The sequence below is a fragment of the Ovis canadensis genome, chromosome 4, assembly GCF_042477335.2.
Source record: "Ovis canadensis isolate MfBH-ARS-UI-01 breed Bighorn chromosome 4, ARS-UI_OviCan_v2, whole genome shotgun sequence".
Lineage (NCBI taxonomy): Eukaryota > Metazoa > Chordata > Mammalia > Artiodactyla > Bovidae > Ovis > Ovis canadensis.
Window position 1 is genome coordinate 80,940,538 of NC_091248.1, and position 72,089 is coordinate 81,012,626.

Genomic DNA, 72,089 nt, shown 5'->3' on the forward strand with positions numbered 1-72,089 from the left:
ACTGAGATTAGGTCATAGCATTAAAAAGAACAGCCTTTGGTTCAGGGTTTCTGTGTTTTACAAGAGCTCTGAAAAGTCAAAATATGTAAGTATATAATATATTTGGTGAAATTACAGTTCTGAAAATAGCCCTGTGTTTGCCAGGACTTGGGTAAGGACCCAGGATATGGTGCATCTCCTGCAGAGGCGGTCGGGAAAGCCCACACTGACATCTAGTGATCCAAAACTGCACTGCTAAAGGCTCCAAACCTGAAACAGTTGGCGTCAACCGGTTCCTCGTTTTCGTTTTCAATGCTCTTACCCTCCTAGACAGCTCAGGACTCGGCGTCGACCGGGAGACTGACCAGGTGACGTCAGCGGTCGTGGGCGGGGCCAAGGCGGGTTAGGCTCCTTTACGCTGTGTGTGTGTGTGTGTGTGTGTGTGCGTGCGTGCGCGCGCGCGTGTGTACAAAGTTCAGCCATCTAAGAATTTTGCATTTTGTTTTGAGAAATAATCATTTCTGCGCTCTATTAAGCTACAAATTTTACTTCTAAAAGCCTTTCGGTGCTTCTGGTGACCAGACCCTTTAGTGCCAAATCAGTTTAAGAGCATTTCGTTTTCAAGGTACACAAAGCAATCGCTTAGGCTGTGATATCGGGAGCAAGGAATAATCTGCGCCAGGGAAGCACAAGTGCAGCAAGTACATGCCTTTTTTCGCCCCTGGAACTTTATCTGCCTTTGATCTTCATCAGCTATGTAGCCTAAAGCACAGAAGAAATGGCAAAGAATGCCCCTTACATTTCACTTTTTTTCTCCGGATGCACATGGTGAAAATAAGTCAACAGAGTTACGATTTCTATGTTTCCTTACTGCGGGCAAAATTAGAAGCAAGACTGGGTTTTGAAGGCTGTTGCAGTAACTCAAGTACAAAATGATGAGGGCTGCACAATCATGTGAATACACTCAACTGCCACTGAGCTGTACACTTAAAGATGCTTTGAATAAACAAGGTCCTACTGTATAGCACAGAGAACTATAATCATTATCCTTAAATAGTAATGAAAAAAAGCATGAAAAAGAATATACGTATGTGTAACTGAATCACTTTGCTGTTTGCTGTATAGCAGAAATTAACAACATTGTAAATCAATGATACTTAAAATAAAATTATTTTAACGATTAAAATTTTTGTTATGTATATTTTACCACCAGAAAAAAAAATTAGTAAGAGGCTGACCGGCATCAGAAACAGTGGGAAAGGAAGAGTCTACAGGGCTAATGAAATGATTGGGTGGAGATTTGTTTTCATTCCATGGGCAGATTGTGAACAAATAATAAACTCTAGAAGATTAATGCCAAAAAACACTCTTACAACTGTCTGAAACAGTGTGGAATAACTTTATCGGATTTTACAATGAAGTGTATTTTTTCCATACATTTAGAACATTTTCTTTTATGGCATAAAAATACCAAGCTTCAAGCAAATCATACAGATGGGAAAATAAAATGTGCTACACTAAAAGCACACAGATTTAGCAGAGAAAGGGCAAAAAGAAAACACGCACACACATACACACACAAACACTTCATGAGGGATCTCTGATTCAGTTTTGAGTGTCAGAAGTAAGAAAGAGATAAAAAAACATTTCCAGAATTGAGTTCTTTGTAAGCCAAGCAAAAACAAAAGCGATATTTAAATAGGAGGAACTTCAGACATGACTTGCGCAAAGAGCAGATTCACAGGTTTGGAAATGACAATTTGTTACTTTTTAGAATTTGTAACATATTGAAATTATGATTCATTGGCATTCCAGGGAGGAATTATGAGAGATCTGGAATTTCTTCAGTAAAATGCAACATTTCTATTAACATTCAGATGTACATCTACAGAGTTTCTCTAGTATGTCTTTTAACACATGTCATCAGTTCAGTTCAGTTCAGTCGCTCAGTCGTGACTGCCTCGTCGCAACCCCATGAACCGTAGCACTCCAGGCCTCCCTGTCCATCACCAACTCTCGGAGTTCACCCAAACCCATGTCCATTGAGTTGGTGATGCCATCCAAGCATCTCATCCTCTGTCGTCGCCTTCTCCTCCTGCCTTCAATCTTTCCCAGCATCAGGGTCTTTTCAAATGAGTCAGCTCTTCGCATGAGGTGGCCAAAGGATTGGAGTTTCAACTTCAACATCAGTCCTTCCAGACTGATCTCCTTTAGGATGGACTGGTTGAATCTCATTGCAGTCCAAGGGACTCTCAAGAGCCTTCTCCAACACCACAGTTCAAAAGCATCAATTCTTCAGTGCTCAGCTTTCTTTGTAGTCCAACTCTCACATCCTTACATGACCACTGGAAAAACCATAGCCTTGACTAGACGGACCTTTGTTGACAAAGTAATGTCTCTGCTTTTTAATATGCTATCTAGGTTGGTCATAACTTTCCTTCCAAGGAGTAAGGTCTTTGTAGTCCAACTCTCACATCCTTACATGACCACTGGAAAAACCGTAGCCTTGACTAGACGGACCTTTGTTGACAAAGTAATGTCTCTGCTTTTTAATATGCTATCTAGGTTGGTCATAACTTTCCTTCCAAGGAGTAAGGTCTTTTAAGACACATCATACTACTAATAAATTTTGCTCTGTTTCTTCATGCCTGCCCCTCTCCAATGACTGGGTGATGTGAAAAATACTGTCAAGACCGTTAAGGCCAATATGGCAGCTACAATTAAGATTTCATTTTAATACAGCAGGATTTTCTTTTCTTTTATTAGGATTTTTTTTTCCTAGAATTAAAGTTATTTGATAATAACTAATGACTTTCAGTAGTAAAAGAGTTTCTTCTGGAGCTCACAAAGAACTAAAAAAGAATAATTTGAAAACAAAAATTTTTTAAGCCCCATCATTCAGAAATTTTACCTAGTTTGATACACATGAACTTTAGAGAAATGAGTTTTGGAAAGCAAGAGTATCTCCTCGAGGAGTTTTATAAACTCAGTCACTATGCAGGGGAAAAGCAAATGTCTGTTGTCTTCAATACTCAATATTAGAGTGATAATGACCTATAGTCAAATTTAAAATAGTGATGACTTGATAAAGTGAATAATAGAAACTGTCTTGTTTTTCATAATTTAGTGTAATCAAGCTAATGGATTTTTATACTTTTCCTAACTACTTAATGGATATTTTATGATGAAAAATAATTATCTTTCTTGTCAGGCAAGATATAAAGAACCCAGATTTCCTCATTTGAAGAGTGGATAGCATCAGAAATAAGTTTATATCTGTTGAAGCAGTAATTCTAGGCATTGATCTACAGACTGATGCAGGTATGTGATGAAGCCTTCACAGTAAACTAAGAAAAATTAGTTCAATGCAGCACTTGCTTTCTTATCTAGAAAAAGCTAAATGTCTTCCAACAATATGATGGTACTTCCAAAAATTAAGCATTTAATTACCATATGATCCAGCAATCCCACCTCTGGGATTATACTCAAAAGAATTGAAAGCAGTGACTCAAACAGATTTCTTCACCCTGTTCATAGCAGCATTACTAGAAATAGCCTAAAGGTGGGAGCAACCTGTGTTCATCTGTGGATGAATGGATTAAAAGAATGTAGTATATACATATGATAAAATATTATTCAGATTTTTTTTACTCGAACAATAGACATTTATTTCTCACAGCTCTGGAGCTGCCAGTAGACCTGGTGTCAGATGAGAGCCTCCTGATTTGTAAATTACTATCTTCTCATTGTATTCTCACATAGTGGGGAGCAGAAGACTGGAAAGGAGTCGGTCACAAAAACAAACAAAAATACTGTGTGATTCCTCTTACATGAGGTACCTAGAGCAGTCAAATCCATAGAGACCAAAAGTAGAATGGTGGTTGTCAGGGGCTAGGGGGAGGCGGATATTATGAGTTGTTAAGGGGTACAGAATTTTAGTTTGGCAGGATGAAAAATTTTGGAGGCTGCTTACACAATAATTGAACATAATTAACATTACCCAACCGTACACTTAGAAATGGTTAAGACACGAAATTTTCTGCTACCATATTTAAAATTTCTTAAGGCTTAACATATTCATTTCACAAAACTTTCCTTTAAGATTATGTGCTTCCTAATCTTACGATAATTGTAGAGAGCAGTAGTTTGGGGAATTTGGTGTTTTTTGGTTTTTTGTTTGTTGGTTTTTTTGCTTATTTGGGATTTTTTTTTCCTTCCTTATTTGACACAATGAAATATTGGCACCCTGATATTAATTCCCAAACTCATTTTGAATTTTTATTCACCTGTGAAACCTAAAAGGTGGGGAACCATTGCTGAAGAGATCAGTGGTTCTCACTTTTGCTTTTCCTGCCTTTCCCACAGCCTCAATAGGGCATACTGTCAGCTGGCATTTTGGCCTTAAAAGGGCAGGGTGCATATCAAAAGAGCTGGGAGTCATGTACCTTAGATAAAGACCCTGGGTGATTCTAACAGGGCCTTCTCCCCACACCCAAATGGCAATGACCACTTCCCAAACCCAGCTAAACTGAGAATACCTGCTCAGTAGTATTAATATATCCAGGATATTTGAGTGGGGTTAGAAAGGACCTTGAATATTCATTGGAAGGAATGACGCTGAAGCTGAAGCTCCAATACTATAGCCACCAGATGTGAAGAGCCAACTCATTGGAAAAGACCCTGCTGCTGGGAAAGGTTGAAGGCGAAAGCAGAAGAGGGTGGCAGAGGATAAGATGGTTAAGTAGCATCACCAACTCAATGGACATGAATCTGAGCAAACTCTGGGAGATAGTGAAGGACAGGGAAGCCTGGCATGCTTCGGTCCTTGGAATCACAGATTCAGACATGTCTTAGCAACTGAACAACAACAAGAAAGGGCCTGGATACCTCATTCGTTAATTCACCATCTGGACTTCTGCACAGGTCTATGCCTTAGTCTGCCAGAAAATGGGTAGAATTTATAGGGAAGGCAAGTCCTTCTTCTGAAATATCCAACAACTGAAACCATACAGAAGGCTTTTTTTTTTTTTTTAATTTCTGGTACAAATCCTTCACACTGGAATTTGAACACATTTTTCTTTACTCTTCCAGGCTGTTATTTCAATATTCTAGGTTATTTTTTCCTGCAAGGGAAAATGGAAGGATTTAAGTCTGGTCTTCCAAACTGCAGATGTGACCCATTAGTGATGCAGAAAGCCAGTTCAATTAGGCATGACCAGTATTTATTTTTTTAATGAAGGAAAAGAGTATTGAAATACTAGAAAACATCAAAGTGCATTACATATAGTGAAGGTAAATATTACCTCATTGGATTCATCAAATGATCTTTATAATCTGTTATGGCTTCAAATTCTATGACTCTCCCTTTCATAGTAAATACAGAACTCTCCCTTCACCCATACCAGCTTCCCACTCCCCTCAACAAATCCAGGGCTTCCCAGGTGGCTCAATGGCTCAATTTGCCTGGAAAACCCCATAGACAGAGGAGCCTGGCAGGCTCCATGGAGTGAAAAAGAGTCGAACACAACTGAGCAACTGAGCACAGGTGCAACAGATCCAAGAACTCCTATTTGCCTTTGAAACCCACGTGGTGTCCTGGAAGCACTCCGCCCTGATTCTTTCACGTGAACTTGGACATCAGGCTTTCCTCTGGATCTGCCTGGCCAGTGGAGTAATGATTTTTGTAGTGCTTATTCTACAATATTCTAATTGTTTGTTCACCTTCCCACAGAGCTGAGCCTATACTTTGGCAGGGTCAATTGCACATAAGAGAAATGAGTTAAGGAAGAAAGGAAGGAAGGAACCAAGCTATATTTGCCTAAAGGAGTGGTTCTCAGACCTAGCATCACATCAGAATTCCCCTGGGAAGCTTTTTATAAGTTTGATACTGAAACCATAACCAGACAAAGCAGAATCACTGTCAGTGGAACCCAGGCATCAGGATTCTTTCAAGCTCCCTATGGAAGTCCAGTCTCTGCGGGGTCTCTGGTGCACACAAGGTTTGTTTGAGCCCTCCAAGCGTCTCTGGTGGCTATGGGGTTTGATGCTAAACATGATTTCGTCCCTCCTACTGTCTTGTTGGGGCTTCTCCTTTGCTCTCGGATATGGGGTATCTTTTTTGGTGGATCCAACATTCTCCTGTTGATGACTGTTCACCAACGAGTTGTAATTTTGGAGTTCTCGCGGTAGAAGATGAGCACATGTCCTTCTACTCCACCATAATTGTCAAGTTTTTTTGTTTAAGCTGGATTTAGAAAAGGCAGAGGAACCAGAGATCAAATTGCCAACATCAATTGGATTATCAAAAAAGCAAGAGAGTTCCAGAAAAACATCTACTTCTGCTTTGTTGACTACACCAAAGCCTTTGACTATGTGGATCACAACAAATTGTGGAAAATTCTTGAAGACATGGGAATATCAGACCACCTGACCTCCTGAGAAATCTGTATGCAGGTCAAGAAGCAACAGTTAGAACTGGACATGGAACAACAGACTGGTTCCAAATCGGGAAAGGAGTATGTCAAGGCTGTCACCCTGCTTATTCAACTTATGTGCAGAGTACATCATGAGAAATGCTGGGCTGGATGAAACACAAGCTGGAATCAAGATTGCTGGGAGAAATATCAATAACCTCAGATATGCAGTTGACACCACCCTTATGGCAGAAAGTGAAGAAGAACTAAAGAGCCTCTTGATGAAAGTAAAAGAGAAGAGTGAAAAAGTTGGCTTAAAGCTCAACATTCAGAAAACTAAGATCATGGCATCCGGTCCCATTACTTCATGGCAAATATGGGAAACAATGGAAACAGTGAGAGACTTTATTTTGGGAGGCTCCAAAATCACTGCAGATGGTGATTGCAGCCATGAAATTAAAAGACCCTTGCTCCTTGGAAGAAAAGCTATGACCAACCTAGATAGCATATTAAAAAGCAGAGACATTACTTTGCCAACAAATGTCCATTTTGTCAAAGCTATGGTTTTTCCAGTAGTCATGTATGGATGAAAGAGTTGGACTATAAAGAAAACTGAGTGCCAAAGAACTGATGCTTTTGAGCTGTGGTGTTGGAGAAGACTGTAGAGAGTCCCTTGGGCTGCAAGAAGATCCAACCAGTCCATCCTAAAGGAAATCAGTCCTGAATATTCATTGGAAGGACTGCTGCTAAGTTGCTTCAGTCGTGTCTGACTCTGTGAGACCCCATAGACTGCAGCCCACCAGGCTCCCCCATCCCTGGGATTCTCCAGGCAAGAACACTGGAGTGGGTTGCCATTTCCTTCTCCAAAGGACTGCTGCTGAAGCTGAAACTCCAATCCTTTGGCCATCTGCTGTGAAGAGCTGACTCATTTGAAAAGACCCTGAGGCTGGGAAAGATTGAAGGCAGGAGGAGAAGGGGACGTCAGAGGATGAGATGGTTGAATGGCATCATTGACTCAATGGACATGAGTTTGAGTAAACTCCAGGAGTTGGTGATGGACAGGGAAGCCTGGCATGCTGCAGTCCATGGGGTCACAAAAGTCAGACATGAGTGAGCAACTGAACCGAACTGACAGAAGTCCAATGTGCAGACAAGGTTGATACCCACTGGTTTAGACCGGACCTGGGATCATGTTACAGTGCCGATTCTGGTTTCCTAGGTCTGGACTGGGGTCCAGGAATTTTCAAGCATACTTCCTGGTGATACCAATGTTGGTGGTCTGCATATGTTTGAGGAGCTAGAATATATTATGCATGCTGACAATATAGAATGAACCAAGATAGCAAAATCAAACAGAGCTGGAGGACAGTTAAGTTAGTGACCAGCAATGTGACTTCTGATGTAAACTTCCTGATACAGTTTCTTACTAGCTGTGTGACCCTAGGCTACTTAAAGGTTTTCCCATCTGATAATGGAAACATAACAGTATTGAACTCACATGTGGTAGTGAAGTGGTAGTGAAGACCAAGCAGCAAAAGTCATAAAGACCTTGGCACATACATGTGTTTATTAGTATTATGATTATGCATTCCAACTCCACTTACAATCTTTATGCCCTTGGTAAGTTACTTAACCTCTCTGAGTTTCAGTTTCCTCAAATATAAAATAGGAACACATAATATCTATCCTACAAAATTGGCCTTACATTAAAAAAAAATGGTATATAAACTTCTTGGCACAGTATCTGACCCGTGGACATGGTCAATAAATGGTTATTCTTTGAATTAGTTTCATTTGTATTGGAATAAATCATTCTGACCTCCCATAGGTACATTCTCTATTTAGCCATCTGCCAGAACTCAGAACCTCCTCCTGCCCACCCTCTCCACAGGCCCTAGGCTGTGGGACAGATGACAGAAGGTGGAAAGTTCATCTCTTTATTTCAACATGTTACAGTTCGACAGCAGGACTTGTTTTTGCCTTCCTATGGAGTTTACTTGGGTAGGTTTTGGCAGCAGCAATTATTCTCCTTATTTCTTTACAGATGAAGAAGAAATAGACTTGGCTCTGACATGTCAGATTTTCTCAAGCAAGTCCCACATGGAGGATAAAAGCTCTCAATTCTAAAAAGAGCCAGAGAAAATACTCCTGGCTTCATGCTCCTTTAAAGCCTCTCTTTCAAAACACTTTGAAGGCCTACAATGTGCCAGGTGTTGTACTAGTTTCAAACAAACGTTTGAACAAATTCCTACAAGATCATAGGCAGGACTCTGGGGGATGGTGGGAAGCAATCTCTGATGGGGGGAGGTGGGGCCAGACAGGATGTAGTGTTTACCGAAGAGGTGCTATTTTGGTTGGGCAGTGAAAGTCAAAGAGAAACCAGTAAGTGGGAAATAAGGGGAAGGTTGCTTAGGAAGAGGAAATGGCATAGACAGTAGCGAGGAGGTGGGCAACAGCTTGGTATGTTTGAGGAATAGCAGGTGTCCAGAATGGAAGAAGACAGAGCCAAAAAGTTAGCCTGGAGCCAGACTGTAAGTTAGATAAAAGAGTTTGAATTTTATCCTGTTAGCCATGGTAGAATGACCACATAATTCATCATCCAAATGGGAATAGAAGGGCATGCTAACCAGATGGGATAACACAACACCCAACATAAAACTGGAATTTTCCAAGCTAACAGGGCGATTCAGTCACCCTAGCATTGCCACACCTGTAAGGCCTGACACTGTTCAGATATGTCTGTATTATAGAGGGGAGTCTGATAGCAATGCACATAGGAAAGCAGAGGGGGTGCCTATAGTCAAGGGGATAACCGGGAACCCAGTGGGGTTGGAGAGGAGAGGCATCTAAGAATGTTTTATTCAGAAATGGAGTGAATCGATTATATGGAGAAAGAGAGAATATGTAATGACTCAGTATTTCTAGGCTGGGTAACATGGAGACTAAGGAAGACAAGAAGAGAAACAGGTTTGGGGAAACCAGTTTGTACAATCTGAGGCATGCTGAGCTGGAGATATATTGGTGTCAATGTCAGTGTCCAGCAGGCTGAGCTGGAGACACGGGGCTCCCAGGTGGAGATGGGAGGTATAGGGGGACGAAGGATCAAGTTATTCATGCAGCACTCACAAACAAGACAGACATCGTCCTTGACAGCCGAGCATCCATCACAGCTGATCTTTTTAGAGCAGTGCAGGTGGAAGCCAGGCCCAGCAGGAAAAGGAGTTACAGCCACTTGAAGGAGAGGCAATTTCCCTGCTTTATTTTCCTCATGCTGTTTACTTAACATGTGGTTAGAAAATTAGAGGAAAAACAGTTGATTTCACCCCATATCCCTTGGGTCTAAGATTCAGTCAGGAGAGCTGAACTTGAAATGATTTTCCTTGTCCAAAGTGATGGTAGCTTTAAACCATTATGTTAAAGAGTGTATTTTCCAGCCCCAAATCTTGTTGTCTTGGCTTGTATTTGGATGTAACTTGGTAATGGCCCCATTAGGACATTTTAGTGTATAATGCTTTTTTGCACATGCATTGTGAGCCACTATAGATTAGCTATTATAAATAGTTAAAATGTCAATGAAAAGAATATTGTATAATGAATACTCATGATTCTGTGTGTAAAGACCAAAGATGGATGAATCAGTGCCCTCAGAGCCTGCAGAAAGCAATGACTTTCCAAAGACAAAGGCCTTGACTAACTTTGACCTGAAGATATTGCAGGTCACCAAGCTTGTCCTTATAGTGGGCCATCTCCAGTGAGAGAGACTTATGGGCTCTTCTATAATATAAAGCTAGAAAGAAACCCAGGTAATAGAAAGCTCAGAGAAAGAGAACTGCCTTGAAAAATGATCAGAGTGTAACTATGAGAAGATGAAGCTATCGAGGGCTGCATTTCTTGCCTTTACATCCTGAGGTATGAAAGTATGAGTAAAGATAGTTTGTTGGCATTAAGAAATGTTCCCACAGATAGACCATCCTTGTTATATTGATAACAGCTCTCCATTTTTTATCTTAGTGTAATTTCCATGTACTTAAAATTCTCATTAAAAATTTTTTGGTCCTATTCCCCCTTGAGAATTTCTCTACCATTGCTTTTTCCTACTGGCTATGCATATGATAACTTTTATTTCTCAAATTTCAAACACTGACACTACCATCCGTCAGTCTCAGGTAACTTCTTAGTCATAGGAAACTTAGGTACGTGCTCAATATCCTTTTCCCTGAAGCAGTATCATCATTCAGGAAGATTTCAAAATCCATGTGAAAAAACACCAATACAGTATACTAACACATATATATGGAATTTAGAAAGATGGCAATGACGACCCTGTATGCAAGACAGCAAAAAAGACACAGATGTGTATAACGGACTTTTGGACTCAGAGGGAGAGGGAGAGGGTGGGATGATTTGGGAGAATGGCATTGTAACATGTATACTATCATGTAAGAATCGAATGGCCAGTCTGTGTCCGACGCAGGATACAGCATGCTTGGGGCTGGTGCACGGTGATGACCCAGAGGGATGTTATGGGGAGGGAGGTGGAAGGGGGTTCATGTTTGGGAGCGCATGTACGCCCGTGGTGGATTCATGTCAAGGTATGGTAAAACCAATACAGTATTGTAAAGTAAAATAAAGTAAAAATAAAAATTTAAAAAATTTAAAAAAAATCCATGCGGACACCCGCTGTCTTAGTCCATTTAAACTGCTAATACAAAGTACCATAAACTGGGTGGCTTGTAAACCACAGGAATTTGTTTCGCACAGTGCTGAACCTGAGAAGATCTTGAATCAAGGTGCCAGTAGATTTGTTGTTTGCTGAAAGACCTCCTTCCTGGATGGTCATCTTTTTCCTCACATGATGGAAGGGGCTGGGAAAGATTGAGGGCAGGAGGAGAAGAGGGGGCAACAGAGGATGAGATGGTTGGATGGCATCACCGATTCAATGGACATGAGTTGTGCAACTCTGGGAGATAGTGAAAGACAGAGAAGCCTGGCATGCTGCAGTCCATGGGGTTGCAAAGAGTCAGACGCAGCTTAGCAACTGCACAGGGTGGTCTCTGAGGCCTCTTTTATGAGGGCACTAATCCCATTCATGAGTGTACCACCTTCATGATCTAATTGCTTTTCAGAGGCCCCACCTCAGAATACCATCACCTTGAGGGTTATTATTTAAACACATGAATTTTGGGAGGATACAAACATAGGGACCATGGTATCCTCTCATCAGCCTGGCCTCAAAAATCCATTACCTGCCACCTTCCTCCACAGCAGTGGCATTTACCTACCCTTCACTCCAACTATTCATTCCCATGATCCTACCCTGAATCTTGTCATTACTCGAAACTATTCCACTATTTTAAAATATGAACCCACCTGCAATGTAGGAGACCTGGTTCGATCCCTGGGTTGGGAAGATCCCCTGGAGAAGGGCATGGCAACCCACTCCAGTATTCTTGGCCTGGAGAATCCCCATGGACAGAGGAGCCTGGTGGGCTACAGTCCATGGGGTCGCAAAGAATCAGACATGACATGAGTGACTAAGCATACACACTGTATTCCACTATTTCAAAACACATACTTGTTTTCCCCATTAAGACTTCATTGGAGTAATGTCAGTGAAAATGGCAGAGTAAGGATCTCCAAAAATCCTTTCCTCCATAAAAACAAGGAGGAAACTGGCAAAAAGTTGTCAGAATCAACTTTTTCAAAACTCTAGAAATTAATCAAAGATTGCAGGAATTCAAGAAGTTTTTATTCAAGAAAAACAGTTGAATCTTACTAAGAGGAGTGAGTTTAATTTGGTTCCCATTACCTACATCCCCCAACTCTGTAGCCTTGAAAACCAATAGCCAATAATCACATGAAAATCAGCATGCCGACAGCAACCGAACAGGGTAAAATGAAACCAGAGCACCTGCAAAGCCTCTTTCTCACAGAACAGTCATGATTTGACCTGTCTGCTGTTCCCCTGAAATATTCCAATTGCAAGGCAGGCTTTGACTTCTTTTGGAGCTCACCCAGTGTGAAAAGACTTTTCCCTGAGGACTTTTGTTGAAAATACTTAGAAGCAATTATTTAACCTTATGACTACTCTGAGGCAATGGATATCTGTTGGCAAACAGTAGACTAACCTAAAAGCTTAAAAGGAAAGGCTGCAGAATGCCCATAAGGACTTCAAAAAACTGCAACACATTCCTGAAAAAACTAGAAAGCTGTGGTCATACATGGGACTGTTGCATATGCTTAGGAAAGACCTGAGAAGGCCCTAAGTTCTCACTGCTATGCAACCTAACGTTGAAGCTGTGTGTAGGCAGGAAGTGTAAGCTAAGGCAGAGTTGTCAATTGCCTGACTGGATGTTGAAGGCATGCCTCAACACGTATGCAAGGGCCCTCTGCAAAAAAGAAAGATCCATTGGTTCCCAACATTTAAGGAAATTTCTATCTAATAATTACCTAACCACTAAGCAAACAAACAAAATGATCAGACATGAAGGAATTAATAGGCAATTTAATGATAATATTTGGAAACTTCAATATGATTCGATAATGGATAGAGCAACTAGAGAGAAAGTCAAGAACTGTTACAACTCACTAATAATAAGACAAATAACCCAACTGAAAATGAGCAAAGAATATTTACAAATATCCAATAAGCGCATGGAGAGATGCTTAACATCATTAGTCATCACGCAAATCAAAACCACAATGAAATATCACTTCATACCCACTAAGATAGCTATCATATAAAAGACGAAAATAAATTTAAAAGAAAACAGACTCATGAGAGGGTAGTGGGGAAGACAGACAATAACATGTATTGACAGGATATAAAGAAACTAGAACCCCCTAGTGATTGCTCATGGAGTGTAAAATTGCACAGCCACTTTAAAAACAGTTTAATAATTCCTCAAAAACACCCTAAACATAGAGTTATCATAAGACCCAGAAATGCTATTTCTAGACATACCGCTAAAAGATTTGAAAATGTGTCACACGAAAGAGGGTAAACAACGTCATTCATAATAGTCAAAAGGTGGAAAAAATTCAACTGTCTGTCAATTGATTAACAACATGTGATATATCATACAGAGGAATATTGTGCTGTGCTATGCTTAGTTACACAGTCGTAGCCAACTCTGCCACCCCGTGGACTGCAGCACACCAGGCTTCCCTGTCCTTCACTGTCTTCCGGAGTTTACTCAAACTCATGTCTGTTGATGCCACCTAACCATCTCATCTTCTGTTGTCCTCTTCTTCTCCTGCCCTTGATCTTTCCCAGCATCAGGGGTTTTTTTCCCAATGAGTCAGCTCTTCGCACCAAGTGGCCAAAGTATTGAAGATTCAGAATCAGTCCTTTCAATGAATATTCAGTGTTGATTTCCTTTAGGATCGACTGGTTTGATCGCCTTGCTGTCCAACAACCCTCAAGAGTCTTCTTCAGAACCACAATTCAAAAGCATCAATTCTTCAGCATATTGCAATGGATAATAGTTTATTTTTTGTTTTGTTGTTTTCAAAAAGCAGGGAAGAGACTGGTTCTGCATCAGAGGTCTTCGGATTTATTAACACAAAACTATTCCAACTATTTTTTCCCCAAAATATTTCCAAAAGACTAAAATACCTCAGCAGGGAATCTCAACATTCTCTGTGCACAAAATATTGCCTTTCTAAGGGAATCTTCTTTCTGGCAGGGCTGTCTCTATGCTGTGCCAGGAAGCATAGACCTCACAAGTGAAGCATCTTCAGTAAGTGCAGTAACTAAAGAAAAATTAATTGCTGCCTTCACAGTGCTCTTGTGTGATCTATCAGAAGGTATGGTCAGAAAAAACACAAATACTAGACAACTCTGCAGAGATGATATCATTACTTCTGCTATTATTGAACTACCCTATGAGAAAAGCATTTGAAGTTGATCCACACCAAGCCAGTTTGTATAGGTCAGAGCAAAGATTAATTATTGCCAAAATAAATGAATGAAGAGTGCATGCTAACAGTGCTAAATCCAAGATGTAATCTTGCTTGTCTGAGAAGTCCTCGTTGAGATGAAAACAGGGCAAACCTTAAAGCACTATCTCACTGGTAAGTAGCAGGATCTCTGAGGATCCCTTGTACAGGTAAAGACAAATGTCACATATACCCTATGTCTCCCTGACCTGCACCATCTTCTCCCCAGCTATTTTGACCATAAAAGTACCTGGATTGCTTGGAACTTCCCACTAAACATAAAGCCTACAGAGGTTTTGAAACATAGAAGGTGCATGCTGAGGATAAAGGAAACAGGTTTAGTTTTGAATAGGGGACAACCACATTGTACCAAAGCACAACAGAGACTCTATGGAGAGTTGGTAAAAGATCCTCTGATGAACAGATTTGTATGAGGTGGTAGTAGAGGGTGTATGTGTATGTGCGTGTGTTTATACATGTGCCTCGGGTAGAAGCGAGTGGAGGAGTTGCAAGGTGAGGTGAGTCAGATGAAGAAAAGGGAACTGAGGTGAAGAAGATGATAAGGAATACCCCTGCAATCTTAGGGAGCCAATATGACTTCCCAGCGAGTCAAGGGACCATGCCTGTGGCTGACATTATGTCTTTTCTCTCCATACATGACAACATGAAAGGGAGACAGTGGAGACAGTGGGAATCTCTAGAATGGAGACTGTTTGGCCTGAACTTGCTTCATCACTGCCTTTAAACCAGCTGGCAGTGGTGGAAATGAGAAATAACAAGATGGGTTAACTTCAGTGGATTTAAATAGAAATCGAGCCCTCCACCCATGAGGATTTATTGCAGTGGGATGTCATCACTCTCCATGACCAGCAGCAGAATGCTGGGGCAACCTGTCAAGCCTGAGCAGCCAGCCTGATGCAGTGGTCCTCTGCGGAGCATCCTTAATTGTCAGCCCTTGCTGAGGGACTGTTTGTTCAAGGGTGGTGAAGAACAAGAGAACCAGATCAGACAAGATGTCTCTTCCAATTTCCCTGAACATCTAATTTTAGTATTGTTATTAGACATGAATACGTCTAGAAAACGATCTCTTGCAAGTAACTGGCACCAAGCTGGGATTATTAAAAAAGAGATTTAGGGGACTTCCCTGGTGGTCCAGTGGCTAAGACTGTGTTCCCAGTGTGGGAGGCCCGGGTTCAATCCTTGTTGGGAGAACTAGAGCCCACATGCTGCAACTAAGTCTCAGTTCAGACACATAAATAAATAAATAAAAATAAATACTAAAAGCATTTTTAATAAATAAAAATGAGATTGGGGAAAGAACTGGGTATAGCTAAGATCTTTATGAGAACCAGTTCTGGGCAACCAGACATAACTTGATAGAAGGCTCATTTATAATACAAATCTCCCTACCATAAATAATCTTATTTATTTTTAAATAAAGTTTTTTAGTGTCTTTTCACCTTAGTGTTTTTCAAATAATCTTAAAGGAATAAGTCAAATCACCTAAAAATCTACCACTCAGAGGCAACAATTGTTATCATTTCAACACATTTATTTCTAGTTTTCCTTCCATTAATTTTTCTTTATGTAGTTGCTATCTGGATGTCTAGATTAGTAGCACTTATTTTTCTTTTGTTGTTTCGAAGGATGGAAGATTCGCTAAAGTTACCTTAGGTATTAATTATTAAATAATGGAAGTTTATTGTAAAAAATGGAGGTCTGCCATCATGAAATCCCAGAAAAAGAATAGACAGGTCCCATGGTATCTAGAATGTAGTTTTGAAACTTCAGGTCATTCAGGGCCCAGCATAGGTTAATTAGCAACTAAGGTCCTTGGTGCCTTTCATTTATTTAACCCTCTGTGTTGGTGGCAGACCTGCAAAAATGTCTCCTGTTCTATGCTCTCCTCTAGAACCTTGAAGTGAAAGTTGCTCAGTTGTGTCCAACTCTATGTGACTCCTGCCACCAGGCTCCTCTCTCCTCTGTGGAATTCTCCAGGCCAGAATACTGGAGTGGGTAGCCATTCCCTTTCTCAGCTGATCTTCCCAACCCAAGCATTGAACCCAGGTTTCCCACATTGCAGGCAGATTCTTTACCATCTGAGCCACCAGGAAAGCCTAACCATTCCTCCAACAAGAAGTGGAGTTTATGATCATCCCTTTGAAAGTAGAATGACTGTTACGACTGCCTTGACCTTGAGCCTGGTAAAAGTGACATTCCTTGACTTCCAGGTCTAGGTCATAAAAATACCATGTGCTTATAAAAGAGAAAACTATGTTCTTCAGGGGCTTCCCTGGTGGCTCAGATGGTAAAGAATTTGCCTGCAATGTAGGAGACCTGGGTTTGATCCCTGGGTTGGGAAGATCCCCTGGAAAAGGGAACACCTACCCACTCCACTATTCTGGCCTGGAGAATTCGATGGACAGAGGAGCCTGTCAGATTACAGAACATGGTGTCACAGAGTCTGACATGACTGAGTGACTTTCACTTTCATGTTCTTCAGCCCTGTCCCGATGAAACCCGGTCACCATGCCGTGTGTGACAAGTCCATGGAGAGGGTCATAACTAGCGATGGGCCTGCACATGCCAGCCAAGAGAGTGAGCTATCTTCAAGGGGACCCTCTATCCAGTCCTCCACTGACTTCCCGACAGGCTCTTCTCATGGAACAGACACCAACGGTCCCCATTAAGCTCTGCCCACAAATTAGAGATTTGTGAGCAAGGTTACTTTTTATTGGTGCTTTACAGCACTTCACAGAACTGTACAAGACAGATCTTCACAACCCAGATAATCACAATGGTGTGATCACTCACATTAACCTAGAGCCAGACATCCTGGAATGTGAAGTCAAGTGGGCCTTAGAAAGCATCACTATGAACAAAGCTAGTGGAGGTGATATAATTCCAGTGGAGCTATTTCAAACCCTAAAAGATGATGCTGTGAAAGTGCTGCCCTCAATATGCCAGCAAATTTGGAAAACTCAGCAGTGGCCACAGGACTGGAAAAGGGCAGTTTTCATTCCAATCCCAAAGAAAGGCAATGACAAAGAATGCTCAAACTACTGCATGATTGCACTCACCTCACACGCTAGTAAAGTAATGCTCAGAATTCTCCAAGCCAGGCTTCAGCAATACATGAACCGAGAACTTCCAGATGTTCAAGCTGGTTTTAGAAAAGGCAGAGGAACCAGAGATCAAATTGCCAACACCTGCTGGATCACTAAAAAAGAAAAGAACTCCAGAAAACATCTACTTCTGCTTTATTGACTATGCCAAAGCCTTTGACTGTGTGGATCACAATAAACTGTGGAAAATTCTGGAAGATGAGAATATCAGACCACCTGACCTGCCTCTTGAGAAATCTGTTTCCAGGTCAGGAAGCAACAGTTAGAACTGGACATGGAACAACAGACTGGTTCCAAATAGGAAAAGGAGTGCATCAAGGCTGTATACTGTCACCCTGCTTATTTAACTTATATGCAGAGTACATCATGAGAAACGCTGAAAGAAGCACAAGCTGGAATCAAGATTGCTGGGAGAAATATCAATAACCTCAGATATGCAGATGACCCCACCCTTATGGCAGAAAGTGAAGAGGAACTAAAAAGCCTGTTGATGAAAGTCAAAGAGGAGAGTGAAAAAGTTGGCTTAAAGCTCAACATTCAGAAAACGAAGATCATGGCATCCAGTCCCATCATTTCATGACCAATAGATGGGGAAACAGTGGAAATGGTGGCTGGCTTTATTTTGGGAGGCTCCCAAATTACCGCAGATGGTGACTATAGCCATGAAATTAAAAGATGCTTTCTCCTTGGAAGGAAAGTTATGACCAACCCAGACAGCATATTAAAAAGCAGAGACATTACTTTGCCAACAAAGGTCTGTCTAGTCAAGGCTATGGTTTTTCCAGTAGTCATGTATGGATGTGAGAGTTCGACTATAAAGAAAGCTGAACACCGAAGAATTGATGCTTTTGAACTGTGGTCTTGGAGAAGACTATTGAGAGATCCTTGGACTGCAGGAAGATCCAACCAGTCCATTCTAAAGGAGATCAGTCCTGAGTGTTCATTGGAAGGACTGATGTTGAAGCTGAAACTCCAATACTTTGGCAACCTGATGTGAAGGGCCGACTCATTATGAAAGATTGAAGGTGGGAGGAGAAGGGAATGACAGACAATGAGATGGTTGGATGGCATTACCAACTCAATGAACATGAGTTTGAGTAAACTCTGGGAGTTGGTGATGGACAGGGAGGCGTAGCATGCTGCAGTCCATGGGGTCTCAAAGAGTCAGAGGACTGAGCAACTGAACTGAACTGAAGGCACTACATTTGGGGATGGCTTGTTAAAGCAGAGACATTACTTTGCCGACTAAGGTCCATCTAGTCAAGGCTATGGTTTTTCCAGTGGTCATGTATGGATGTGAGAGTTGGACTGTGAAGAGGGCTGAGTGCTGAAGAATCGATGCTTTTGAACTGTGGTGTTGGAGAAGACCCTTGAGAGTCCCTTGGACTGCAAGGAGATCCAACCAGTCCATTCTGAAGGAGATCAACCCTGGGTGTTCTTTGGAAGGAAAGATGCTAAAGCTGAAACTCCAGTACTTTGGCCACCTCATGGGAAGAGTTGACTCATTGGAAAAGACTCTGATGCTGGGAGGGATTGGGGGCAGGAGGAGAAGGGGACGACAGAGGATGAGATGGTTGGATGGCATCACCGACTTGATGGATGTGAGTCTGAATGAACTCCAGGAGTTGGTGATGGACAGGGAGGCCTGGCGTGCTGCGATTCATGGGGTCGCAGTGGGTCGGACACGACTGAGCAACTGAACTGAACTGAACTAAAGGCACGCCATTTGGGGATGGCTTGTTAATACCACAAGAGAATTCTGGTACACTGTTTCAGTCACCACCATGATGGAGATCCTACTCATCTTCACCTCTCCTCTGCCTCCAAGTGCTTTTCTCTCCCTACGCTTCAGGTTCAACCTGTGCCAAGGAAAGCTCTGCATGGTTTCAGTGAATCACCGTTCCCCTGCTGATCATCCTGTAAATAAACTGGCTTCCCTTGGTCAGGTTTCTACCCCTGGGCCAGCTGGAAAGGTCACTGGCTAAAAGACCCCTTAGAGGGAACTGTAGGAATGCCTGGCATTTTAAGGCCTCTAATAGACAGTTTTGTTGTTGTTGTTTAGTCACTGAGTTGTGTCCAGTCTTTTGTGACCCCATAGACTCTAGCCTGCCAGGTTTCTCTGTCCATGGGATTCTCCAAGCAAGAATCCTGGGATGGGTGGCCATTCTCTTCTCCAGGGGATCTTCCCGACCCAGGGATTGAACCCAGGTCTCCTGTGTTGGCAGGCAGATTCTTTACCACCGCTTCATCTGGGAAGCCAGATCACTTCATAGACATAGCATAATCTGCTGAATCATTACTTTGTTGAACATTTAAGCTATTTGTAGAAGCTTTCTTTTCTTTCTTCCTTTTTCCTTCCTTCTTTCTTTGCTATATTAAGTAATGATGTAACAAACATCTTTTGTTATAAAGCTTTGTTTCCCTAAGAAATATGTTTCCCTAAAAATGGAATTACACTGTCAATGGATGAAATGTTTCAAGTCTCTTGAAGTGTACTGCTAAAAGATGCCCAGGAAGTCCATATCACTTATCTTCTTAATGATGGGATGTAATATCGTTATATGTATATATATACACACACACATATATATATATATATATCACATCCTAACTAGCAGTGAATTGTTAAATTGTTGAAAAATCATTGTTATTTTGATGGTTTGAAAATAGTAAAGTCTTAATTCAACCTGTATTTCTTTCATTTATGAAGCTGAATATTTCTTCTTTTTTCCCAACTATTACTTTATTTATATTACTATGCTTAAGTTGGGCTTCCTTGGTGGCTCAGCTGGTAAAGAATCCGCCTGCAGTGCAGGAGACCTGGGTTTGATCCCTGGACTGGGAAGATTCCCTAGGGATAAGAAAGGCTACCCATTCCAGTATTCTGGCCTGGAGAATTCCATGGACTACAGTCCATGGGGTCGAAAAGAGTCAGACACGACTGAGAGACTTTTACTTTCATTTTCATGCTTAAGTTACATAGAGAAGACTAACACTGAACCTTCCCACTGGCCACAAATTCAGATCTCTTCTTTGAACTTAGCAAATCAAGTGAAATAACTGGATTTTTTTTAGTTTTAAAATGAAGCCCAGAAAAATTTAAAAACCATGCTCTTGACACATTTTCCTTTCAAAATGTCCATAAAACACTTTTTCACTCTAATAGCACAGACTTTTTTCCTCCCATAGCCCACCATGTAGCTGCAGGTAGACTATTCTGCCTCAAGATAAAAACACAGGGGAAAAAAAAGAACAGCATCTGCATAATATTCTCTCTACACACTGCTGTTGGATGGAAAATAGAAAATTTAAAAAAAGTAAGAAAGATTCCATCATAGGTTCTCATAACCTCTGTCCACAGTTCATGAATCGGACTCTAATGCTGAGGTGACAATGTGTGTAAGCAGAGTTTTGTTTCCAGTGAAGGAGACCTGGGAAAAGATGGATTTATCTCTTTTTCTTCAAGAGTTATCAGATGGTTCATGCTCCTCCTCAAAGCCCTCACTTTCTCGAACTAGAGCACTTTTCAGGGTCACATGGCCTTGCTTATAAAATTGGCTGTCTTCAGTGGCAAACTCATAGATCCATCCCAGTTTGCTATTGCAGTTTTTGCAGCTCACATTTTGAACCAAGTGATAACTAGAGAGCATGACCCAGTTTTGAAATTCACCGGTTGACTACCTTGTTATAAAGAAATGCTCTGCATCACAATACTGTAAAGTAATTATCCTCCAAGTAAAATAAATAAAGAAATTTTTTTTTGAAAAGAAGTATTCTGCTAGTGGCGCCTGCGAATTGCATGGGGATGAATTCTGAGCAGTTGGTCAGGATCGTATCAGTTTGCACAGGAAAGCAGACGGGTACCACTGATATCAAGGAAAATCCTGCCCATTTTTATAGCTAAAGCTCTAAATACCCCCAAGTGGCTGTGAGATCATGACTGCCAATGACTCTTTGCTCCCCAACTGGGATAAAGCCTTGAACATTTTTTCAAATATGTCTGTACCATTTCTATTTTCTTTTTTGTGATTTGTCAGTATATACATGGAAGTTCTTCGTGGCTTAGAAATGTGAATATAAGAGGAAGTTTCATTGTAAAGAATCTGCCTGCAATATGGGAGACCTAGGTTTGATCCGTGGGTCAGGAAGAGCCTCTGGATAAAGGGAATGGCTACCCACTCCAGTGTTCTTGCCTGGAGAATCCCATGGACAGAGGAGCCTGGTGGGCTACAGCGCATAGAGTCGCAGAGTCTTCCCCACACCCTACTGCATGTTCCTCTGTATTTCCCCAGAGGATTTTTCAAAGGCATTTTTCTATGATTAGCATTAACAACCAAATCACTCACTACTTCTTTTAAACCTGAAAAAATACCATTATTTCTTTAAATCTTAATGATTTTTTAAGGCTCTGTGCTCTCCACTCATGTGATGGTTAATTTTATGTGTCAACTTGACTGGGCTAGGGAATGCCCAGATAGCTGGTAAAATATTATTTCTGGAAGAAATTAGCATTTGAATCAGTAGACTGTATAAAGAAGAGATTAGCATTTGAATCAGTAGACTGTGTAAAGAAGATTGCCCTCACCAAGGCAGGTGGGTGTCACCAAATCCGTTGAGGAACTGAATAAGACAAAAAGCTGGAGGAAGGGGAAAAATCATTTTCTTTCCTTGGGCTGGGACATCCATCTCTTCCCTCCCTTAGACATCCAAGGCTCCTGGCTCTGTAGCCTTTGGATTCAGACTAAATTACCCAACCAGCTTTCCTGGTTCTCAGTCTGTAGACAGCAGATCAGACTGTGAAATTTCTCAACATCCTTATTCACAGGAGCAAATTTCTATAATACATCTCCTCTTACATGTGCATACGTACATACTAAGTCACTTTAGTTGTGTCTGACTCTTTGCAACCCCATGGACTGTAGCCCGCCAGGCTCCTCTATCCATGGGATTCTCCAGGCAAGAATACTGGAGTGGGTTGCCATTTCCTCCTCCAGGGGATCTTCCTGACCCAGGGATCGAACCCTCATCTCCTGCATTGGCGGACGGGTTCTTTGCCACTAGCACCAAAGAAGCCCCTCCTCTCATATATATCTCTATATATCCTACTGGTTTCGTTTCTCCATAGAACCCTAACTAGTACAAGCCAGTACCACCAGTATATCAACTCCCTACAGGCCCAAAACATAACACTGTCAGGTCAAACTGCAAAGCAAAATCTTGGTAGAAAATTTGGTTACATAGGTTATATCCCCTATGTTATTATCAAAGGCCGGTGTTTTCGAATGACAATACACCTTCTAGAAAAGAGAGTGTCCCCGAAGGCAAGATTATTTAATATTTAAGGAAACTGGATTTTTCATTTTAAAAAATGGTGAAAAGGCAGTCAGTGGAGAGATAAGGAAGCAAGGTGAACACCCTCTGCACCATTGCCCATCCATCCAGCAGATCACAACCAGGAACATCAACACCATCAGATGGGGCAGGTGTTTCCAGGGACCTCAGTTATGACTGAAAGTACCCGTGATTTCACAGTCGAAATTCATAATAACCCACCATGTCTTCTGTGTGAAACCGAGTGACAGATGTGAATCCTACCACAGTCATGAGCCACTCCAGGGGATCTGAGGGTGACAGCTGGTTCTAGGGCCTGGGGGAACCTGACACATTGGACATCTGTTGCAAAGAGAATAAGTGACTACACAGGGAAAGCCAGCTTGAAGGGAGTCCCCTGTTCATAGTTTTCAGAGACATATGTTGACTGGCATTTACTGCTCATTAGCCCAGATATCTCTGAGAGATTCTGCCTAAACTACTATAAATCTCTTATTTGAGCAGCTTGGAGATGGCCATGTATATTCATGGGGAGAAAGAATAAGCTGGTGTGTTTTTCTGAAAGGAGAGATCAGCAAAAGGTCAGCCCCATGTCCCCTCGAGCACAGCTAACAAGCATGCCTCACACACATACCCCTTCCTGAGCCCTTGGCAGACATCAGTAATCAATGATTGTAGGTGATCACTGCCAAGACTGGTTTCCGAATCTATTTCAGGGCAGGGAGCCACTACCTGCCCTTCAGCTTTAATTCTCCTAAAGAAACTTTGCCATCTCTGGCCTAGTTTCCCCAATTCACTGGGGACAGCATAAGTATTTTTAGCTATATTTCCTGCTTTTCTGCCAGGAGCCTCAGATTCCAGCTCCCCTTTCTCAAGGCATCCTTTATGCCCTTCACTCTTTGTGACTCTCCATGGTCACAACTTACCCACAAGGCAGTGGCAGAGTTAGGGAAGACATTCAGTGTATTTAACAACTGGTTCAGCTCAGGTGCTCATCAACCAGAATGGCTCCCTTCCCGTAAACAACCAGGAAGACAGCCCTACCGTGGTGCCAGTTACCTTGGAGAAGCGTGGCAGGCAGACAGAGCGCTGGTATTTTCAGGCAGCATTTAAAAGAGATGCTGACTTGTACACTCAATAAAAACAGAACTGTCTGGAAATTCCAAGCAACTTGAATTACTGTGACTGCCCGGCCCAGATTTATGGTCATCATGCTGATGGCCCTAGTATATTCCTTGTCCTTCTGAAGGCTATGTGTGATGTTGTCCTTTCTGGGATCTTTAGCATGACTGGGTTATCACCCCTCAACACACACACACACACACACACCAATCGTCTGGAATTCTCCACAGCTAAGGGTTTTCCTCTTTGGCCCATTTTTCATACTGAAACATACCCAGAAAATGAGCTGTTATTTGGAAGTTTATGCACTTCCCTCTCAGCACTAGGGTACAAAAACACTGTCCTTTATTGGCTGAAAAAAAAAAGCAATAAAAGAAAAAGCTCCACTGAGCAAGTGAATGATTATATCCTCTTTGAATGAAATGTGTCCTAGAACTGTTTCCCAAAGGATTCCTTGGATCCTTTGCCACACTTAGCTCCCTGGTTTGTTTGTTAAAACACTGATTCCAGGCCACTACCCTAGACCTACTGAATGGGAACCTACAGACAGGGCAGCCTGTATGTTACCTTTTTAACTAAACTTTGCAAACCTGGGGCTTAGAGACTTTTAGTCATTCTGCCCAAAGACTTAGCCTTCTCTTGAACTGATTTCTTAACAATAGAGTCTTGAAAATTCAGAACTTTAGCCTTTCTTTGTCACCATCACAGCAGAAGTTAATCACAGATAAGACAAGGTATGAGGCATAGAAACAAACTCTAGCCTGTGTGTCACTGAACACAAGGCCAATCGCTGGCTATGGCCTGGGAGGGCAAATTAACCATTTGTTTTTGTGTCATGAAATTTAGTCAATACGGATTATTCTTATGGACAGAGGGAAAAGCAAGGATAGCTTATACAGAAGAAGAGATAATCCAGAATATTTTATACCTAGCTCTGAAAGGTTCTCAGAAACACAGTGTGTCTTAAGCAACTTGGTCTCACTTGGTCCCTGGCCTTGGAACCTCTTCAGAGTCCTTTACACACTCCACAGACAAGAAGAGGCCCTGGTGTCATGGATTAACTAGTCCTGGTCAACTCTGGATTGCCTCTGTTAACAGTGAGTGTATGTGTCCCTATATCTATTAGAAGTAGAATGCTTTCTTTTTAGGTATCAGGATTAAAATGCCAGGGCTCCTCTTGTGGCTCACACAGTAAAGAATCTGCCTATAACTCAAGAGACCCGGATATGATCCATGGGTTGGATAGATCCCCTGGAGGAGGGTATGGCAATCCACTCCAATCTTCTTGCCTGGAGAATCCTTTGGACAGAGGAGCCTGGTGGGCCACAATCCAGGGGTCACACAGAGTCTGACATGACTAAAGCGACTTAGCACAACACAGAATTAAAATGCCAGTCCCCAGATGGTCTTCAATTGACATCAAAAGTATCACCCAGATTAAAATATGTGTCTTATGGTTTTATTCGGGGAAATAAGCTTAGTAAGGTTAGAAGACCTTGGACTTTGGGCTCAGAAAAACTGAGTTCAAATTTAGACTTTGCTGGTTAACAACTCAGGACTTGATCAAGTGACTTGTCTTCTGAGTTTCAGATTTTTCCCATTTTAAATTGGCATAATACTTCCAACTTCATAGAGTTACTAAGGAGATTTAATGCAGTAATAGATATGAAAGCACCAAATGCAGTTTCTGGCACACAGTATACACTCAATAAATGTTAGTATCCTTCCACTTAAGAAGCTGGGTAAATTTCCAAAGCTTAGATTATCTCTGCTAGCCAAAGGAAGTTAATCATTGACTGAGAAAACCAGGTCACAAAAGATCTAGGAAATAACAACAAGGTTGTCCTTCAGCTCAGTGTTTCTAAGCAGACTTTGGAATCTTATGGATGACTATATTTTTTGGATGTTAAAAACACCAGTTTAACTCCAAAGGATAGGAAGAGCATTATCTCAGAGGAAAGAATATTGGCAACAATACGCACATTCACACATTGACATCAAATATACACACACCACATTTATCCTTTTATTCTCATTGATGGAAAGACCCAATTGTAATTGGTTCTTGGGGAACCCACTGTTCTAGAAGCAACACAAAATCTGTCTTCTTAGGCCACAGAACTCCATTAATCAGCATCTCCTCCAGAAACCTTCCTTGGGACTCAGCAACAGAGGTGCCACAAATCCCTGGCAAGCCTATATCAGTGTATGACCCGCCCTGTGGTCAAGCTTCCCATGGAACAGGCAGGGCCACAGCCACTAATTCCAATAGCCTTTGCCAAATTCCTCGGGACATGAGTAGGAAAAGGTATTCTTTCCATTTCACATATGAAAAAAATCAAGCAAACACAAAACTATAAATAATTTTTCTAATTCACATTGATCCAGTGGTGAAAACAGGATGCAAAATGATATTTTAAGGCTGGAATTGATATACAAAGATTTGAGAGCAACCCAGCAGTTACCTCTCCTCTATCCTGCAGGCACACAAATAGAATAAGTAGGGCAACTGAATCTGCCAGCGCCAGTCTGGACAGCAAAAATGACACTAATGTTTTGTTTTTTTTTTCCAAGATTATGTGTACTCTATAAGCCAGTTATTTAAAGAAAAGTTTACATGTGTTTTTTTTTAAGATATAAACATGGATATTTCTTTAGAGAATATAGCGAATGTTTAAAATCAGATAAATCATAAATATCACAAATCTAAAAAAAACTTTTTGAGTGTCAATTAAATGTTTGACATACTTCTATACTCTTTTTTTTTTTTAATTTGAAGGACTTGGGCATTACTGATATCAGAAATGTTGCATTTAAATTAAGGAGTTTCAGGATCCACTGAGTAGTGAAGTGGGGGGACCAGAGGAAATCATCTGCAGAGGAAGAAAACAGGCCCAGAGAGGCAACGTGGCTTGACCTCCAGAAGTCAGATTCTGGTCCTCATTCTGCTAAAGGCTCACTGTGAGATGGCAGCAAGTTTCTCAGCTTTTCTATCTCAGTCTAATGTCTCTAACACTACGCTTCATATTCTAAAGGCTGCGGTCATCAACATGTTTGCCCAAATACAAAGTAAAATGCTTTGGATTTATATAGAGAAAGCTTCCATCATGAGTTAAAGCATTACTATTGACAAATAGTTATAGACCATTTGGGAGTAACGATGTTTTCTGCTGCTGGTGTCTGTCCTTCAAGAGCTAGGTGAGCACTGCAGATCGAGATGAAAGACAAGTATTTTCTTTTTCTTCTTTTGTGGAAAGAATTCACTGGTGTGTTTTTCCTATTTATTAAAAAAATTTTTTTTACAATGTTGTGTTGGTTTCTGCCGTATAACAACGCAAAGAGAGACAAGTTTTATAGGTTAAAATTATCTCCCCCACAGACTCGTGGTTGCCAAGAGGTTGGGGGGCAAGGGAAGGGAGGGAAGGACTAGGAGTTTGAGATTAGCATACACAATTATTTACAGGATGGACAGACAACAAGGTCCTACTGCATAGCATAGGGAAATATATTCAATATCCTATGATAAACCATAATGAAAAAGAATATATATGCATAACTGAATCATTTTGCTGTACAGTATAAATTAACACAACACTGCAAATCAACCATACTTCAATAAAATTTTTTAAAAAGATGTCTGTCCCCATTAGCATATGCCAGGGCCTGAAATTCCCACCATTTGTCTCTTCTTTGGGTCAAGATGGTGCTTTCATTCATTTGTTCATCCATGCACTTACTTCAAAGTTACTAACTGAACCCCTTGACTTCACATTCCAGGATGTCTGGCTCTAGATGAGTGATCACACCATCGTGATTATCCGGGTCATGAAGATCTTTTTTGTACAGTTCTTCTGTGTATTCTTGCCACTTCTTCTTAATATCTTCTGCTTCTCTTAGGTCCCTACCATTTCTGTCCTTTATTGAGCCCATCTTTGCAAAAAATGTTCCCTTGGTATCTCTAATTTTCTTGAAGAGATCTCTAGTCTTTCCCATTCTGTTGTTTTCCTCTATTTCTTTGCATTGATCGCTGAAGAAGTCTTTCTTATCTCTTCTTGCTATTCTTTGGAACTCTGCATTCAGATGCTTATATCTTTCCTTTTCTCCTTTGCTTTTCGCCTCTCTTCTTTTCAAAGCTATTTGTAAGTCCTCCCCAGACAGCCATTTTGCTTTTTTGCATTTCTTTTCCATGGGGATGGTCTTCATCCCTGTCTCCTGTACAATGTCACGAACCTCATTCCATAGTTCATCAGGCACTCTATCTATCAGATATAGTCCCTTAAATCTATTTCTCACTTCTACTGTATAATAATAAGGGATTTGATTTAGGTCATACCTAAATGATCTAGTGATTTTCCCTATTTTCTTCAATTTAAGTCTGAATTTGGCAATAAGGAGTTCATGATCTGAGCCACAGTCAGCTCCTGGTCTTGTTTTTGCTGACTGTATAGAGCTTCTCCATCTTTGGCTGCAAAGAATATAATCAGTCTGATTTCGGTGTTGACCATCTGGTGATGTCCATGTGTACAGTCTTCTCTTGTGCTATTGGAAGAGGGTGTTATGACCAGTGCATTTTCTTGGCAAAACTCTATTAGTCTTTGCCCTGCTTCATTCTGCATTCCAAGGCCAAATTTGTCTGTTACTCCAGGTGTTTCTTGACTTCCTACTTTTGCATTCCAGTCCCCTATAATGAAAAGGACATCTTTTTTGGGTGTTAGTTCTACAAGGTCTTGTAGGTCTTCATCTAGAGCCAGACATCCTGAAATGTGAAGTCAAGTGGACCTTAGAAAGCATCACTATGAACACAGCTAGTGGAGGTGACGGAATTCCAGTTAAGCTATTTCAAATCCTGAAAGATGATGCTATGAAATTGCGCCCTCAATATGCCAGCAAATTTGGAAAACTCAGCAGTGGCCACAGGACTGGAAAAGGTCAGTTTTCATTTCAATCCCAAAGAAAGGCAATGCCAAAGAATGCTCACACTACCGAACAATTGCACTCATCTCACACGCTAGTAAAGTAATGCTCAAAATTCTCCAAGCCAGGCTTCAACAATATGTGAACAGTGAACTTCCTGATGTTCAAGCTGGTTTTACAAAAGGCAGAGGAACCAGAGATCAACTTGCCAACATCCTCTGGATCATGGAAAAAGCAAGAGAGTTCCAGAAAACCATCTATTTCTGCTTTATTGACTATGCCAAAGCCTTTGTCTCTGTGGATCACAATAAACTGTGGAAAATTCTGAGAGAGATGGGAATACCAGACCACCTGACCTGCCTCTTGAGAAATCTGTATGCAGGTCAAGAAGCAACAGTTAGAACTGGACATGGAACAACAGACTGGTTCCAAATAGGAAAAGGAGTGCATCAAGGCTGTATATTGTCACCCTGCTTATTTAACTTATATGCAGAGTACATCATGAGAAACCCTGGACTGGAAGAAACACAAGCTGGAATCAGAACTGCTGGGATAAATATCAATAACCTCAGATATGCAGATGACACCACCCTTATGGCAGAAAGTGAAGAGGAACTAAAATGCTTCTTGATGAAAGTCAAAGAGGAGAGTGAAAAAGTTGGCCTAAAGCTCAACATTCAGAAAACAAAGATCATGGCATCTGGTCCCATCACTTCATGGGAAATAGATGGGGAAACAGTGGAAACAGTGTCAGACTTTATTTTTGGGGGCTCCAAAATCACTGCAGATGGTGACTGCAGCCATGAAATTAAAAGATGCTTACTTCTTGGAAGAAAAGTTATGACCAACCTAGATAGTATATTCAAAAGCAGAGACATTACTTTGCCGACTAAGGTCCGTCTAGTCAAGGCTATGGTTTTTCCTGTGGTCATGTATGGATGTGAGAGTTGGACTGTGAAGAAGGCTGAGCACCGAAGAATTGATGCTTTTGAACTGTGGTGTTGGAGAAGACTCTTGAGAGTCCCTTGGACTGCAAGGAGATCCAACCAGTCCATTCTGAAGGAGATCAGCCCTGGGATTTCTTTGGAAGGAATGATGCTAAAGCTGAAACTCCAATACTTTGGCCACCTCATGCAAAGAGTTGACTCACTGGAAAAGACTCTGATGATGGGAGGGATCGGGGGCAGGAGAAGAAGGGGACGACAGAGGATGAGATGGCTGGATGGCATCACTGACTCGATGGACATGAGTCTGAGTGAACTCCGGGAGTTGGTGATGGACAGGGAGGCCTGGCGTGCTGCAATTCATGGGGTCGCAAAGAGTCGGACATGACTGAGAGACTGAACTGAACTGAACTGAGGGCAACTGAATCTGCCAGCACCAGTCTGGACAGCAAAAATGACGCTAATGTTTTTTTATTTCCAAGATTATGTGTACTCTATAAGCCAGTTATTTAAAGAAAAGTTTACATGTGTTTTTTTTTAAGATATAAACATGGATATTTCTTTAGAGAATATAGCGAATGTTTAAAATCAGATAAATCATAAATATCACAAATCTAAAAAAAACTTTTTGAGTGTCAATTAAATGTTTGACATACTTCTATACTCTTTTTTTTTTTTTAATTTGAAGGACTTGGGCATTACTGATATCAGAAATGTTGCATTTAAATTAAGGAGTTTCAGGATCCACTGAGTAGTGAAGTAGGGGGACCAGAGGAAATCATCTGCAGAGGAAGAAAACAGGCCCAGAGAGGCAATGTGGCTTGACCTCCAGAAGTCAGATTCTGGTCCTCATTCTGCTAAAGGCTCACTGTGAGATGGCAGCAAGTTTCTCAGCTTTTCTATCTCAGTCTAATGTCTCTAACACTATGCTTCATATTCTAAAGGCTGCGGTCATCAACCTTTGCCTAAATACAAAGTAAAATGCTTTGGATTTATATAGAGAAAGCTTCCATCATGAGTTAAAGCATTACTCTTGACAAATAGTCATAGACCATTTGGGAGTAACGATGTTTTCTGCTGCTGGTGTCTGTCCTTCAAGAGCTAGGTGAGCACTGCAGATCGAGATGAAAGACAAGTTTTTTGTTGTTTTTTTTTTTGTGGAAAGAATTCACTGGTGTGTTTTTTCTATTTATTAAAAAAATTTTTTTTACAATGTTGTATTGGTTTCTGCCATACAACAACACAAAGAGAGACAAGTTTTATGGGTCAAAAGTATCTCTCCCACAGACTTGTGGTTGCCAAGAGGTCGGGCGGCAGGGGAAAAGAGGGAAAGACTAGGAGTTTGGGATTAGCATATACAATTATATATAGAATATGGATAGACAACAAGGTCTACTGCATAGCATAGGGAACTGTATTCAATATCCTATGATAAACCATAATGAAAAAGAATATATATGCATAACTGAATCATTTTGCTGCACAGTATAAATTAACACAACATTGCAAATCAACCATACCTCAATAAATTTTTTAAAAAAGATGTCTCTCCCCACTCAGCATATGCCAGGGCCTGAAATTCCCACCATTTGTCTCTTCTTTGGGTCAAGATGGTGCTTTCATTCATTTGTTCATCCATGCACTTACTTCACAGTCACTAACTGCACCCCTGGGTGGGCCAGGCACTGGGCGTCCAGCGGTGCAGGGCCTTCATGGTGTTTGTTATCTCCTGGAGCAGATAGACATTAGATGGTTATGAAATTGTTGCATCTGGTAGCAAGATGTAAGAAGGAAAAGAGCAAAGCCAGGGCTCAGATAGGGAGGCTGAGATTGAAGGGGGGGAAGGAGTTAACAGCTGAGTGGAGAGGGACAACCCCTCTAGGCAGCACTGGCCACAGCTTCGGGCCAAAGTCCAGGATAATCAAGAGCTTGGTGAGCTTCAGGAATTGTCCTTGAGGCTGAAGCAAAGCATGTGAGAGGGATAGTTGTAGGAACTCAACTGGAGACTTTACCAGGGTCTAATAGCTCCCCCAAAAAATAACTTGACAACTAAAGAACATTGCCTTGAGTACAAACAAAGACACTGGGTAACTTGGTGAGAACAAGTGTTGCAGGTTGGCGAGCCTCAGTAGGGGCATGGCAAAGGACAGTCAGAGTTGATGCAGGAGAAGAAAGAATGGTCTGAAAGGGACAGTTGAGTAGCAGCTCTGTCTCACCCCATGGGCAGACACATTGGGTAGCTGTGGGTACCACAAGGGATGGGAAGACTGATGGGTGTCAGACCTTATCCAATGTCATGACTGAGTCACCACCTGGACTGAGGTCTAAGGCTGCTTCATCAACCATATGCCTCCATTGGTCTGGCTCTGAAGCTGATTACAGTCATGGCATCGTGTGACTGGAGGGGCCAGGATGAGAGTCGAGTTCAAGTTGTTCATTTTACAGGTTATAATTATAGGGCTCAATTCAGTTGAAGTGAAGCTCCCAACTGGTGGTGAAATCGAGGTCAATTTCCGACTCTCAGGCACCCTGCTGTACCCACTCTCCATATGGTAGACCATGAGCTTCTCTATGTAATCAGAATTAGCTGTCACGGGAATTGAGTTAGATACAGTCAGATAGTAGGTGCTCAAGAATTACAGGTTGAAGTATACTTCCCTGTATCAGATTTTCCTTTGATTTCTTTTCAAATTCGTATAGATGAAACACTAAACCAGATAACTATAGTCCTATGCTCACATGAACTTGGGATTCATCAACATCCTTCCAAAGAATTGCTGTTTTGCCAGTTAAAACTAGCATTTGGGACTTTCCTAGATGTCCAGTGTGGTTAAGAACCCCCCTTGCAATGCAGGGGATATTGGTTCAATCCCTGGTCCCAGAAGATCTCACATGCCCCAGAGCAGCTAAGCCCTGTGTACCAACTACTGAGCCAGTCCTTTAGAGCCCGCAAACCACAACTGCTGAACTCATATGCGGCAACTTCTGAAACCCGTACACCTAGGGTTGGTGTTCTGCAGCAAGAGAAGCCACCACAGAAACTGCAACAAAGAGTAGCTTTCACTCACGGCAACTAAGGAAAGCCCCAGTACAGCAGAGAAGACCCATCACAGCCCAGAAATAAAATAAATAAATAAATTTTTTTAAAAAATCTAATACTTGGAATAAAGAATATTTAGGGAAATGAAATACTTGAGATGTATCATTATACTCATCAAAGAAATTGAGTAAAATCTGAAACAGGCTTCTTTTTAGTTAAACTAAATGTATTGAAATCCATAGTCTGTTCATAAAAAGGGGGAGAGAAAAGTTAGAGGTAGGTGAAGGGGTGAATAATAGATTATTTCACTTCCAGGAGAGATTGTGTTGAAGAAAAACCTAAAATCAGAATTTTTAAACATTAGAACAAAGGACACGATAGTTAACAATTGGATGGTAGGAATTAGTAAAATTTTGGCTCTGAATGTGTTTTTTAAGAAGTATACAGAACACCAGAAGGAGATCACATAAAAGGCATTTCCCCGAGAATATGTTAATCTGCTGTGTGTGTATGTGTTGTGTGCATGTGAGCTTCTGCCACATGAGCAAGTGCTGTTTCCATGGCAACCGGGGTCCGGGAGGAAGGATTCCTGGCCATGAAGCAATCTTTTTAGATTCAGACACACTTATATTGATCCATGATCTGAACACTATGAAGGAGAGATTTTGGAACCAAAAGAAAAAATTATTCTAATATTCTTTAAGATGACCCCTAAGAGGTCCAACTATCATCCCTGCCTCCCTCAGTCTTTCTCACATGCTGGATTTATCTTCTAGCTCCAGTGTGAATTTGGCGTATATTTTTAAACACATGGCACTCTTGTTTCCCCAAATCCAGCCCAGCTCTCACCTTAGTCAGTGTTTCCATCCATTGAATCCCTAGGGGTTTCTCAACATGGCTGTAGAAAAGGACAAAGATCTCATAATCATTGATCCTGAATGCAAACTGTTTTTTAAAAATGTGAGAAATCTGACTATATATCCAAAGTTCCTACAGTGGTGGTCTTTGGAATGTCTGACTTCTTTTTGAGATGGTTAGAAAATAAGGAAGCCTTAGTTTTTAGTCCCACATTTTTATTCTTGGACAGGGGGTTTGCAAACTTTTCCCTTTATTCTTTTTTTTAAAAAAGTTTTTTAAAGATTTATTCGTTTCTTTATTTTATTTCTGCTGTCCTGGGTCTTCATTGCTACATGCAGGCCTTTTGCCAGTTGCAGTGAGCAGGAGCTACTCTCTAGGTGTGATGCTTGGGCTTCTCATTGCCATGGTTTCTCTTGTTGGAGGGCACGGGCTCTAGGTGGGCTCAGGCTTCAGTAGTTGCAGTTCATGGGCTCAGTAGTTGTGGCACACAGGCAGGACGTGGGATCTTCCTGGACCAGAGACCGAACCTGTGTCCCCTGCATTGGCAGGCAGATTCTTTACCACTGAGCCACCAGGGAAGCCATCCCTTTCTTCTTATTTCACCTTTGCGTGTCAGCAGATTTCCATGCAAGAATAAATGACCCTTTTGCCTTAAGCGAGAAACTTGATGTTTGAGGCTCTGCTCAACCATGGGGATGATCTCTGAGCTTTTCCTCAAAGATGTATAAGGTGATTTTTAACAGTGGCTCCTTATTGAAATTTTGTTACTTCTAATTAATTCTCAGAGAAAATGATGCTGTTGCTTCCTTGTTTCATTTTCCTGTCTTTCAGGGCCTAGAAATTCCAGAAATAGTCATCTTGGTGAAAAAGAATGTCTTGAGTTTTTTAAACGTATTTTGAAGAGAGTAAGCTTAGACACTTATCCATCATTGTTTCCTTATGGGACACTTGGATCATGCTTTCTTAACCTGCTGTCTGATACTGGCTGCACAGTTTGTCACTTGACAAGCAGGAGGGTATAGACCTTCCAGCCTAGCTTCTCATGCTCAGAATTGAATTCAGCATCAGAGTCCACTTTTAAGAGTAAACTCCATTGAGATGAATGTCTCTTTAATATAAGATGATGTGGGGGATAAATTAGAAGTTTGAAATTAACATATACAACATTGCATGTAAAATAGAGAAACAAGAACCTACCGTATAGCACAGGAAACTAAACTTTATAGGTTGGGGTTCCCACGGGGCTCAGTGGTAAAGAATCCGCTTGCCAGGCAGAGACATAGGTTTGATCCCTGGGTCAGGAAGATCCCCTGGAGAAGGAAATGGCAACCCACTTCAGTATTTTTGCCTGGGAAATCCCATGGACAAAGCAGCTTGGTGGGGTACAGTCAATGGGGTCTCAAAAGAATTGGATAAGACTTAGTGACCAACCAACAACAAAAACAGTAGACTATAAAGGGAAAGAATCCGGAAAAAATAGGGATATGTGAAAGTATAACTAAATCGCTTTGTACACCTAAAACGAACACAGCATTGTCAATCAACTGCTCTGCAATAAAAATTTTGAATAAATAAATAACATAAAATGATTAAGCATATAACTGAGCAGAAAGCAAGCTCTTCGTTCAACTATGAGCATTCAAGATGGTATGTATCTCAATAATAAACTATAGCAGGCAGAATTCAGACTGTAAGCTGGGTATACAAAGGTGAATATAAGATAGCATAGTGCCGGCACACAGAAGTCAATTGGTAAATATTGTTGATATTCATCTTCCGCCCATCTGTGAAAAGAGATCAAGTGATGATCCAACCCATCTTAAAAGCAAAACACTTCTTTGCTATGTTTAGAGAAGATAAATACACCAGCCCAGATGATGATTGCCTTCCTCACTCTGCACAACTTATTGTCCCCTCTTGAGAAAGGATGTGAATCCGATCCATCTGGTCACCTCTGCTTTCTGAATCAGTACCTCGTATGGAAACTGTAGGAAAAGAAAAACCCAATCTCCTTTCAATTCTCATAATCACAAGATGTCCATAGTCATAGGGATCAGGAACGGTTAAATAATACATGCATTCTTTTGCTTCCTTTTTCTCCTTCTAAATTTGCATTTCCTGATGGATTAAAATAGTTAAGAGTTCAGCTTGGAAAACAAAGAAGCAATGGTTCCAACAATACTGTTTTTCTATGGACTGTGCTCACAGTGCAATCACGAGGATAAAGTTATAAATGATATGGCTTTGCTAGTAAGGCTCACTTATTTGCATGACTACACTGAATTCAATGATATAAAGAATAAAAACAAAGACTTTATTATGTTTTCCGGTTGTGTGCTTTCTGTTGGGTCATTATATGTATAGTTTATTCCTAGCTGGCACTATTTCTCAGTTTTTGTAATCACTGTTCACAAGTTCCTATGTTCTGTTCTTTTATAAAGAAATTTTCTTTTCACCAGGTCACAATCAGTCTAATGGTTGGATGGGCATGCGGTGTGGCTCTATGTTTAAAATTCATGCAGAATCCAATCTCTTCTCACCATCAAAGTTTGAGTCAAAAAATGAAACCCTCAGCTCTTATATGGATCACTGAAGTGGCCTCCTGACCGGCCTTTCTTCCTCTACCCTTGACCTCCTAGAGCTCATTCTCAAAACAGTAGCCGGGGGCAGGCGGGGGGCGGGGGGGTCCTTTAAACACAGAAGTCAGAACAGGCTGCTCCTCTGCTCAGGGCCTGGCAGGGCCCTCCATTTCACTCCGAATGAAAGACAAGTCTGTACTGTACAGTGGTCTACGAGGCCCACCATGACCAGGCTCCCTTTCACACTGTGATACATCTGTCATCCCCTCTACTGCACTCACTGGTCTTTAACATACCACGTGTTTTCTATTCCCTCTGCCTGGAATGCCCTTCCCCATATAAAGCCAGGGTTACTTCCCCTGCTTCCTTCAATACATGTACATATTTGAATGTAACCTTCTCAACAAGACCTCCCCTGACTACCTTGTGTACAAGTGGACCCTGTCCCCTTATTCCCACTCCAACACTGCTGGTCCTCTTTACTGAGCCCTATGATCCTTTTTTTCCATTAAGCTTATCACTTTCTAATATATTATTTCCTAAACATACACTTTGTTGATTGCCTGGTCCACCCAGCAGAATCAACGCTACAGAGAGATTTGTTTGCTGATCTACTCCCTGCACAAAACAGTGCCTGGCCCATAACGAACACTCAGGAAATAGTTGTTGAATGAAAGCATGGACCCGCAGTGTCTAGAGCTGCTCTTGACACACAGTGGGCTCTCAGTGCTTGTTGAATATGTTTCCCTGGGGGAGGAACAGGACTACATATCAAAATAGAGGGGACCCAGGCAGCAGAGCCTCGGGACTCAGAAGCCGGCAGGCTCTTCCCGGCTAGCTTGGAGGCTCAGTTCTGACACATCCTAGTGGTATGATCTGGGCAATTCACTTCATCTCTCTGAGCCTCTGTTTTCTAAACTGCAAATTGGAGGTGATAATAGCACCTCCCTTATAAGGGGCTTGTGAGAACTAAATGTGACAATTCAGGAAATAAGTCTGGTAAATGCTTGATATACCTAAGCTATCATTATTATGGCTGAAGCTTCAGTACTTTGGCCACCTGATGTGAACAACTGACTCATTGGAAAAGACCCTAGTGCTGGGAAAGACTGAAGGCAGAAGGGGAAGAAGGTGAGAGAGTTGGATGGACATGAACCAGTGGACGTGAACCTGGGCAAACTCTGGGAGAGAGTGAGGGACAGGGAAGCCTGGCATGCTGCAGTCCATGGGGTCATGAAGAGTTAGACATGACTTAGCAACTGAACAACAAAATTATTATTATGAGGTATTATTCTTTTACTCCTCTTCCAGAGAAATAAACTCCACTTTCTTTCTTGCTCCTCATGATTATTAGCAAAAAAAAAAAAAAAAATTCACAGTCTGTTAAGTGAAAAACACTTCGGAAACCATACAATACTTTACAGATGCTAGGATTACAATAAATGATTCTTCTGAGCCCTAGAAGACCTAGCATCACGTGGCCCATACAGGAGGAGGCCAGGGAACACTATAGACTCTGAAGTCTATCAGCCATTGGGCAACTGTCTTAAATCTGCAAAAAAAAAAAAAAAAAAGACACTGGCTATAGTTCATACTAGGATCCTCTCTGTAATAGAGCTCCTTCTCTGTGGTGCCCCAGAGGCAGGAGGAAGGCTATGGCTGTGTCTCAAAGCCCTCCTCCTCTTCCCTCTTCCTCCCTAGGTTGCCAGAACCTTCATTTGCTGCAAAAGCAAACCATATCTCTGGGAGTGAAATTTGCTGTCTTCCCTCTCCAGTGGTTTCTACACGTGGGCTGTTACTATGTTCAAAGCATTAAACTGTCTGCAAGTAGATTATTTACAGAGCTTCTCTCTTCCCAGAGCTGCTGATACATGGATATACTCAATCTCTTTGCCCTAATGCACACTTTTTGTCTCACAAATCCCACCGAGTCCTTTTGTTTGCTGCCAGCAGCTGGCTCTGCCGGATACTTAGCTTGGCTGGCACAGTTCTCTCCAATCCCTAGAAGACACAGTCCTCCCCTACCCACCAGGGAAGAAGTAAGATTTCTGCTCAAAACTTGCAACCTTTCTCTGAGATGGTGTCCTACTGAGACAGAAAAATTAATGTGCTGTTAATGTAAATGGCATTGGATGTTAAGTCAGTCTTCCAGACAGACTTTTGACACAAGGTATGATTACCTTTGAGTATTCTTTGCAGAGAAAATAGCTTCTAATTGGACAAGAGAAAGAAAGGGGCCAACTGTTGATTTCATGATTATTTCAACACCTATGGACAGTCAAAACCGCCTCATTGTTTCATTACCATTGAAATTTGATTGCTGTTACATTTTCTACAGGCCTCCCCTCTATGCAAATTGGGCAGAAGAAAGAAATTCATAAAGCACTCACTTTGTTTCTGAATGTATTGTTTGCATATAGACATGGGCAGCCTGAAAATATCCTAGCAAGGAATGTCAAACTGATAATATTGTTTTTCTATTGTTCTCTCTGAAAATACCATTTTTAACATATCCATAGAGGCAAGCCAGATTGTGTTTTTATCAGTGTTTTAGTAAGAGCCAAGAGGCTTAGTGGTTCAACTGTGGGCATTGGACATTAATGAAAACCTTTTCTGGGAGAGTTAGGTTTATAAAAGATTTAAAAAAATTCATCAACTTGAAAAAAAAAATCTTTTGTTCTGACCGTTTCTGCTGACAGTTAATATTTATGCTGGCCACTGAATATTATATAATGATGTGTACAACACTTTACAGTTTTCAAAACATTTTTGCCTCCAGGAAGTTCTATGATACTCTGAAGGACCCCATGAGGGAGGCAAGGTCAGCTTTCTTATCCACATTCAGATGAGAAAACTGGTTCTTGGAAAGATGGGAACATGCAACTTGTCACAAAACATGTCCCATCCCTCTCAGGCTTGAGTGTCTATTTCTACCTTGTTTTGTTGGCAGATTTCTTATCCTCTGAAGCTTGAATAAAACATCTCCTTTTCTCTGAAGCTTTTCCTGTTTCCCTTTGCTCAGCCTCCTGAAACTGTTCATCAGTTTAACCAAAATTATTGAGCGACCGTTACGCACGTCCAGGCAGAGAAGCAGTACTGTCAACATAAGCATGGATCCACATCAATGAGCTTGCTGCCCCTCTACTGACGTATAATGTCTAACTGGGATCCCCCAGGGGGCAAGATACAGCGCCCTCCATCTTGACCAAATTCCAAACTTACTGAGAAGTTAATCAGAGTATCATCAACTGGTGCCCCATGTTTATCTGATAAAGACTAAGTCAGAGAATGGCTCAGTGGGAGGACCAAGAGCATCTGTGAACTAAAACCCAAATCAGACCAACCCCTACCCATTTGCTGGCAGAGGGCCCACTTCCCACCCACAAAGGCTCCCAAGAGGCAAGATGAGGGGGCAGCTAAAGCAGAGCACCCAACACCCAGTTCTCCCAGATTTATCACTCAGATTACACTGGGAGGGAGTAAAGAGTGTCTTTAGGTCAAAATGTCTCCTTGAGGGAGGCACAGGAGGGGAAGGTTCTAACTCATGCTCACTCTACGTGCTCAAAACCCACAGCACAGAGAGGCTTCTGTCCTCCCAGGATTCTGTCCTACTGTGTGTTGTCAGTGGTCCTGCCTACTGTATAATGTGAGAGAGTTCAAGGCAGACGCCATTTCTCAATCAGCACCCAGCACAAGGCCCGGCCTGGGGAGGTGCTCGCTATGGCTTGCTGAACACCGGTGCAGCCCGGGGACTCATCCCTGGCACCAAAGAGCAGAGGCAGAGCACAACCCTGACCCCTGTCTCGGGGCTGTATGCCCTGTGCTGCCTCAGTGGTAACTACACCATGACCTATAACGCACATCCCCCCCAACGTAAAAAGGAGGGGAGGGCCAATAATGCAAGCAGTGAAGTTAGGGGGCCCTGGAAGAAAAAGAACCACAAATGGATTTCTTGACATAAGAGAAGCCATTTTGGCCTAAGCCATTTTGTGATCTAAGCCTGGCCACCATGCTTGCCCTTGAACAGGTCTCAGTGATTAATGATCTTCGAAGAACAAAGAAATGTACCAAGAGAAAAAAGATAGTCAAACAATAGTGCAGCGATAAAGCAGAGTCCTAGTTCCTCCTCAAAGGATACACATAATAATACATATTTGAGTGCGCCAGAACTAAGGCCCCACCAGATAGAGGATAGAGTGATGATATTGATCTGCCTATCTTCAATCAACTGAAGCCTAGACTCTGTTGACCTTTGCCCCACTTCTGTGCTGAATTCTCCTCTGCTCAGGTCCCTTCATGAACATGCACGTGCCCTTAACTTAGGGCTTTCCCTGGTAACTCAGCAGTAAAAACTCCGCCCGCCAGTGCAGGAGATGCAGGTTCGACCCCTGGCACTGGAAGATCCCCTGGAGGAGGGCATGGCAATCCACTCTAATATTCTTGCCTGGAAAATCCCATGGGCAGGAGAACCTGGAAGGCTAGAGTCTATGGGGTCACGAACGGCTGGACATGACTGAGCAACAGAACAACAGCCACGCTTAACATAAAACTTCCCCAGTTTTGCTGTTCTGGGAGACACTGCTTTGGGAAAGATCCCCAGTGTTCTTCTTACTTGCTGCACATAAATAATAACCCTTCCTTCTCCAAGTCTTTGGCTTGGCTATATCTATTGGCTTGATACCCAAGAAGTGAACCCAGTTTTTAGGTAATAGTAACACTAATGATGGGCTTCCCTGGTGGCTCAGACAATAAAGAATCTGCCTGAAACTCAAGAAACATGGGTTCGATCCCTGGATTGGGAAGATCCCCTGGAGAAGGGAATGGCTACCCACTCCAGCATTCTGGCCTGGAGAAGGAGAGGAGCCTGGTGGGCTACAGTCCACCGAGTTGCAAAGAGTCAGACACAACTGAACAACTAACACTTTCACTTAACAATACTAATAATAGTTCATGCTTATGCGAGCCTGGTGTGTGGCAGATCCCCTGGTATTTACACATATACCTCTGATGACCCCTCTGAGTTGGGTACTAGTGTTCCCTCATTCTATGGATAAGGAAAATCATGATTAGAGAGGCTGGGGCACTGGCCCAAGGCAGCAGAACTAGTAGTGACAGGGGCTCACGCCTGGACTCTTAACTCTCAGAATGTGTTCAGTAATTCAACAAAGACAAAGCTACCCAAAGGTTAAGTCTTTGCTTATAGAGATAACCAGGGATGTTTGCCTGATCACCCATCTCTTTATAGACTGATTGTGACATGCCACAGAGCTACTTAAAGTTGGTCCAATAACTCACTGGTTTAGAAATCATTGTGGCAACTTAGCACAGCTGCTAGAGTCAAGTGTTTGGCTTGCTGAGCAGGGGAGGCCTTTCGGTTGACACGACCTTATACAGTGAACAAGTGGCCTGAGTTGTGTATTAGCTGCTGCTGCTGCTAAGACACTTCAGTCGTGTCCGACTCTGTGCGACCCTGTAGACGGCAGCCCACCAGGCTCCCCTGTCCTTAGGTGCAAATTGTTAAAAAAAAAAAAAAATTGGTTGTTGACCATAGTTTTTGAAGCACTAATACTGTAGTTAACATTTTAGATAACTTGAGTATGGACAATGGAAAAACAAGAACAGCCATAGCTAGGGAACTTCCATTTAGCTCTCCTTGCCTGCTGTCTGTGTGACCTGGGATAACGTCCCTCAGGACAGTTGTAAAGCAAGGGCCTTAGGCTTGATTCTCTGAGGTCCCATCTGTTCCTATACAGTGAGTGGTGTATTGAATGTATTTGCTTTGGAATGGAAAAAAAGTGAAAGTGTTAGTTGCTTAGTCGTGTCTGACTCTGCGACCCCATGGACTGTAGCCCACCAGGCTCTTCTGTCCATGAAATTCTCCAGGCAGGAATACTGGAGTGGGTTGCCATGCCCTTCTCCAAGTGATCTCCACAACCTAGGGACTGAACCTTGGTCTCCTGCATTGCAGGCAGATTCTTTGCCATCTGAGCCACCAGGGAATCCTTTTTTGCTACGGAGATGTGGACAAAGAATGTTGCCTGCCGTTTCAGTAAACAGAGGATGGTGCAGCCGTGAGTCACTGCAGCCACCCCCTGCAGTGCACCCTGAGGGGATTCATGACACAGAAAAACAGGATACTCACCCTAGACACTTACAGTGCATGTCCAAGGGATAATCACAAGCCCAGACTCTTGCATCTTCCCATACACAGAAAAGCACTCAAATTAACTTGAGATGTCTGGTTATTGTTATGATTAGAAGTAATCTTTTGATGTTTGACTACCTGGTTTCGTTTTTGGTTGTTTTTCTTTTCCCCCCAACAAAAACTCCTATATACCCTGGCTCTTCCTTATCTCTTTGGAACAATTCCCCAGAGCTCTCTGAGAGATGCTATCCTGAGCTATCATCTTCATTAAGGCTAACTTTTAGGTTGTGCACTTTTTTACAGTCAACAAGTCTTTTTTTTTTTTTATTGAAAATTTTTCTGTTCATCAAAAGAGCATCTTTATACTTCACCGTTTATCTTCTATCACCTTTAGGCATTCATATTGAAAACAGTGAAATGAATCAGTTCAAGTATTTCTGAAATGTCCTAGTCACAATTTGACTCTTCTATGTCGCTCCTAATGTTCAGTAGCCTTCTCTTCTGCCCTCCCCCCAGCAGTTTGCTCCCTCAGGGTTGTTCTCTTAGAGAGCTTCTTTAAAAGTGCTCCATTATTGTCACGAGGATTTTCTTCCAAGCTGTTACTAGGTTTGATGCACAGGCGTCAGTGGCAACAATAATTCATGATACTACTCAACCAATGGTGATTCAGAGACCCATTCTGATTTCAGGTAGGTTAAACTGTGAATAAAGACACACATTTTAGGGTCAATGAACTATGGTAGTTCGCTCACTTTGCTTTGCCTTCTCCCATCTTTGCTAAGAGCAGCACCTGGGCAGCATAACCTAATCTAACCAGAGAAAATCACTTTAAACATCCTCCTCTACATCACAAAATTATTTTCAGCGTGAATTCTGGAGTAATCAGAAATTAGTACAATCCCCTGGATTTGTTCTATAATTTTAAAAACAAATAATTTTAAAAGATTGATTTCACTTTTTCTTAAAAGAGTGATTTCGTTTTTAAAAGATCATCCATCTGTGTAAAATATATCACGTATGAACTAAAATTTGTGATATTTTGCCAAACAAAAATATCACACCTCACAGTTCACCCTCTGATAGCTGTTGTAACTAAGCTAAAAATACTAAGACAATTCCTGGAAGTCACACAGAATTGAAGTTTCATTTCGTTGTCTTTACAAGCCCTGAGCTCTCCTCCTTCATTCTGAGTCTATTGTTTTCACTCAAGAGTACGAAGAGCTGCAGGGGTTGGAGACAAACTGAAAGGATGAGAAACTGTTAGCACCTGAGACTGGGTGTCAGAGGCTGATTGTTTTACTGGGGGTTCTCTAGTAGAATACACTATTTATTAAAAGATAACTAACAAAAAAGTGCTAACCTAAAGTGAATTGCAGCCATCCTTTAGAACTTAGCAAATAAGACAGAAGGAGGAGGCTATTTTATCACTTATATTGTTTAGAAATGTTGGCACTTGGTAACAATTTTTAATTTTACTTGGGTTTTTAATAAATTATTTTAAAAATTCTCTACAGATGATGGACCCTCTTATTGCTTGAATCCAGGGCAGAACACCTTATACCAACAACTTACTCTTGATCTGCTTCTAGTTATAAGAGTGGGTGTATTTTAGGCAATTGGTTCTAAAGTTTCAACAGCAAGGCACTTGCTCTTTTGGTTCAATAAATTTTAGTTCTGGGCCAAGGGGAAAAAAAACAAGCAATCAATATTAATAATAGGCAACACTTATCGTGCACATGCTTTGTGCCTGGCACTGAGCCCAATATAGGTATACTCTTGCTTTTCTTCCAAATGGACCCCTAGGAGATAGGTTCTATTATTTTGTTCTATATGTTCTGTCTTTAGTTTAGGGCTTCCCTGGTGGCTCAGAGGGTAAAGTGTCTAGTTTACAGATAGGGAAACTGAAGCTCAGAGAGGCCAAGTAAGTCCTCCAAGGTCACAGTTAGTAAGAGCTGGAGGATGGGTCTGGTCCCAATAGCATGACTTTAGGGCCTCTGTCCTTGACCTTCAAGTTCTCTTCTCTTCTGCTATGTGTCCACCTACCATGAGTTCATCAAACAGAAGACAGCATATCACAATAAAATAGTAACTATTTGGGGAAATCTCTTCAGGACTAGGAAATATCAAAACACTATCATATTTAATCCAAGCAACAGCTCTGCAAAGGAGGTATTTAGTACCCCCTTTTACCTGGCAGGAGAATGACATTCAGGAAGGTTAAATATTTTTAGATTACACAGTCAGTAGAAAATGGAACTGGTATTCAGACCTACACATTTTTCTGTGCTTTTTTATTTCACACTCCCTGCCTGAGACACCTATGGGGCATTGAACTAATATATAAGTGCACACATAATATGAGAAAATCCCTATGCATAAGAAGCAAGAAGCCATCAATCTATACAGAGAGCTAAGTATCTCATTTCTCAGCTTGACTTGCGGCTTGTGTGGGTGGCATAGCCCAGGCCAATAAGGTGTTTAGGGGAAGTTGGCTGGTGGAGGTGAGAGGGTTTTTTGAAGACAAGTCATGAATAAACAGTTGCGATAAAGCAAAATGAAGAGGGCATGGCAACCTACTCCAATATTCTTGTGTGGAGAATCCCATGGACAGAGGAGCCTGATGGGCGACAGTCCATAGCGTCGCAAAGAGTCAGACATGACTGAAACATCTTAGCACCCCTGAAGCAATATAAGTCAGGAAAAGCAGAAAACAAGAGGTAGAAAGAAGCTGAAGTGTTACAGGGTTACAACAGGAGAATCCCTACTGCAGCATAGCCTGCAAGGCAGGAAGCCCCTGAAAGTGTTAGTTGCTCAGTCGTGTCTGACTCTTTGCGATCCCACAGACTGTAGCCCACCAGGCGCCTCTGTCCATGGGATTCTCCAGGTAAGACTCCTGGAGGGGGTTGTCATTCCCTTCTCCAGGGGATCTTCCTGATACAGGGATTGAACTCAGGTCTCCTGCTTTGCAGGCAGATTATTTGCCATCTGAACCACCAGGGGAGCCCCAGCTGCTAATAAGGGACAGAACCCCATGGACGGAGAAGCCTAGTAGGTTACAGTCCATGGGGTCGCAAAGAGTCGGACACGACTGAGTGACTTCACCTCACCTTAAGATGGACAGAGCCCTCCCTGGTTGATCTTCTAGAGCTTTGTGTAGTCACAGGAGCTGTTATTGTTCCTGATTGATCACTGAGCAGGCTCTGTGGCTGGTGAAGCCATGTCAACCAGCTTACTTCTCCAGAGAGACTCCCAATAGCCCCACCAGATCACATTAGTCCTGGTAGCCTGGAAGAGCTTACCCAACATGTCAGCAATTCGAGGTCATCATTCCCATCATCAGTCTTCATGATGTGCTGCGCACACACACCTATGGAGCCAGCGATTACATGCAGGGTGCCTGTGGGCCATGTTTGTCCCAAGCACATGTCTTGTTTAGGCTATGTGGATCTTCAGATATGTACTTGAAAGCCTTTGGATGAGGTGTGTGCCCTTCCATTTGTTGTGATCCCTACCCCTTTGTACATTCACATGACCTGCTTGGTCCCTGTAGGCACTTGGGTTGTAGCCTCTGGCAGATAATTGCAAAGGCAGTCAGGTCACATACGCTGCCCAAGTGCTCCACATGGCTCACTTCCCCTGGCAGCAGCAGTTTCATGCCCTCAAGGCAGAAAAGGAAGCTGCTGCTTTCCCCAGAATCTTCCTTGTTTCCATGAGTTATTACAGAATGAGAGCAAGAAAGAGAAAGAGAGAGAGAGAGAGCGCTTGCAGACACCCCCACAGACCACAGATACCTTCAGTCACTTCATCATTGACTTCTCCCCTGCAGAACTTCTGCTGCTCATCACTCGGTCACCACTGCTAGTCACATCCAAGCACCACTTACCACCACAGCTGTCTTCTCACCTGGTCTTCTGCTGCTTTTTTATCATATCTGTCTTACCAGGTATTCTGTGGTTGATCTTTGTGGGCAGAACCAATTAGCTGGCTTTTCTCCTTCTGCCCATCAAACCATGACTCCCAGCACACTGTGGGCCTGGGACATTGGCTCAGGATAGCAGTGTTGGTGAGCTGGGCCCTCAGGGTTGCACTTTACTCCCAATCAGTTCTGTTTTTATTTTCTCCAAGATTTTGAGTCTGGAGAGATTCTAGAAGCCCGAGGGATCTGAAAAATGTGGCTAGTGCAGAGGTGTGGCTTGTTTCTGAAAATAACAGCTTGTGGAGATAAAGGAGAGATTACTGGGTGGTATCTGAGGTGGTAAATAAGCTTTTTTAAAAACAACAACAACAACAACAACAGGATGAGTTAAACCAGAAAAGCAAAGATTACAAAGAACATCTTAAACTATAGAGAAAGCAGTAAAAGTGGGTGTAGGCACACACAGGAATGTGTATGGGTGTCCACGTGAGTGCTCACACATTGTGCACAGATGCGCATGTGTATACGTAGGAGAATTAGCACTGGAGAGCTTTGGAAAATAAAGTTATGTCAGAACATATTTAGGCTTCCTCGGTGGCTCAGCTGGTAAAGAATCTGCCTGCAATGCAGGAGATCCTGGTTCAATTCCCAGGTCAGAAAGATCCCTTGGAGAAGGGATAGGCTACCCACTCCAGTATTCTTGGGCTTTCCTGGTGGCTCAGCTGGTAAAGAATCTGCCCGCAATGTGGGAGACCTCGGTTCGATCCCTGGGTTGAGAATATTCCCTAGAGAAGGGCATGGCAACCCATTCCAGTATTCTGGCCTGAAGAATTCCCATGGACAGAGGAGCCGGCAGGCTACAGTCCATGGGGTCACAAAGAGTCGGACATAACTGAGCAACTAAGCCCAGCACAGCACACATTTACAGGATCTTGGAAAGTAAATGAACACCTTTCATGTAGAATCATTGTAGTAGGTGGTTTCAAGCTGTTAATGGTGACAGACATTTGGACCCAGGTCCCCATCTAGGTGACGATCCAAGGGCAGAGCAGAAATGGGGACAAAATCATCCTAGGATATTTTGAAGGCATAATTGACAAACCTAGACGACTAGCTCAGTTTGAAGGGCTGAGAAGAAGAAACAGTCTATGTAGAGGCCAAAACTTTCAGCTCAAGGGCCTATTGGCACAGCCAGAGAATGGAAAGGCTGAGAGAACTAAAAGCAGATGATGAATTTTGTTTCAGAAGTGACATTTCGTTCTTCAGAAAGAGGCCTTTCTTCTCTGCTTACTTGGCTGCCTGTGAGGTTGCCCGAACAGATCTGCATCCGCAGTGTCACGGGCAAGCCTGGAGAACAAGGACAAGCCTCTCTCTCACCTGCATCCCCGGGTTTCTTAGCCAATGGGACAGCAGGCCCAGAAGCTTCCACTGGACCAGCCTCCCTCACATGGCTGCTGGTCTCTGGCCAGAAGGAGACAGATGTAAGCCAGTTAGTCCCAGACCAGAGCTCAGAAACTCATTCCTTGCTGTGACTTCAGAGGAATGCTCACATTCTTTGGCCGACAAGTAGGTACTTGTCAAATTTGGCCCCCTCAGCACACTGGCAGGCTGCCAGGTTGTTAAATGGAAACTGACCCAGCACAGGAGGAAAGTGAAAGGCAGATGATCATCCCACACCACATGCCTTGCTACAGAACACATCCCTGCTCTCTAAATTCAGTCATTATAAATATCAGCAACCCCCAAACTGCATCAGGTTGGAAGACTCCAGGGAGGGCAGTTGCTCTGAGGCTGTGCAAACTTCTTCTGGGAGTTTGGGAAACGTTGTGCATGTCAAGGGCACTCCTGGGGCTAAACGGACTGATTTTCACAGCACAACCATGCACTGGAGTTTTAAATGGGCTGCGGATTTGGGGCACAGATCCATAGCTACCTATCGGGCCTGTGTAATCCTGAATGGAAGCAGGCACACTTCACTGTCAAGACCACTCAGTTCATTTGGGGACGTGTGGTTTTTCTTGACGTCCAGGTGTTCTGGAAGTCCTAGGTGGCCCCCAATGGCAGGCAGTATAGTCAGCAATTGTTCAGTGTGCTGGTTTCATGCACTGCATAGCTAGAGTCCCAGCTCTGCTTCTAACAGCTATTCTGATCCCAGGAAAACTGATTACTCTTTCTAAGCCTCAGTCTCCTTATCGGTAAAATGGGGAAAACAATGCCTTCTGAGTGTCATGCTGTGTAACAAATGTTGGTTATCTATTGCTGCATAACAAACGCTGTGGCTTAAAGCACAAATAAGCATCTATTATCACATTGTTTCTGAGGATCAGGAATTTAGGAGGGGTTTAGCTGAGTGGTTCCGGCCTTGGATTTCTCATACAGGCTTTCCCGATGGCTCAGCAAGTGAAGTGTCCACCTGCAACTCAGGCAGTGCAAGAGATGCGGTTTCAGTCCCTGGGTCGGCGAAATCCCCTGGAGGAGGAAACGGCATCCCACTCCAGTATTCTTGCCTGGAGAATCCCGTGGACAGAGAAGCCTGGCAGACTACCGTCCACAGGGTGGCAAGGAGTAGGACGTGACTGAGCACATGAGCATAGCTTGGTGGTTGTGGTTTGGGATTTCTCATACAGCTCAGTCAGATGTTTGGGGCTGCAGTCCTGGGAAGGCCTGCCTGGGACTGGAGGATCTACTTCCAACGTTGCCCACAATGTGGCTGATTGATTGATTGATGCACATCCTGGTTGCTCTTCACATTGGCCTCTTTATAGAATGGCTAAAGTGTCCCAGAATGGTGACTGGCTTCCCTCAGAGCAATCAATTCAAAGGCCAAGGCAGAGGCTGCAATGCCTATGATGACTCAGCCCCAGAGTTACACATCACACATCACCACTTCCACTGAAGGCTGCTGGTCACATAGGTCAGCTCTGATTCAGAGTGGGACAGGACTGGACAAGGGCATAAGGACCAGGAAGCAAGGATTATTGCAGGCTGTCTTGAATGCTGGCAACCACAAGGACTTATACAGTACCTAACTAAATGGTAGCTGCTAACAGAATGCTTATTGCTATCTGTTTCTTATCACTTCCACAAAAAAAGAACCATTATTTTTCCTTTGCTCTAATGTAGCCTGACATTTCTTTGCTACGCTCAGATCTAGCGACCTGCCAGCCCCCTAGTGATGTCACAAAGGGCAGCACCCCACAGTCTCCAGAGGGTGACTCAAATCCCTTGACAATGTTCTCTGAAACTTAGGCCTCTTCTATTTCTTTCCTCATGAATATAATTAGAATCCCTCATGGCTACTTCTTGGCTTCTCTGATTGTTTGAATGCCGCAGTCAGCCAGGATCTGCAGGACAGGAGTAATTGCTGCAGCAGAAAAGATGCTGACTTGCAGTTTGTGGTCCAGCTCTGCTAGGCAGAGAGCAGTGACCCGGTCACGCCTATGACCATAACAGAGACTTCGCTGCAAATGGATCTGTGCCGTTAGGGGGCAACTCGTGAAATGCATCATCGCTTGGCGGTGTTTATCAGCAGCAGCCCCAAACACCTGGTGAATTGTAACCTACTGACAAGGTGACTTCCCCTATATCATCAGAGCAGATGCTACACATATGATGAGACTCGGTTTGGCTAGCAATGGGATGGCTGAGGACACCACAGTGGCAGAAGCTGCCAATTGTTTCCCAATATGAGTTCTTCCCTTCTTCCGCAGGAAGAAAACCCCCAATCATTAGCTAGGAATGAGGCATCCCAGAACAAAAACTACATTTATCAGGCCCCCTTGATGAAGTCTGGGTCAGCAGGATAAAGCAGAGGTCATGTGTGCAGCTGCTGGAAAGTGAGCATATATTTCTTCTTCTCTTCCTCCTTCCTGTTTGCTGGAATGCTGATGAAATAGCTGGAGCCCCAGGAGCCCTTTTGGACCACAAGGTGACCGTGGGAATGGAAGCCACTTGCGGCGGGAGCAAAAAGATAGAAGAAATGTGATAGCTCCTTTCCAGCTCCCAGCTGTCTGCCTCTGGATTTCTTGAATGTTAGAAAGAAATGAACTTTTAATTATTTTCAAGCCATTTTCACTTTGTTTCTGTTTGTTACTTTATGACAAACCTAACCCCAAGCAGTACCGCTTCCAATTGTAATGTCCATTAGTACAGTCTGTGCACTTGATCTGCCCCAGGGGGGTGCATTTACCTGCTGCAGAAAAGTCTGCAGGAGTGATCCCAGGAGGAGGAAGATGTAGTTATAGTTTCATGTATCGTTTATTGAGCTCCCTCTACCATGAGCAAGGCACTGCAACGACCTCAAAGATGAATGGGTCTCATCCTGTGGAGCTCCAGTCCCAGATTACACACAGGAGGTCAAGCAGTTGTATACAATTAGTTGTGAGAGGCTCCCTCTTCTTGGGTCCCCTGTTACTACCATCCTGTTTGTTCACACATTTTTTCTACCATTGTTTCATTCATTCGTTCAACAAACATCCGAGAAGAGCTTCTCCCTGTCAGGCATTGGACCAGGTGCTGAAATCACAGTGATACACTGAAACAGAGGCGGAACATGTCCTTGTGAACTTAGCAGCGTAGTATGCTGCAGCATAGCAGGGGTATACTTTGGGTTCCTATGCCTTAAAAATTGTGATAATATGACTTCTTATTTCAAAAGTGACATATGCTCAATAAACAAAGAGAAGGAAATAATCACAGTGAAGGACTCAATATTAACATTTTCTAATTTTTCAAAAGTTTTAGTGTAGGTGTACTTTTCTTGTTTTACATGGGGATATTTAGTTTGGGGGTCTGCCTTTTTTAATATCATATTAGGAACATTGCACCAGGACAATAAATATATTCCCACAATAACATTTGTAGAAGGAATCCTATAGTCCATTGACTGGAGCTGAGTTAATTTATACAGTTCCTTGTTGTTGGGCTTCCCTGGGGGCTCAGATGTTAATGAATCTGCCTGCCATGCAGGAGACCCAGGTTCAGTCCCTGGGTCAGGAAGATTCTCCTGGAGAAGGGAATGGCAACCTACTCCAGTATTCTTTTTTTTTTTTTTTTTCTACTCCAGTATTCTTGCCTGCAGAACTCCACAGACGGTGGAGCTTGACAGGCTACAAAGTCTATGGAGTCAAAAAGATTCGGACATGACTGAGTGATCATACCTGTTCAACCCGTTGTTGAACATGTAGGCAGGTCTTAATTTTCACTATAATAAAGAGTTACTATAGTGAATGTTCATGTAGCTAAACATTTTGCATATTTATGATTATTTCTTTGGAATGCATTCTTTTTTTTAATTGAAGGATAGTTAATTTACAATGTTGCATTTCAGGTGTACAGCAAAGTGATTCAGGTATTTATATATTCCTTTACAGATTCTTTTCCATTGTAGATTATTACTGCAATACATTCTTAAAAGTTCATTTGCTAGGTCAAAACGTACGTATAATTCCAAAAGTTTTGGTACAAATCAAAAACTAAATCTAACTTGAAGCAGTCAGACCAATTTAGTCTCCATCCAATAGGCCAAGAGTTCCATTGAAAGTTTTCTTTGTACTACAAAGACTTTGAGAGGGCTCCCAGAACATGGTGAATCACTTGCATCTTTGTATAAATCATTTTTTTAGACAGCTTCTCTCCCCAGAGGAAAGAGCAGCACTCCAGGAGAAGGCAGGGCTCTGGCAAAGGGCACAGAAAGGTCGGCCAGGCCTGTTAAGAGCAGCCTTAGCCAATGCCCTGCTCTAAGAGTAGACCTGCCTGCCTCCTGCAGAATGTTCTTCAAACTCATGAAGGTGCACATTACGCTCACTTGAAAGGCAGGAGACGCTGATTCTAGCTCCAGGTCCTGCTGGCAATTGTTCTCTCTGAAGGAGATGATGGCTAATTCCCTTTCTGCAGCTTCATCTCCTCTCTCTTCTCCTTGTCCTCATTCTTTGCCACTGATTATCATTTCCAAATGAAATGATATTTCCAAATGAAATGATATCATTATCGTTCTTAAAATGAAAAGAGCTTTACTGGATTTTCTATTTATAAAAGGACACAAACCCTTTGAGATAATTTTCAAGAAATATAGAAAAGGAGAAAGAAAACATAAAATCCCCCCCCATCACATTTTGCTACCCAGTGATATGACCACTGTTCATGAATAGGTGAACATCCTTCCAGAGGTCTCTCTGTATATATGACAGTCCCCCATTTATTATCTAGCCTTACAACAAATTCATGAGATAGGAAATTCTATCTCTCTTCTGTAATGATGGAACTGAAGTGCTAGAGATGTCAAGTCACTTGCCCAAGGTTATAGAACTCTTCAGTGTGGTGCTGGGATTTGAACCTGATTCTCTTACTCCAAAGCCCGCAAATCTTAACCATTGCACTGTCAACTACAAATTGGCACTTGCCACAGGCACTTGCCATCTTCTACAAGGATTAAATCATGTGCTGCTAATTTTTAACAGTCCCTGAAAGGAGCTCAGGGTGGAGAGCTAAAATGAGGCACCTCTGTCCTCAGGGAAAAGCTGGTAGTACAGGTCTTCAGATAGTTGGATATTTTTGTTGCTCAGTTGTTTGACATGACTGAAGTGACTTAGCAGCAGCAGCAGTTGTTTTTGTTAGACATTTTGTTGCTCAGTCACTCAGTTGTGTCTGACTCTTTGTAACCCCACAGACTACAGCCTGCCAGGCTTCTCTGTCCTTCACTATCTCTCAGAATTTGCTCAAACTCAAGAGAATCGATGATGCCATTCAGCCATCTCATCCTCTGTTGCCCACTTCTCCTCCTGCCTTCAATCTTCCCCAGCATCAGGGTCATTTCCCATGAGTCAGCTCTTTGCATCAGGTGACCAAAGTATTGGAGCTTCAACTTCAGTCCTTTCAATGAATATTCAGGGTTGATTTCCTTTAGGATTGACTGGTTTGATATCCTTGCAGTCCGAGGGACTCTCAAAAATCTTCTCCAGCACCACAATTTGAAAGCATCAGTTCTTCAGTGATCAGCTTTCTTTATGGTCTGACTCTCACATCCGTACATGACTACTGGAAAAACCATAGCTTTGACTATACAGACCTTTGTCAGCAAAGTGATGACTCTGCTTTTTAATATGCTGTCTAGGTTGGTCATAGCTTTTCCTCCAAGGGGCAAGCGTCTTTGAATTTCATGGCTGCAGTCACCGTCCACAGTGATTTTGGAGCCCAAGAAAATAAAGTCTGTCACTGTTTCCATTGTTTCCCCATCTATTCGCCATGAAGAGATGGGATCCAATGCCATGATCTTAGTTTTTTAAATGTTGAGTTTTAAGCCAACTTAAGAGCCAATTTTATGAGCCCAATTCTTGTATCTTCTTTTATCTAGAAAAACACTAAAATCCTTCATGGCGGCAACTGCTCCTCACGACTAGCAGAAACCTTCTGGAAAAAGTATGTGCATCATTGCGTGTATTCTCCCTTCACCAAAATCACATATATAGAGATCATCCCCCCGGGTCTTTGGAGCAGTTTCTCAGAGCTATCTGAGGTCCTATCTGCTGGGCTGCAGTCCTCATTTTGCCCCCAAATAAAACTTAACACACAAGTTTCACATTGTGGCCTTTTTCTTTTTAGTCGACAGTGCCATCTCTTCAACTCTTTTGCTTTCTCTTTCTGTTTATTTGCACAAATACATCCTTTTATTTCCTTTGCTTCTCTGTTGCATTAAAAAAATTACTGGAGGCATCTTCACAAAGATGTTTAAATAGCGAGATCTAAAGTTTAAGTCTTAATGACTGTTACTAGGTCTGTGACGCTGGGCCTACTTAACCTCAGGCCATTTTCCTCATCCATCAGTTGGATGGATAATACCTAACTCAAGGAGTGGTTATGAGCATTGAATCAGACAATATATGTGAAGTACCTGCCATGTGGTCAACTTTCATTAAAAATCAGCTCTCATTATCTTTCCAGGCAGAAAATATGGATCATCGCCTTATGAACCGTAGCTTATTATTTTGAAATGGAGATGTCTTGTGATCTAGTTAACAGACATTAAATAATGTCTTGTCTTAGACACTTTACTGTTTCTAACTCTCCAATTTCTCACTAATGTGTATTCCAATACTTCTATTTTGCACACCTGTCCAGTTGCTTCTTTGGGACAAATTCCTAGAAGAACTGGGTTAAGTGGCTGCATATGAGAAACGTGCCTTGCGGAAAGGTTGTACCAACTTAATTCAAGAGGGAGCTTCTGACCAGCGCAGGAAATGGGAGCAGGAAACGCTCCCCTCCAGTTTCTAATTCTTCCCTCCCTGATAGCTGTGAGAGGCAAGTCGCCTTTAGAGACCCCTGCTACCCAATTAACTCTGTCAAAACCCTTCCTTCCTTGGTACCTTTCTTCCTTCCTCAGACTGAAAAAGAGAGAGAACTATTTGATGCTATAGCCAGGAGCCCCACACCTTCTGTTACAGAAGTAAAATTAAAGGGGCCATAATTTGGTTGAAAGCAAAGCAAAACACAAATTGCAGAATCTCAGTTCTGTTGAGCTCTCATGCATTTCAGCCTCTGTGTGTGTGTTTAATTTATATGGCATGTTCGCACATAGGCATACACAGAATTGATTATATAAGAGGATGGGACTTACAGACATACACACACATTAATGTGTTTGTATGTATGTGCATATATGGGGCTTCCCAGGAGGCTCAGTGGTAAAGAATCCTCCTGCTAATGCAGGAGATGCAAGAGATACAGAATCAATCCTTGGGTTGGGAAGATCCCCTAAAGGCTGCTGCTGCTAAGTCGCTTCAGTCTGTCCGACTCTGTGCGGCCCCATAGATGGCAGCCCACCAGGCTCCCCCATCCCTGGGATTCTCCAGGCAAGAACACTGGAATGGGTTGCCATTTCCTTCTCCAACGCATGAAAGTGAAAAGTGAAAGTGAAGTCGCCCACTCAAGTCCGACTCTTCGTGACCCCATGGACTGCAGCCTACGAGGCTCCTCCGTCCATGGGATTTTCCAGGCAAGAGTGCTGGAGTGGGTTGCCATTGCCTTCTCTGATCCCCTGGAGGGAGGGCACAGCAACCCACTCCAGTATTCTTGCCTTGAGAATCCCATGGACAGAGGAACCTGGCGGGCTATAGTCTGTGGGGTTGCAAAGAGTTGGACATGGCTTAGCAACTGAGCACGCACATATGTGCATATATGGAATAGACATATGATATGTGACCAAAAATTTAAAGCAGGAAAATATAACCTCAACTTCTCAAATTCCAGACTGACATTTCCTACTGAAGTATTAAATATACTTTTGTTTTTCATGCTTACAAATACTTTGGAGTACTTAGTAGTTATTTCCCTGATTTTCAGATACATTGCAGATCTGTATCTGTCAATTTTGTAACAAGCCTGTACCTTAAAACAAGAATAGGTAAGGGCTGCAGTCAGGCATGGCAGGGACCCAGCAGGGCATTTTACAGTTAACTCCAAGGTAGATACTTGCAGCTGATTTCCCTGTGAGGTCTACTGTCCACCCTCCACTCCCCAGAAAAGACGCTGTGAATGCAGAAACTTAGCTACGCCCTTCTTAGGCTTCATATGAAAGATATAAAGAGGTTTCAATTATTTTTTAAAATTCAGTTTTACTCTAAATTCCTTAAGAAAAGGAGCCATGCAAGGCCCAAGCTGGGCTGATGAAGCTGTAATCAGATCAGCTGGTTGATTTGTCTCCAGCGAGGCCAGGCACTTCCCAACAATATGTTCCCTGGAGTTTTCTGGTTTGGAGTCAAGCCCCTGGGGCACAGTCTTACAATTCAGTAGACCATGCAATTAGGCAGAGGAGAGCACACACCCTCTTTCTCTTCTCTATTTTTTTCAGCGAAGTTGCATCTTTGGTTTGTGTCAGTTCTAACAAGGATAGCTAGAAGTCAAGCCATCCTGCCCTACAGCCAAAAGTTCACAAGAGATAAGGTGGGAAGTCCTTATTATTTCCATTTGGAAACATAATGAAAATGTTCAGAAATTCAGTTTAAGCTATAGTGGAATCCCCACCATCCTTAATACTTCATCAGACTCAGAGTATTCAAACAGCAGTGGGAAAGCACAGTATATGCGGAAACCAGTTCAGGTTTCAGCCCTGATGCTGACTGACTGCGAGTGCAGACCGCTCACTTGACTCTGGCCCCCTGTTCCAATGATGATAACAATGTATGCGCTTCCCATTTAATCACTGTAATAACCAACTGAAGTAACCTGAAAGTATTTTGGAAATAAACAATGCAAGGTATTCAGTACTGGTGGCCGGGTGAATCTGAGCTGGTTGAGAAGACACAGAAAAGAGCAGAGAGACTGATTTCATTCTCCTAGTCATTCTCATTGTCCTCCTGAGCAGATGCCAGGCCAATTCTCCCCTCTCTCTGCAAGCCAGTCAGCACATAAGCCCTCCTGCTTGCCTCTTGCTCCAGCTTTTAAATACCTCCAGGGAAGGAGACTCTATCCCACCCAGGTAATTCATCCCCCAGTTCAGAAATCCTCATTAACTGGAAGTTCTTTCAATGTCTACCTATATCCCCTTTGTGCAGCCAAGGAAATTAATTGCTTCTTACTTTGATCTCAGAGGAGAGAAAGATTATCTCCTCTCTGGTCTGACCTTGAAGGCTGTTTAGATTTTTTTTTCTCTGTTGCCCTGTTTTTCCCTCTCTCTCTTTCTAGCAGAGGAAAGGCAAGAATTTGTTTTATGTGCAGTTAAGAGGAACGTCAAGCATTTATCTTACTTGCAATAAAGAGAGAATCCTGCAAGAACTGGAAAACTCAGAATGAGGCTGAGGACAGGCTTCCAGGTTAAGGAGAATATTTAAATGTTGTGAACAAAGTAACATACCGCAATTCCGCCTCCAGGAGTCCCACCTGAGGCCTAGGAAGGAACATGAGCCAGAGCAAACAGAAGAAAAACAGTGTTTCATAGTTACGGAGATAGAGACCTGGCAATGGAGCTCTGAATGCTTTCCTCTTGTTGCTCTCCCAGCAAGTCCTGGAATGCTCTGTTTTCCAGAATCTTCCTTTTTAAGACTTGAGAATGCACTGAAAGCCTCAACAAACAAAACTTAAGTACCTGTATTACTACCACATTTCACAGAGAAATTCAATAGACTCTTGTTCTTCCATTTTGCATTTTTTTTGCTCCAATATAATGAACTCTTTTTCAAATCTGAGTTTTCCAAACAACCCAGTCAAAAAGTGGGAGGAAGACCTAAACAGACATTTCTCCAAAGAAGGCATACAGATGGCCAAGAGACGCATGAAAAGATGCCTAACCTTGCTCACTATTAGAGAAACACAAGTCAAAACGACAATGAACTGTCACCTCATACTGGTCAGAATGGCCATCACCAAAAAATCTGAAAAAAAAAAAAAAAAGTGCTGGTGAGGGTGTGAGAAAAGGGAACCCTCTTGTACCGTTGGTGGGAATGTAAATGTAAATTGATACAGCCACTATGGAGAACAGTATGGAGATTCCTTAAAAAACTAGGAATAAAACTACCATATGACCCAACAATCCCCTACTGGACATACACCCTGAAACAACCATAACTGAAAGACACATGTACCCCAGAGTTCATTGCAGTGCTATTTACAATAGCTAGAACATGGAAGTAACCTAGATGTCCATCAGCAGATGGATAAAGAAGCTGTGGTACATATATACAATGGAATACTACTCAGCCATAAAAAGAAATTCGTTTGAGTCAGTTCTAGTGGGTGGGTGAACCTAGAGCCTGTTACAGATAGTGGAGTAAGTCAGAAAAAGAAAAACAAACTTCATATTTTAATGCATATAAACGGAATCTAGAAAAATGTATTGACGAACGTATTTGCAAGGCAGGAATAGAGACACAGACATAGAGAACAGACTTTGGACACAAAGGGGGAAGGAGGAGGTGGGATGAACTGAGAGAGTACCATGGACATATACACACCACCATGTGTAAATAGATAGCTGGTGGGGAAGCTGCTGTATGGCACAGGGCGCTCAATCTGGTGCTCTGTGACAGCCTAGAGGGGTGGGATGAGGGACAGGGGGAGGGGGAGGTCAGGAGAGAGGGGGAGGTCAGGAGAGAGGGGGAGTATGTGTACTTGTGGTTGATTCACATTGTTGTATGGCAGAAGCCAACACAATATTGTAAAGCAATTATCCTCCAATTGAAAATAAATTTTAAGAAAATGAAAAAAGAACCCAGAAAGTATGTACAATAATCATGCAAAATTTTTTTTCAGCTTTCCAGTAGCACTAAAATATTGAAAAAAGAGTTCCAATACTGTGATTTCTATAGTGCAGCTTTAATTTTTTGCTTTCTAGGACAAAGAGGCCACTTTCCAAAAGCCAGACCATGTTGACTTTGAGTAAAAATCGGTCATCTGGGAGGCAGGGATTGGAAATTGCCACCTTCACAGTCTAAGCTGGCTCACACCAAGTCATAGCAAGGATTTCCAAAGATCTGAATCCCACTGGCCTTTTACCACTGCAGTAGCAATGCAGTGGTTGTGGTTGTCCCTTGTGGTTGTGTGTGAGGTGAGGTCTCTGAGCCCAGAGTGACCAGCAAAGTCTTGGAACACAGCCCAAGTTTAGCTGTGTCAGCACTTCCAGATGTGAGTCTGGGCATCAGGTCTGGGCTTGAGGCCCTTCCCTAACATTGGTGGGGTCTAGAGCCAGAGTTGGAGAAGGCAATGGCACCCCACTCCAGTACTCTTGCCTGGAAAATCCCATGGGCGGAGGAGCCTGGTGGGCTGCAGTCCATGGGGTCACTAAAGTTGGACATGACTGAGCGACTTCACTTTCACTTTTCACTTTCATGCATTGGAGAAGGAAATGGCAACCCACTCCAGTGTTCTTGCCTGGAGAATTCCAGGGACGGGGGAGCCTGCTGGGCTGCTGTCTATGGGGTCGCACAGAGTCGGACACGACTGAAGTGACTTAGCAGCAGCAGCAGCAGCAGAGCCAGAGTAGAGCTGAATGTCCCCATCATGTGGCCAGCCCCTCTCATCCCATCCAGCTTTCATCTTGCCTTGAGAGGAATTTTTGCAGACAAGCTGTACCCATGCCCCCCAAAGACTCCCCTTAGTCACAGCTCAATCACAGAGCTCTCTAGGTATGTAACCCATCTTTGGGAAGATGGACCTGCTGCTGCTGCTAAGTCGCTTCAATTGTGTCTGACTCTGTGCAACCCCATAGGCAGCAGCCCACCCAGGCTCCTCTGTCCCTGGGATTCTCCAGGCAAGAATACTGCAGTGGGTTGCCATTTCCTTCTCCAATGCATGCATACATGCTAAGTCACTTTAGTCGTGTCCGACTCTGTGCAACCCTATGGATGGCAGCCCACCAGGTTCCTCTGTCCATGGAATTCTCTAGGACTGGGTTGTCATTTCCTTCTCCAAGATGGACCTGAGTGAAGTACTGTTCAAAAAGACCTGAAGCTGCTATTCAAAAAGGACAAAAATGTCAGACCCTAGGCTAGGTACTCACAGCTACTATCTTCTTTTTGCCTCCTAGTTCTCACTCCACTTAAAGAGTAATTGATATGCTCTGGTAAATAACTGTTGTCTTCTTTGCTCTCACCCTTGCCCTTGGAATTTACTGAATGTCTCTGCCCATGCTGGGTGATTTAAATATGACTCTGATTAGTGCTACTATGTGGAGAAGGCAATCGCACCCCACTCCAGTACTCTTGTCTGGAAAACCCCATGGACGGAGGAGCCTGGTTGGCTGCAGTCCATGGGGTCTCCAAGTGTCAGACACGACTGAGGGACTTCACTTTCACTTTTCACTTTCATGCATTGGAGAGGGAAATGGCAACCCACTCCAGTGTTCTTGCCTGGAGAATCCCAGGGACAGGGAAGCCTGGTAGGCTGCTGTCTATAGGGTCTCACAGAGTTGGACACGACTGAAGTGACTTAGCAGCAGCAGCAGCAATGCTACTATGAAGCCACTAATTGCCTTAGCTTTTCCATGCCTATTTCCCTTATCTACAGGATGGACAGACATTTCCCTAGTTTGCATTGCGCAAACCCTCACATCCTCCACTTTGTCAACAGAATCCTGGATTTGTTTACCCCAAGCTAAGTTCTTCATAGGCCAAAGGGATGGGAGGTTTCCATTTTTCTATACCTTCCTCTTCTCAGCCGTACTGATTGAGGTTGTATTTTGCCTAGTGCTTTGTCATCTTCCACACTGTTACAAATCTGCAACCAAGAATTTTCAGTCCAAGAAGGAGACCTGGGACCAACAGGTTCAGAACTTTCATTTTAGAAATAGAGAATATGCTGGCCTTGTACAACCAGATTCCTACCCTTGCTTGACCATTTGATTATAATAGTCTTTTACTGATCTTTAAAAGCAGACATTACTTTGCCAACAAAGGTCCATCTAGTCAAGGCTATGGTTTTTCCAGTAGTCATGTATGGTTGTGAGAGTTGGACTATAAAGAAAGCTAAGCACCAAAGAATTGATGCTTTTGAACTGTGGTATTGGAGAAGACTCCTGAGAGTCCCTTGGACTGCAAGGAGATCCAACCAGTCCATCCTAAAGGAGATCAGTCCTGGTGTTCATTGGAATGACTGATGTTGAAGCTGAAACTCCAATACTTTGGCCACCTGATGTGAAAAACTGACTCCTTGGAAAAGACTCTGAGGCTGGGAAAGATTGAAGGCGGGAGGAGAAGAGGACGACAGATGATAAGATGGTTGGATGGCATCACCGACTCAATGGACCTGAGTTTAGGTAAACTCTGGGAGTTGGTGATGGACAGGGAGGCCTGGTGTGCTGCAGTCCATGGGGTCACAGAATTGGATGTGACTGAGTGACTAAACTGAACCCCACTTTTCCAGTCTAATTATCCATTTGTCTCCTCTAGGGCATCGTGGGACAATGGTGATGCAGGGACTCCAGCCATTTCTCACAGCAGATCCTTCCAAAACTACAGGAGTCACCCTGAGTCCCCTTTAATGAGACAGGGTGAGAGCTCCACGACCCCAAGTAGGTAGGGTCTATGAACCCTTGTCAGCCTGAAGAAGTTATGAAAGACAAACCTTTGCCTTTCATCTTTCCAGTAAAGATTTTTTGGGGGGCTTACATCTCTCAGGGGGAATTTGAGGCAGGAGGTAGATGGGCCCCTCATCCCCAGAGTAAAGCAATTGGAGATTCATTCCCTGCGGACTGAAACTCAGTCTGGGCCCTGCCCAGACCACGTATTTCTCATTCTCCAAGTTGAGAGACCTCCTTGACCACATATGCACAGAAAAGCTCCTTGGAGGTCAAAGGGGAGTTATGTCAAGGGATGTTCTACCCATACACCTTTCTAGTAGAATCCATCTTAGCTAAAAGATGAGTGAACACACAGGGAATGTCCTGAGATTTAACAAATATGGACTGTGAACTAAGCAAATCAAAAGGATTGGCCAAAGGGAAGCAAGAAGAAAGGCTCCATAAAGTAATTCAAACTGCCATGAGCACGTGCCTCAGCCACTCTCTCTTTGAGCCTGCCTCTGTATCCATTCACATGTACCGTTCTCTCTTTCCCTCTTAATAAATACTGTACTTGCTTCACTCCTTTCTGTCTTTGTGGGAATTCTTTTCTGCATAGCCAAAGGGCCAAGATCCTTGTCACTGACCACTGGTCTAGTGGCTAGGACCCGGTGCTTTCACCACTGTGACACAGCCTCAATCTCTGGCTGGGAACCCAAGCCCCACTCCAGGCCATTGCAGGCCAAGGCTACCTGAGATCAGCCCAGGGAAGAGAGACACATCAGCCTTTGGAAATGAGCTTCTGACAACATGGATGGGAATTCTGGGATTCTGGGTAAACAGAGCACGTGCTAGAATCTCACGCCCCAGCCAGGCCTACTGAATCAGTCTGCATTTCAGCAAGACGCCCAGGTGATCTGCGAATGTGTTGAAGCTCAAGCAGCACTGCTGGCAGGAAGCAATCTCCGAGCCTGCAGAATGCAAAGGGGAACTCTCTCCTCCCACCTCTCCTTCTCTGTGCCTCATTTTCCCCACAGCTTTCAAGAGGCTGCCAGCCTTGGCTCCACTAGAGACCTCTCTGGAGACCTCAGAGCGTTAAAATGTGACATGTGGACCCCACTGCAGAGCTCTCGATTGAATTGGTCCAAGGGGGGACCCGGAAAACAGGTATTGCTAATGAAGCTCCACGGGTGATCCTGACATGCACAACACCCAAACGTGGCCTCCTGCAGAACCGCCCGGTGGCAGAGTAAACACACCCAGATTTACACCCTTGAGGGCTCTGGAGCAAGTCTGCTCGTATAAGCACTCAAGTCTCTGTGTGTGCGTGCAGGCTGTCACTTGAGTTGTGTCTGACTCTTTGCGACTCTATGGGTTATAGCCCACCAGGCCCCTCTGTTCACGGGATTCTCCAGAATACTGGAGTGGATGGCCATGCCCTCCTCCAGGGGATCTTCCTGACCCCAGGGATATAACTTGCATCTCTTACATCTCCTGCAATCGGCAGGTGGATTCTTTACCACTAGTGCCACCTGGGAAGCCCTCAAATCTCTGTAAAATTAGAGTCCTCTCTCACAAACTCCCAGAAACTGATGCCATATGTGAAAACAGTAGCTCTTTGAAAGACTAAGGCTTTCTTAATTTGGTCACTGCTATCTAGTCCTGCTGTGCTTGGCAGTTTGCTAGCTCAGCTGATTCATCTGAGTAACTGAAATATGGAAGGAATACTTGGAGTGGGTTGTCTTTCCCACTTCCAGGGGATCTCCCCAACCTGGATCAAACCCTGGTCTCCCACTTTGCAGATGGATTCTTTACCATCTGAGCCACCAGGGAAGCCCACTGAATTCATACATTTACTAAATCATTAATTGTTCTAATAAAAGTACCCATGTTGAACATATTGATAGAGTTGGTCCTCTCCAGTCATTTGTTAATAAACAGGTATCTATTGAGTCCCTACTGTGTGCCAGATCTAATGGGGCTGCAAAGATGCTTCATCATGACAGACTCTATCTTCAGGATCCCACTACCCCATGGGAAGCAGCAAGGGCCTAGAATTCAGAGCAGCCGACTCCTATCTGTCCTTCAGTTTCTGAATCTGTAAAAAGTGAAATAAAGTCTAAAATCTTTATGACACGTGCTTAGGGTATCCCATGGGAACCAGCAAGGGTCTAGAATTCAGGGCAGCTGAGTCCTAACTGTCCTTCAGTTACTGAATCTGTAAAAAAGTGAAATAAAATCTAAAATCTTTATGACACGTGCTTAGGGTATCTGAAAGCACCATCACTTTTTTATATTATGGGTAGCATTTTCTTAACCTTAGAAAATAAACTTGATGTATAAATCTAGCTCCCTCAGGCCACCCAGCTGCTCATGAAAAAAAGTTTTCTGGATGAGGCAAAATGTAACTGTAAATCATTGAGGGTCCAACTAGGTAACTTTCTCCTCACTGTTTTGCACTGTGTATTTGCATAATAATTGACTGTTTCATTATGCCAATCATGAATACTAAAAAGGAAGAATTTGGGTATTTCATTTTCTTCTAGAACATGTGTGTGGGGATGGGGGTGGCAAGTGGGTGTGCGTCTGTGCCCCTGTTGCATCTCTTGTCTGTTAGGAACCAGGGAAAGGCAGGAGAGGAGAGGAGAGAGAAGGGGCAAAGGGCCCAGGTACAGCATAGTGCATCACACATGCTCTTGGACATCTCTCCTTCAGACTATGTCCTGGCATTTGAATAATTAATTGGCAAGCATAGCTGGAAAAATGTATTTCTGCAAAAAAAGTTTAGTGCAAACTTATAGCATAGAATAAAAAAGACAGTGAGAGAGATACAGGGAAATATAAGAGAAAAGATAACTTTGAAAGGCAGCTTGAAGGGAGAGCCCAACGGCTGGTAAGACCAGAAAAGCAGTTGTCAGAGGCCTGCCCACCCCACACACTGGAGAGAAGCTACATTTTCTCCAGGAGCCGCCTGGGTTGCCCTTGACAGAACTGACAGGCCTTCTGCAGAGACTAAAACCAAGTCTCATTTTAAGAACAAATCAATCTGACAGCATCTGAGCCATTCTGTTTTATCAGGTTGAGTCTTGGCATGGCTACCTTAGGAGCAGTTGAACAGATAGATGTCAGGTTGCCTGCCACAGCCAAAAAGGCCCCCAACAGAACACGTGGCAGGATCTGGGTGCAGGTGGGCACCCCTGCATAGCTGGCACACTGGCTCACCAACCTACCCTCTGTCACCAGGTGACAGGGGCTTGGCAGGAAACTTTCAGGCTCCAGTGTGCAATCCTTCATCACAAACCTGCTGCCCACACTTCATTCTGGGGATGTAGACAGCCGTTTGGCCCATGAGATGGTCAATTCCAGCCTGCCATTGCCTGTCTTTCCATGCTCATCATGCTGAGAGGCAGAGCTGACCTTAAGCAGTCAGCACCATCATGGTGGGTGAAACGGGTCCTTGAAGCCAATGGGATGTGAGTAAAAGGCCCAACTCCCTTCTCTTCCCATTTCTGGGCACTGGCCTGCTGGGCCCATCTCCCTGGAAAATTGCCTTTGTGACTACATCACACCAAGGAAAGAATAGTAGCATGTTTCCCCAAGTAACTCCTTTGTGACAAGATAATATGTCAGGAAGGATGGAGAGAGATGGAAGGGCAGGAGGGAAGCTTTGCAGCTGACACTGACAGTAGCTGTTTTCCCATCTTTGGGGGCTGCTGAGGTAAATGAAGCCTTGTACGGTCCTGCTGAGTGCTGGGGGAGCAGCTGGGGCAGGCAGGCAGAGAGCTGGGAGCCTGGCGGTGATGCAGACTCACAGAGCTTGCTAAGCCAGTGTGTTGCAGAAAAAGGTGACAGCAAAGGGAAGTGGGAAGTGAATGACTAACAGGGAAGGAATCATGAAATAGAACCTGTCAAGGTTTGGAAACCGGTGTAACAGTTCCAGGCGGGAGAGGGAGCAAGCCTGTTATTAGGACTGACAGGCCCAGAGGTCTCATGCTTCCGAGGCAGCACTGCCCTGCCCCCACCTGAAGCCCAGAACAAGCGGCCTTGCGTCAGGAGTGACCCACCGGGAACAAAGCGCTTTAGACAGAGATGCTGATGGATACTGCCAGGGCAGGAGCTGAAGAGGCCGAGATAACGGAATGCATGCAAAGCAAAAGGATCAGAAGATTCATTCCAAAGAAAACGCAACAACATCAGAGCAGAAAATTTAGACTATTAGGAAAATCCAAAGCATTCTAAATCTGTGGTACTCTCCCTCCCTAAAGCAGGTATTTTCATCTTGCGTGTGTCTTCTAGCTTGGCTCACAGATTTTTACAAAATTTTCAGTCCACCCAGAATTTCATATGACTTTTAAAATTTTTCCTCATGTTATCCACAGATAATTGCTATAACAGATTCTACCTAAGGATATATTATCACTTAATGAAATATGTCTCTTTTCTGTAAGTAGATTGCTTTCTTTTTAAAAATAGCTTTATTGAGGGATTTCCCTGGAGGCACAGTGGATAAGAATCCACCTGCTAATGCAGGGGACAAGAGTTCGGTCCCTGGTCTGGGAACATTCCACATGCCAAGAAGCAACTGAGCCCCTGTACCGCAGCTACTGAAGCCCCCATGGCCTAGAGCCTGCGCCCTGCAGCCGCGGGAGCCTGTGCGCCTAGACTGTGCTCCACAGCAAGAGAGGCCAGCGCTTGAGAAGCCCGTGCACCGCAGTGAAGAGGAGCCCCACTGGCCACAACTAGAGAAAAGCCCTGCAAAGCAATGGAGACCCGGCGCAGCCAAAAATAAAGAAACGTTATATTGAAAAAAAGGTACTGAAGAGGAACTGACTATAAAAAATAGTTTTATTGAGCTATAATTGGTATACAATAAATTGTACAGAGTTTAAGTGTACAATTCAGTAAGCTATGTACATACATATGCATATAATTCTTAGGAAAATACAGTAATATATGATATATATGTATTAATAACTTACTGGATAGTATACTTTATACATGCAGAAATAAAATTTATATTTTATTTAAGGTGGGACAAGAATATTTTTGCATAGAACTCCCTCTCTGTGCTGGTTTGGGCCTCCTCCGTCTCCTACCTTATGTGCTCTCTGCATCTACATTACACTGTTTACCATCTGAGCCACCAGGGAAGCCCACACATTAACCAGGGTTCCTCAGAGATGGGAGAGCCTGATTTATCATAAATACCTTTCAGCTCTGTAGGGAGTCATGGTAACTTGCTGCTTGCTTCTTTATGGGCTTAAATGGCATCCCACTGCAGTATTCTTACCTAAAGAATCCTGTGGACAGAGGAGCCTGGAGGGCTGCTGCCCATAGGGTCGCATAGAGTCAGACACAACTGAAGCGACTTAGCATGCGTGCATGCACTGGAGAAGGAAATGGCAACCCACTGCAATGTTCTTGCCTGGAGAATCCCAGGGACGGGGGAGCCTGGTGGGCTGCCGTCTATGGGGTCGCACAGAGTCGTACACGACTGAAGCGACTTAGCAGCAGCAGCAACTCTATGTATCCTTGGTGAACTTTATATAAAATATCAATATGACATTGTGACATACCGTCCTTTGTCTCAAAATATATCTGACTGTGCCTTCCATTTCTAACAGGTGTGACAGCTCTCAGAGCTTTCTGAGAGTCTGTTTCCCCATTTTAAAATCCTCAGCTTGGCTGGAATAAAATCCATCCCCCTTTTCCTTCTTAGTTTGACTGTACCCTCTCTTCACTTCTTCCTTCTTATTTATTTTGTTGTGGTAAAACATACAAAAATTTATCAATTTAACTACTTTTGAAGGTACAGTTCAAGGGCACTCACCAGCAGGTTAATTTTGTAAATATTGACTAACTGATTCTAAAGTTTGTATGAACAGATAAAAGATCAAGAATAGCCAACATTGTATTCAAGGAGAAAAATAAAGTCAAAGACCAACACTACTTGACTTTGACTTACTATAAAACTATGATAATTAAGACAGTGTGTTTTGGTGAAAGAATAGACAAATTGATCAATGGAACAAAACAGAGAGCCCAGAAATAGACCCAATACAATGTAGAAAAGATAGTCTTTTCAACAAATGGTGCTGGGATAACTGAATATCCACATGCAAAAAATGAAGCTAGATGGAGACCTTATACCTTTCACCAAAATTAACTCAAAATAGGTCAGAGACCTAAAAGCAAAATGCAAACCTATGAAACTCCTAAAAGTAACTCAGGAGAAAACCTCAGTGTCTTGGGGCATGGTGATGGCTTTTAAATACAATACCAAAAGTATAATCCATGAAAGAAATCACTGGTAAGCTGGGCTCTTTAAAATTAAAAGCTTATGTTCTGCAAAAGACACTTTCAAGAGATTGAGAAGCAATATATATATCATGTCTGCCCCAAATATTCCTCTTTAAAATATGCATAGTACTGTTCTTATGACTTGTTATGGAGATTACATGAGAGAAAGAAGTAAAGTGCTGTGTAGTATATTAACCATTTTCAGGGAATTCAGACTTCATTTGGCTTTTCTCCAAGGAATCTTCTCATCCTTTCCTGCGTCTTTTAGAAAAACTGATCTGATAACTCAAAACAGGAAAAAAAAATTTTAAATATTAATCCTCCTAAGTTTGGAAAGCTCTTTCTAGCCTTTTCCCACGCATATATCTTATACCTATAGATGAGCTATGGTTACTATCAAAACAAATCTTTTTTTTCCTTAAGAAACAGTGGGTAAAGGAGAGGCAGATTCAAGATAGCCATAGAAGGGTGAAACTGAGGATATCTTTTAGGCTGTTAAATATCGAGGAGTATATATATCAAGTAAGAAAAGCAGAGGGTAGGAGAAGGCCTATGGGGTCTCTGTATGTAGATGTTCGGTTGCCCTAACACCATTTATTGGAAAGACTATTCTTTCACCAAAACACTTCTTTTTTTTCACGCTGTCTCAATTATCATAGTTTTATAATCAGTCAAAGTCAAATAGTGTTGGTCTTTGACTTTACTCTTCTCCTTGAATGCAGCATTGGCTAGTTTCAGTCTTTTCTCTCTTCATACCAACTTTAGAATCAGTTTGTCAGCATTTAAAAAATTAACTTGCTGATAAATGCCCTTGATATCACTGAACTGTACCTTCAAAAAATGGTTACATTGATAAATTATCTTATATATGTTTTACCACAACAAAATAAGTAAGAAAAGAAGGAAGAAATCAAGAGAGGGTACAGGGGAGGAAAAAGTTTTCTTTCTTGACTTTTTAGGGTCAGAAAATTAAACTGACAAAGACAGATTAACAGGGAAAAGCACACAGTTTATTTAATATCAGCTTTATGTGGCATGAGAGACTTCATAAGGAAATGAAGACCCATTTCAAGGAAGAAAGTTTGTTGGGGGAGGTCAGAGTGACATTCTTGCTTTTGCCTTTTTTCTCAAAGTCTTTCAGATTAAAATATTTAATATGCCAAGGTGCTATATTTAGGGGTAGCCTGTCCTGGTCCCCATCAAGGGCAAGTGAAAGAAAGAGGAAGGAAGAAAGGAAGAAAGGAAGAAAAAAAAAGAAAAGGAGGAAGAAAAGAAGGTAAAAAGAAGGTAGGCAAACATCTGCTTTCCAATCCAGCACCAAAACTTGGTGTTATAAAGATCTATTAAAAAATAAACAAGCCCATCTTCAGCCCCAGAACTGTGAATTCTCGACTGAATAAAGAAGTGTTTTGTTTCATTTGCATATTAATATAATGCAAATACCAGAATGGCAGAAACGGAATGGCAGGGAAAAATGCCACCAGCAGTGAACACTTGGTTAAAAAGTTGAACACAGCATGTCAGTGTGAAGGGCGTGCAGGATAACAGATGAGAAGACATAAGGTCTGATAAAATACAGCGTTAGTTTATTCCAAAGACCTAAGGACAGACAGAAATGTTACAACAGACACCCGGCAGTGGGCTAAGCGGGTGTGACGACAGACACGTCTTTGTTTAAAGTTCTGTTGAGTTGGTGTCGAGACCTTTGATGTGAAGGCAGGGAAAGCACAGATGCCGTCGTGTCCAGGCTTCACGGAAAGGAGAGTTGGAGGAGATACAACTTTTCACACCATGCCCTGGATGACCCGGCTGCAAAAGGAAACCGTCCTTACAAACCCACACTACACAAGCGGTTTGTTTGTACAGACAGTTTTACTGAAGACAGGAGTGTTACTTAGATTTCATTTTTCCTTAAAAGGGAAAACAGTTTTGTTTGGAATGGCTGAGTAGGAACAAAGACTTCACTATTAGATACTCAGAGCATTGTCTGTAGATGCTGTCTGCTGGGCTTACATTAATTAATATTAATTAATTAACATGTGAATACATATGCTCTGTGTTTCCCTGCCTCTCTCTTTCCCAGCAGCCACCTCCTGGTCATGAGCTGGACCTGTCTCTCATCCATCTCTCCCAGCCCTGCTTGTAGTTCTCATGGTTCAATCTATTAGGTGCTCACTAAAAACTTAGAATAGACTGTGGAGTAACAGGGTGGAGGCCAGCTGAAAATATCCTTTGAAGAAGGGATCAGAACTGGGCAACGGTTTCTGCTGTGGGCAGTAGCCTGGAGAAGGCAATGGCACCCCACTCCAGTACTCTTGCCTGGAAAATCGCATGGATGGAGGAGCCTGGTAGGCTGCAGTCCACGGGGTTGCTAAGAGTCAGACATGACTGAGTGACTTCCCTTTCGCTTTTCACTTTCATGCACTGGAGAAGGAAATGGCAACCCACTGCAGTGTTCTTGCCTGGAGAATCCCAGGGACAGGGGAGCCTGGTGGGCTGCCGTCTGTGGGGTCGCACAGAGTCGGACACGACTGAAGCGACTTAGCAGCAGCAGCAGGCTGGAGAGCTAGTGAAAAAGCATTCAGAGACCTTACCTGGCCCCATAGGAGGGGGTGCTTAGACCCATCAGCCATGTCCACCTGGGACAAGTGAAAGGGGCCTGTATTTGCATTTTTGCACATATTTGTATTTTTGAGCTAATTCCCTCTCTCTCTAGATTCTCACCTTTCAGGGCTAGTCCCATCCAGTTCATTCTCTTTTGGGGTCTAATTCTATGCCAAGTGGGTATACTAGTTTCCCAAAGCTGTCCTCACAAATTACTATAAACTGAGTGGCTTAAAAAAACAGCAATTTATTCTGTCAGCATTCTGGAGGCTGGAAATCTGAAATCAAGGTGTTGACAGGACTGGTTTCTTTGGAGGCTTTGAGGAGAGAGTGGGTTCCACACCTGTCTCCCTGCTGCTGGCATTGCTGGCAATGGCTGGCATTCCTTGGCTTGTAGCTGTCTCTCTCCACTTTGGCCTTCGTCATCACACAGACTTCATCCCTTGTAACATCACAGCATCTTTTTATAAGGACACCAGTCATATTGGATTAAGGGCCCACCCTGCTCCAGGGTGACCTTAATGAATTACATCTGCAATGATTCTATCTTCAAATAAGGTCACATTCTGAGATATAATTCAATCCACAATAAAGACTAACATTGAAGTTTTACTGAAGCATTAAGCTACCGCGGTACTAAGGCAGTATTGCTTTGGAATCCATCTCATCTGTTTTTATTAAAAAAAAAAAATACAAGGATAATAGGGAGGAGGGAAACGTGTGATTTTAACCTGAGGAACTATACCCTGGGTTTAAATATCTTCTCTTTTTAAAGGACTTTTCATCCCATAAGTTCATTGTTTCTTAGGACAACTTAGGGCAGAGTTTTCTCCAGACCCCTAGGCTCTGGAATTCAGCTGTGCATGGTGAGAAGGCATTCTAAAATCCTCTCTGCTTCCTTTGTCCATGGCTGGTGCCACGGCTGAAATCCCATAGAGAATTCCCAGTACTGTCCTCAGTATGTTAACATGGGAAAGCATACATGAAACCAAATTTTTCTATGAATTCAAACAGACCTGGCATAGAGTTCATTCAAGAGGAATGGGCCCAGAAGTTCCTTTAAGGCTCTAAGGCTTTAATAAATCTAAAATATTACTTTTCTGAGCCTCAGTTTAAAAAAGTGAAGTGAAGTGAAGTCGCTCAGTTGTGTCCGACTCTTTGTGACCCCAAGGACTGTAGCCTACCAGGTTCCTCCATCCATGGAATTTTCCAGGCAAGAGTACCGGCGTGGGTTGCCATTTCCTTCTCCAGGGTATCTCCCCGAACCAGGGATCAAACCAGGTCTCATGCATTGCAGGCAGACACTTTACCATCTGAGCCACCTGGGAAGCCCCTTTACCATCTGAGCCTCAGTTTATCCATCTGCAAAATGGAGAGTTTGACCTCTAAAGGAAACTTTAGGCTTCTTTCCCCTCTCCCCTCAAGTGAAAGCTCTCTGTGGTCAGGGTAAAGGCACTCTTTGGTCACTGCTTCTAGGTGAAGCTTTCACGAGGTCTAGTTAAGCGGACAAGGGTAGTAGGTAGTACCCAAAGGTAGTAGGTAGTCTTCACTTCTATCTGTAAAGATGGTTTAACATCAATCAAGCTACTGGGATGGACTGGGTGGGTACATTTGTGACACTTCAGATGATAACACATTGACAGTCCTTGCTAGGAACTGAACTGTGTCCCCCACCAAAATTCATAGATTGAATGCCTAAGCCCCACCATCATGGCTGTATTTGGAGATGGGCCTCTCAGGAAGTAATTAAGGCTAAATGCAGTCATAAGGTTGGAGCCCTGATCCAATTTTGTTGTTGTTTAGTTGTTATGTTGAGTCCGACTCTCTGTGACTCCGTGAACAGCAGCACACCAGGCTCCCCTGTCCTTAACTGTCTCCCAGAGTTTAGATTCATG

The 72,089-nt window shown here is 42.8% G+C and overlaps 1 pseudogene; it reads right to left on the bottom strand.

Annotated features, from left to right (window-relative positions):
• Window positions 1-20,919: 20,919 nt before the first annotated feature.
• On the bottom strand, window positions 20,920-21,350 carry LOC138439384 (protein yippee-like 5; annotated as a pseudogene).
• Between the last annotated feature and the right edge of the window lie 50,739 nt (window positions 21,351-72,089).